At 32.4% G+C, this 72,089-nt stretch overlaps 5 protein-coding genes and 1 pseudogene across 11 annotated transcripts; 4 read left to right on the top strand and 2 right to left on the bottom strand.

Moving 5' to 3' along the window:
- Positions 1 to 6,706: 6,706 nt before the first annotated feature.
- On the top strand, positions 6,707 to 8,317 carry LOC129310549 (transcription factor TCP14-like). Of its 4 annotated transcripts, none has more exons than XM_054952418.1 (2): positions 6,707 to 6,858; positions 6,975 to 8,317. In XM_054952418.1, exon 2 carries the CDS (start codon positions 6,980 to 6,982, stop codon positions 8,171 to 8,173), a length of 1,194 nt encoding a protein of 397 aa, XP_054808393.1. In that variant the 5' UTR covers positions 6,707 to 6,858; positions 6,975 to 6,979; the 3' UTR covers positions 8,174 to 8,317. The 4 variants fall into 4 exon arrangements, with proteins under 4 accessions (XP_054808393.1, XP_054808392.1, XP_054808394.1 ...); XM_054952417.1 differs by having other exon boundaries at positions 6,710 to 6,864; XM_054952419.1 differs by having other exon boundaries at positions 6,720 to 6,864; positions 6,958 to 8,317.
- A 7,561-nt stretch (positions 8,318 to 15,878) lies between these two features.
- LOC129311653 (HVA22-like protein c) lies at positions 15,879 to 18,093 on the top strand. Of its 2 annotated transcripts, XM_054954040.1 has the most exons (5): positions 15,887 to 16,119; positions 16,208 to 16,234; positions 16,346 to 16,468; positions 16,872 to 17,133; positions 17,441 to 18,093. In XM_054954040.1, exons 1-5 carry the CDS (start codon positions 16,058 to 16,060, stop codon positions 17,507 to 17,509), a joined length of 543 nt encoding a protein of 180 aa, XP_054810015.1. In that variant the 5' UTR covers positions 15,887 to 16,057; the 3' UTR covers positions 17,510 to 18,093. The 2 variants fall into 2 exon arrangements, with proteins under 2 accessions (XP_054810016.1, XP_054810015.1); XM_054954041.1 differs by lacking the exon at positions 16,208 to 16,234 and having other exon boundaries at positions 15,879 to 16,119.
- A 6,349-nt stretch (positions 18,094 to 24,442) lies between these two features.
- LOC129311587 (PH, RCC1 and FYVE domains-containing protein 1) lies at positions 24,443 to 34,788 on the top strand. 3 transcript variants are annotated; one of them, XR_008593326.1, is made up of 10 exons: positions 24,443 to 25,238; positions 25,881 to 25,967; positions 26,710 to 26,799; positions 27,049 to 27,129; positions 27,285 to 27,449; positions 27,552 to 29,606; positions 32,146 to 32,292; positions 33,140 to 33,432; positions 33,621 to 33,726; positions 34,250 to 34,788. XR_008593326.1 is itself a non-coding variant. In XM_054953925.1 (10 exons), the coding sequence occupies exons 2-10, from the start codon at positions 25,191 to 25,193 to the stop codon at positions 34,338 to 34,340; spliced, it is 3,057 nt and encodes a 1,018-aa protein (XP_054809900.1). In that variant the 5' UTR covers positions 24,444 to 24,729; positions 24,791 to 25,190; the 3' UTR covers positions 34,341 to 34,788. The 3 variants fall into 3 exon arrangements, 2 of the variants coding, with proteins under 2 accessions (XP_054809900.1, XP_054809899.1); XM_054953925.1 differs by lacking the exon at positions 33,621 to 33,726 and having other exon boundaries at positions 24,444 to 24,729; positions 24,791 to 25,238; XM_054953924.1 differs by lacking the exon at positions 33,621 to 33,726 and having other exon boundaries at positions 24,444 to 25,238.
- A 1,725-nt stretch (positions 34,789 to 36,513) lies between these two features.
- LOC129312200 (40S ribosomal protein S9-2-like) lies at positions 36,514 to 38,528 on the top strand (annotated as a pseudogene).
- A 2,947-nt stretch (positions 38,529 to 41,475) lies between these two features.
- LOC129311964 (uncharacterized) lies at positions 41,476 to 42,333 on the bottom strand. The gene has a single exon (XM_054954483.1). It carries the CDS (start codon positions 42,259 to 42,261, stop codon positions 41,749 to 41,751), a length of 513 nt encoding a protein of 170 aa, XP_054810458.1. The 5' UTR covers positions 42,262 to 42,333; the 3' UTR covers positions 41,476 to 41,748.
- An 18,296-nt stretch (positions 42,334 to 60,629) lies between these two features.
- On the bottom strand, positions 60,630 to 63,669 carry LOC129311249 (F-box/kelch-repeat protein At1g26930-like). Its single transcript, XM_054953402.1, has 2 exons — positions 63,412 to 63,669; positions 60,630 to 62,892 (listed from the first exon to the last, which is right to left on the bottom strand). The coding sequence occupies exon 2, from the start codon at positions 62,740 to 62,742 to the stop codon at positions 61,120 to 61,122; it is 1,623 nt and encodes a 540-aa protein (XP_054809377.1). The 5' UTR covers positions 62,743 to 62,892; positions 63,412 to 63,669; the 3' UTR covers positions 60,630 to 61,119.
- Between the last annotated feature and the right edge of the window lie 8,420 nt (positions 63,670 to 72,089).

Consider the following 72,089-nt stretch of genomic DNA (forward strand, 5'->3'; position numbering starts at 1 on the left):
ATATTTTTATAAATACTTTTAAAATTGTTAGATCGGTGTGACACCCAGTTTATCTATTTAAAAAAAATAACAAGAAGGAAATATTGAAACATTGAATTTTGTTCAAGTTTCTTTTTCTTTCTTAGGATTGAGAAATTGTGCAATTCGAACCTGTCATTTCATCTTTTTATTTTCTTTCGTCTTCTTCAACCACCAATAAAACTAAAGTATCATCCAGGTTCAAAGACATAAGATTTTCTTTTTTTGAGATGATTGTTAAAAAAATATAAAACAATTTTAGTTTTTTAATGTATAATTAATAATAAAAAAAATTAAAAGTTACCCTTAACTTTAAGTCATCCAACCTCTCACATTTTAGTAAAACACCAGACTAAATAAAAGTAAGCACGAAAAATTAGTGTTAACTAATTTATTAGAGATGTAATTCATTTATTAGTTCCTTTTTGACACAATTTTAACATCTAAGATCATCAATAATTTAATATTTACATTCACAGGAAAAACCGAAGACCCTAATTATGAAAAAAATGAGGCGGCGGCGTATAAGTGCAGCTAACCTAAAAAAGATTGAAAACATGATCACAGTAGTGAGAGGATAAGATTTTTTAAAACCAAAATAAATAGAAATCACACACAAGAATCGAAGTTAGATTTGGAGGTTTGAAAATGGAGATATGAGATTGACGACTAAAATCAATTATTAAAAAATAATCCCATTAACCACCAACATTCCCACAAGAGAGAGAGAGAGAGAGAGAGAGAGAGAGATATGCTGATAAGCATGAGACACGGTCACACGTAGGAAGGCATACCATGTGACCTACCTTAGCCCATCACACATTTGTCATCATCATCCACATGTACTACTGCTCCCTTTCTCCCCTCTCTCATATCATAGCCACATTCCAGTACTCACATATACTCACTTATATAAGGGAAATTTTATTTTTTAATTTATGATCCTTGATTGTTATTTTTTCCTTATATAATATTAAGAATAATTAACAGAGTCATTTAAAAATCCATTATTCATTCTTAAAGAAATAATAAACATGCATTACTTGTTATTGTTCTATTAGTGTTTTAATTCCCTAAGCTAGCTATGAATTGTTCTAATCTGATTCTCTTCCTTTTGCCCAGAAGAAGATATGATTCTTTTATGATGTTATATTAACTTCTCAAAGGGTTAAAAGAAGTATGATGTTATGTGTAATTTACGATCATTTATTTCTACAATTTCCATAAAAACATAACTTTTGAAGTCATTAATTATCATTATTATGTCCGGTTCTATTTGTAAGAGAATTTTATGAGTGTTATTTTCATTTTCTTTTCCCTATAAGAAAGTCTTTTTGTCTAAAGCATTTATTAAAATTTTCCTTTTATACTCTCATTAAGAAGGAGAATTGTAGCCATTATGCACTAAAAAAAAAAAAGCCGCATCCGTATTAGTTCATGGTTATTATGTACATTTTTAAAATTATAGGGATTAACATTTTAAAAGATCAAATTAAAGAGATTAAGAACAACAAATTAAAACTATAAAGACTAAAAACAAAATGTAATTAAAATATAGAGATCTATTATTATTTTTTTTCTCTCTCTCTTTTTTTTAAGTATGTATAGAAGAGACAATGCAGCTTGATATATCAGGCAATCAATTCCTCTCCGAACTAATTTTAATCAGACATCATGTATCGAGCATTGTATAAGTGAAATTAAATCAAAAATAATTATACTTCCACAATTCCATTGTAGCTTTGTGAATAGTATGGTGACTTTCAATAGTTTACATATATATATATATATATATATTGATTGATGGTAGATGTTTCAATGAATTAATACTTCATCTTGTTCAAAATAAATTACAATTCTAAAAGATTTTTGTGAAATAAAATGCAAGTCACTTTTGAATAATGTACGATGTATTAACATCCCCGCTATTTCGCTATTTTGTCATTCACTGAAATTTGGTGCCAGCAAAGCCGGGCAGTGTGCCGTTAGGCCACAAGGTCATCGGCAGAAATAAAAATAAGTACAATAATTAAATCTGAAAATTTAAAATATTTAATAGGTTTAGATATTAATGAAAAACATTTTAATTGTTTTATAAATTAACAGGTTAGTTAACTAACTTTTAACTCCCATGTAAAATTAGTTAAACTTGTTTTGCGCTCCTTCGAATCCAAAATATTAACTTCGCAAGAATTAAGAAAATTAATTTAAAATAGTTTGTATCATTAAAATAGAGTTAAAAAATGTAGTACTTTTACTTTTCAAGATTGCCTTTCAATGAAATCCCACCAATCTTAATTATTTTTAATTTTTTTTATATAATATATCTCTACAATACAATTAATAAGGACATTTATAAAAAAATAAAAATTTAAGGCGATTGACATTTTTCAGAGTGTTGTCTATTTTATATCAATATTAACAGTTAAAAAATGTCTCATACTTTAAATCGAAGGCAAATTAAAACGAGAGAGGCAGAGTTAAATAGGGTTTGGAGAGTGGGAACGTGACGATGTCGTTGGGTCCCTATACAATGCAAGAGACGACAGCACACACCCCAAATAAATTGACTCTCTTTTACAAAACCGACCGTACGTACGTCCTTTTGCTTCTTGCTTTGGTTGGCCTGAGCTTGTGGGTAAAACCTATGAAGCTTCAAAACATGTGCACCTCCAAGTAATTAGGAATCCCCACCTGACTTAATCCTCATTAATTAATTCTAGAATATTCTAACTTCACTTCATTTATTTAAAAAAAATAAAACACATATTCGTCTGCAAATACTATTAGAGGAACAGCAAATAATTGTCATTGTCCAGTCCACCACGATCCTATAGCGACGTGCCCAACGCACATTATTACATTCGACTATAATTATCCACTAGACTTTTATATTCATATATAACATCATGAATTTTCTTTTTTCAAAGTTCAAATTCAAACATCAATCCTAAAATCAAGCCTCCGATATTATCATTTCAAATTATAACAACCAAATTCATCTTTATCAACAACGATCGATATTTGAGCGATGAATAATTATATATTTGGTTTGATCATTATTAGTTAGGCGTGTCGGTTGGTGAAATGTAATTGTACTGTGCCATTTTGCTTGGCAGTGTAGTGCTATTTCCAATTTATTTTGTTAGCTTTTAAGTCACACTTTGTCCCTTTGGTCACATGGGGTTACATGTGCCATGCTTCATACTTTAAATGATTGCACTATATTTAGTACGAAAAATATTTTAGGGTTATATATACATATATAAAGAAACAATCAGGATTATTTCGTTAATCAAACTCAGTTAGTCCTATTAAGTATCATGTATATACCATTTTTATGATATATTAATACTTATTATTTAACCCAACATGAAAATTTGTTTTTGACTTATGCTTTGGTAAAGACTAAAGATTTTTTTTAATCTTAAGCTTTAATTTCTTGGATGAATATTTTAAAATAAAAAATACATAAAACTGTCAATTTGATAGTCAATACAAAATATAAAATTGAAAAAATTTCATGGGAATGATATTTTTAGGGAGAATTATAAATAAGGATTCTTGAAACATATCAAGGATTTTTTATAATTGAAATTTCAAAACTTACAACTCAGCTTTGATGTCTACAACTTGAAGATCTTTATTTCACATTAATGCTCTTCTGTGGTCCTGAGTTGTCATTCTCTGTTTTTAACATAAATATATTGACATCAGATGCTAAGGAGTTTGATTCGGATACTGTCAAAAAGTCCAATTAAAAATAATTTTCAGAGATAATTTTTATATTTATACAAACTCAAATTCAACAACTCACACTTAAACAATAATAATTTTTTCCATTAATATCAACGGCGCGGGTTGGCTCATAAGAATGATACTGCTATGGCTAGCTTCTTTCTCAAGCTCCATGAAATATAAAAAGAAAAACAAGAGTATTCTTTTTTTAATGTAAAAAAATGGAAATAAAAGATGGATAAGATAGAGCCAAATCTGAGTTTTAAGCTGTGTCAGTCAAATTGAGTCAACAAAGTACCACCTGCTCCGAAGTTTGAATGTCTAACCATCTGCGCTAAGTTTTGATGCATGCTATTTACATCCTTTCGTCACAATTGTTGTAGGTTTCTTTTTAACATTTTATTACTATTTTTAAAATTAAAGGATGATAAAACTTTTGATCTTCATATATATATATATATATATATTTCAATTATCAGTTTGATATCTGAAATTTAATTTTTATCTATCAAAATCCTTACAAAACCTAATATTTACTCCTCATGATTTAAAAAAATAATATTATAAGCACTAACTGTATATATGATTATGAAATTTTAGAGATTTAATTGGTAAAGATTAAATTTCAAACATCAAACTGATAATTAATATAAATTTAAAGGATCAAAAGTTTGATTATTCCTTTTTTTAAAAACCATTGTAAATTGTACCAGATATCTAAAATCCCACCAACTCTTACATTATCATGTTTAGTGCATCTTTGTTTATATTAAGTGGCGCAGAGAAAGGGGTATGTATGACTTTCCTAGATTTTTATTATTTATTATTTTTACATTTTTATTAATTTATTAAAAAAACTTAACTTTAAATCTTTATATTTTATGTCTTTATAATTTTTTTATGCTTTAAGTTTCTACAATATTGCTCATGAAGGTACTTAAAATGTTAAAAAATAAAAATTTAAAAATTTAAAATATAAAAAAAATAGAAATTTATAATAAAATTAAAGTAAAGTGTGAAAATTTAAAATTATAATTTTATAATATTATTTTATTTTTGTGTGACGGTGAACTTTTTTTTTTTTTTTGGGGGGGGGGGGGTTTGTCGTGCTAGCTGGTGTGGCACCGGCCACTAGGCCAGCGATGTGTTTGTGAATCGAATCATGAACAGAGACGCACGTGAGGTCTGATTCAAGCCACTCTTCCCCACATCATCTGCCAAACCCTATTCCAATTTTATTCTGCTGCAATTAGGTCCTTTTCTGATGCTTATTATAATGCATCTTTTAGAAGAGATGGATAATCTTGGTGGATTATTAATTATTTTTTTAATATCATAACTATTTAAATTCATTAATTATGAAAGGAAGTGTAATGCAAATTTGAATTTTTTTCTTTAAATATGAATAAATATAGAAGTTTATTCTATTTTTATATAAAGTTAATGACTTAATTATCTCTCGTTAATTTCAGCAAGGTAGCTAAATGTACATTATAATATGAATTGGACTTTTCGATCCATTTACAAGTCAAACTTCTATATTTACATGTTTTTTCACCAATATATTTATCCCAACTCAAGGTATTTTTTAAAAATTTTGCTTAGTCTATGGTATATGGCATTAGGTAGTTTTTAATTATATTTTTACTTTATTTATTATTCTTTTTGAAAAAAATAATGCATCAAAATTAGAAAGATGTATATTTTTATATTAATAAGGAATAGACTCTAGAGTATTATATAGAGCATTTAATAAGAATATAATTAGAAAGATGTATATTTTTTGTAAGAGAGGAAGATTCTAGCCTTTTTTTAAAAAAATATGAATCAATTAATAATGCTTTATATTATGATTTAGAAGGAGTATACATTAAAATTAATATTTATAAGTGAATAAAACTTGTAAATAATTAGTTTTCTTTATCTCAACCTATATCCAGTTCTCTCTTTTATTTACTATTCTTTCTTCCCCACTTTTTTGTTTTTTGACCTTTTTTTCATTAATCCCTTCCCTCCTTGAAAAGAAATCTTCTTTTTTTTTTCCTTTTTAATTATTTGATACCGAATCCTCCTATCCCTCAATTATTTATGCATAAAAATTAATTAGGGAGCTTCATAGATATAATGTATGTTATAAAATCATATCAAATAAATAGCCTAATATTTATTATATTTTATATTATGATTGATTTATTATATTTGTTGATATATCACCCTTATAAATTTTCAAGCCAATTTATCCAGTAATTAATTACTTATACTTTTAATATTTAAAACCATTCAAAAATATTATATATCACGTTTAATATTGTCCGCGAAAATCTACCTTTTCAACAAAAATTACACTCATTTATTAGTTCTTGCAAAATTCTTGCAAAAGTCGGTGATTTTTTTATTGATTTTTATATGTGACATGACTTTCTTATTACTTAATTATTGTTATTTTTACCTGAATATAAGGTAAGGATTCACCACTACGAATTTAGAGGGAAAAAACATTTTATAACGTGTCAAACTCAAAATCAGCTCCAATCAACATTAACATATTAATAAAAATTGCAAGAAACCTATCATAACATAAATATATAGTCACAGGAAAGTGCATAAACTATCAAGACAATATAATTCATTTTCTGCTTCACATATATATATTTTTAATACAGGTAGTATTATTAATAAGTATAAATTATTCATGTGTTTACATCGTCAAAAAATCATTTTAATTTTAAATTCTGTACTTGACAAACGTCAAAGAAGAAACTCTTTTTTATGTTCTAAATTTTCTTGGCCTGAATTGTAAAATTTTGTTGCACCAATCCGTGCTAAAGTAATTTGGCCAAATGAAAACACGGCATTATTGAATAATATGAGCTTTTTCTTCATTTTGGTTGCTTTTGGAAATTATAGGATGACCCCTTATTATTATATTCCCACTCATTATTGTTGTTGCTTAAAGCTTGTCATCCTCATCCCCATACTCTCTCTCTCTAGACTTTTAGAGAGAGAACACAACTCATCAGCAGTCACAGAGGAATTTCCATGCTCCACAAAGCTGAAACACCCAGAAAGACAGACCCACTTAGCCCACTACACCATATCATCGTGAGGGTTGGTGATATGATGCACCAGTAGATTTCAGTTGCTTTTTTTTTTCTATTTCTATATAAAATTAATAAAAAAAAATTCCCCTCCTTCCTTCAGCTTTTGTATATTTTCAGATCATATGATCATGGAGGAGTCAGATCATCCTAATGGGATCCGCAGACCTAATTTTCCTCTGCAGCTGTTGGAGAAGAAAAATGGTGAACAGCGACACGAGGAGGAGGAGGATTCGGCTGTGGCAAAAGCTTGCTTCGCCGACCCGACCCGACCCGAAAATAACCTCCAGCTCGCCGATAATTCCAAGAAGGCGCCTCCGAAGCGCACATCCACCAAGGACAGGCACACGAAGGTGGAAGGTCGGGGCCGTCGGATCCGCATGCCGGCGGCTTGCGCTGCCAGAGTGTTTCAGCTGACCAGGGAGCTCGGCCATAAGTCCGACGGCGAGACCATCGAGTGGCTGCTCCAACAGGCAGAACCCGCCGTGATCGCCGCTACGGGGACTGGGACCATTCCTGCCAATTTTACTTCCCTCAACATCTCGCTCCGCAGCTCCGGCTCGACGGTGTCAGCGCCGTCACAGTACTTCAGGGGTAATAATTATAGTAATTACTTCAGTCCCAGCTTGTTTTCTTCATCGTTGCAGTTGAGAAACGCGGTCATGGATGATCCCAGAAGGATCTTGTTTCCCGGGGGCGCCGTCGGGTTTTCTTCTTCGTCTTCTTCTTCCGAGAATTCTTCAATGAATAATTTCAGTTCTGCGAGTAATGTGAATGCCATTCTACAACTATCAAAGCAAGAGCTTAGGGAAGAAACTGGCGGCGGCGGCGGCGGCCTTGAATCCACGCCAACAGAAACCGAAGGAAGCTTGCCAAAAAAGAGGAGGTCACCGGAACAGGAACTATCACAGAGTCAGATAGGCAGTTATTTGTTACAGTCCAGCACCGGTTCAATTCCGGCGAGTCATTCATCAGTTCCGGCGACGTTTTGGATGGTAAGTAGCCCCGCCGGAAACAACCAATCCATGGGCAGCAGTGGCAGTAACAGCGGAAGCAGTAGTGGTGACCCTGTATGGGCAATTCCCTCCGGCGGTAATTACAGTAATATGTATAGAGGAGCCATGCCCGGCAGCGGAATTCATTTTATGAATTTTGCTTCTCCAATGGCTCTGATGGGTGGACAGCAATTAGGCGGTACAGTGATGAATGAAAGCAACTTAGGCATGCTTGCAGCCCTAAATGCATACAGACAGATTCCGTCCAGTGGCGTTCCGGAATCTCCCGCGATCACCGGACACGGAGGAGGTGAGCATTCCTGAGGAATAACAATGAGGATCAAATAGTAACACACTAATGTGTATGAACTAATACATGTGCTATTGAATCTTCTACTACTTTTCACAGCTAGTCTTCTACTATATATATCGGTTTCCGAGTCTATATATATAATTAAATTTCTATCATGTCTATTTGCAGCACAGGCTCGAGTTTGATTGCTTTAATATTCGATTTTAGTGTTGCAGAGGGTGATATTAGGGTTTGAGAAAAAAACACATACATATTGAGAGCTGTTTGCTTCGCCCAAGCTTTAATTTGTTTTCCCTTCACAGAGTGATTTAATTTATTGGTTTTGCTGTCCGTCTAACTCTCCTCGTTTTGTTTCAATTAAGCACGTATACATGCCATGTATGCTCATATAATTTTAAGATGAGATATTAGCTCATTATTTACATATATATATATATATATATATTATATAGCATATACAGTAATGTTGTTGCTATGTTAATAGTGTTTACGGTAGGTTCATGGATCGAAGGCATATAAAAAGATAAATCCATTTGCAATAATGTGGGTCAGAAAGAAATTAAATATGACATCTCTCTGTGATGTCTGAGAGCTCTGGAAAAACAGCAGCGTGAATAATATATATGATAGTGTTAGGGCGTGTGAATGATATGTATTGTAGTGGGTACGTAGCCATATAGGGACCAAGAGAGAGCTAAAGATGGTGGAAAAGGGTTTGAATTGGAGGTGTTAGGTGTGGAACTTATCAAGTGGTGGTGAGCCCCATGGGATTTGGCCACATTCCCTAAAATCCAAATACAGACTCTTGCTGTGCACACAATGCCTTCATTCTTTCTCTTTCTCATATAAACATGTATAGCTCATCACTGGCTAGGTAGCTTAGCACATCATAATCATACGCGAGACTTGTACGTTTGCTGGTGATAGTTACTATCTTCATCACATCTTAATTAATTATCGCCCAATCCATAATCCAGACTTGGATATATTCTGCACTACTTCGAGTGCTTCAACCCCACCCTGTTATTTTCCTTTATATTAATTTGTTCATCCATCTGAACAAGTATTTTCATAATGTTGCAGCACTCCATATGTAGTTAGCCTCATTTACATTAATTTGTCCATGCATGATGCATATATTATAATTTTGTAAGAAGAAGAAGAAGAAGCTCCTCAATGAATTAGAGTCTGAATTAAAAAAAATATATATAGAACCTCCAACCTGTAGCAATTTGAGTCTAACAAAACTGATGCAGGTCTGATATACAGTTTGACAAATACTATGTTTGATGGTTTGCTTAAGCATGTATCATACACACACACACGCTATCCACATAAAGGTGTGTCTGTGACTCAGAGAGAGAGAGAGAGAGAGAGAGAGAGAGAGAGAGAGAGATCCATGCATAAAGTGCATGGCTTGGTACTTGACAAGTTGAAGAGAAAGGGAAGGAGGTGCTATGTATATTGCTATAGCTAGCTGTTGCATCACTACGTTTTTGACTTTTTATTCTCTCAAAGCGATATTACGACTCCTTTAATAGTTGTAGTTTTTTAGTTTATGCAACATAAATTTTATAATCAATGAAATGAAAGATCTCGATGCGATCAATTTTGATGATACATGTCGTGCAATTTTCAAAGACGCGTTTCCCAAAAGTTTTACTGATTGCGACTGTTCAAATTAAATCTTATTAGACGATTTTTTTTTTGGAATACTTTTTTATGTGCCCGCACTACTTTCTTCATTCATACATCTTTTGATTCTTTTCAATCAACGATCATGAGTCTTCAGCCTTTAGGGCTGTACGCAACTTTATTGTGCAAAATCCAAAAAATATATGTAAGAATGAAGAAAAAGAAATAAGAATCAAATAAATATAATTTTTTACAAGCACTTCTTCAGTTGCAAAACATATGCATGATGGACCCTAAAATAGAATTCCCACTTTGCACACGTGTTTTACATAGTATTGTTTGTAGATTATCTATGCGCCATAACTTAGTTAACACAATTTTCAACCTGAAAACTGAGTTTGCACATAATGTTTACAAGGATCTCATTGACAAACATGATGATCTGATAGATACCAACAAATTTAGAAGGCTGAAAAATATTTTCTAGGAATTGAAGAAATTGAGAAATGCACCTACCTCATTTTTTTCTAGGTGCATTCTCTATCCTCTTTTTTAACAACATTTTTATATGGTTATTTGATTGATTCATGTTCGAACATTGTTGAATTTAATTGGAGGCAACTCTTTTCAAAAATATTTTTTTGCATTCACATAAATTTGAACATGACACCTTATACTTAATTAGTAATCATGACCACCTCTACTAAGACCAACGTTAGTTAGTAGAAAACATTTTTTTTCATAAATGCCAACATGTAATACACACACATATATCCAAAATATTATGGCGATAGATAAACATCTTAATTAATTAATTAATTAATTAATCAAAACGCGTGGAACCCACCAAGATTGTTGGATTTTGAGAGTTGAAAATTTAGGTTGCGAACCTTAATTCAAGCGGAAGAAAATTGAAGATTCCTTTGCCTACATCTATACGTCGTCGAATAATGAAGTCTTGCTTGAATATATATAAATTATTTTTTAATTTTATTTATAAATTATTTTCAACATATATCACCAGAATAAAGAAAAATTTTAAAACTTATTAATTAATTCTAAATAAAACAAAAAAAATTACACTAAAAAATTTATAATCTAACTTATAAATAGAATCAAAATAATTCTTCCATCTATGCCTTATAAATAAGATTGAAGTGCGTATTAATGGAGAGGAAAAATGAGTTAAAATGAAGAGCGTGTAAAAAGAAAGCATTAATGATGGTGCAGGGTGGGGGAGAGGAAGCATGTGTATATAGGCCAAACCGTACAACAGTTGCTCTTTATTCTGCACAAGATACCTATCCTTTTATGTGTCAATCTTGTTACACACTCTCATATACAAACACAAACTCATTAAGCTTCCCCAGTTTCATTTCTCAGAACGTGGGTCCTCACCCCATGAATTCATTTCCCTAAATAATGCAACATTTATTTACTGCAGTAACGTTTTCACTGCTCTGTCATTGGGTACGTACGTAACCACACCATCATATCACATCTTGTGCTCTCTTCAATAATTCGTTAAATCCCAGATGGAATTTTTTTCCCGTTTTATGTCCTTCATCATCAATCTGCAACCCATAAGTATGTGATTCGGGTTCCATATCAAGTTATAATCAATGAGCACAAATATTTCTGGGCTTTAATTTTAATATTATTGGGAAGGCCATGATGTGTGGTGACGAAGAGCCAAATTAAGGGGTTACAGCTGGAGCTAGAGATATATATATATATATATATACACATCTGTGGGATAACTTAGTGGAAGGGACCAATTCTCATTAATGAATTTGGGTTTCGTATATTTGGAATCATTGGTACAGTCATGATTCTTCGTTTCCCTCCCTATACGTCAGTTTTTAAAAGTTTAGTTTGGACAAGTGCTCAAGAAAAATAAGTGCCGTGTTCTATATTCATTTTTGAGTAGAATACAATTGTCTATGTACTAGATTGCATTTTATTTTTAGTCCTTATAGTTTTATTTCATTGTTTCCAATTTCTTTAGTTTGATCTTCCTGCAAAGTTAGTCACTATAATTTTAAAAAATGCACAAAACAATACAACATTGATGAAGTTAATTTTACTGCAATTCTGCCAATTCCTTTATTAACATGGTAAAAATATATTGGGATGAAAATAAATTAACTAGGTATGATTAGAAATAAAAGATAAGGGGGGGCAAAAATAAGGTTCATCATACATTCTTGGATTAAATAGAATGTGGGAAGCAAAGGTAAGATTAAGTACGTATCAACAATAGAGCTTGCAGAGTTAAGCATACATTAGAAAAATTAATTCTGTCGGTGCTAGGCCAGCTCATGGTTTCATGTGCGTTTTTAAAACTATAAGGATTGACATTATAAACTGATCAAATTAAACTAAAGAGAGATCAAGGAACAACGAAATAAAACCATATATAGAGAATAAAAAAATGCAATCGAAGTATAAGGACCTATTCTTGTATTTTTCCTTCATTTCTTGTATATCGAATTAAGAAATGAAATATCTCATATTCCTTCCTCACACCAAATACAATTTCTAGATAGGGAAATAATGTGAAGAAAAAGAGAGACTTAATATAAGAATCGCTTGAAAAAGGGAGAGGGGTAAGGGATAAGTGTGAAATGCAAATTTTCACCGCTAAAAAAAACATCTATGCTACAGTTATTTTTTATCTATATATAACAATTAATAACTGCTATATAGCTTAGCTTTATAGTCTTGAATAAACTACATAGCAGTTATTTAACCACCGTATAATTTCACTTTATATAATGGTCATTTACAAATAACCATTATATATTTTGTTCTAGTCACAAGCCCCACCAACATTTTAACTAACTATTTAACAATTCTCTTAAAATAACCCTTAAATAATTGCTCTATATTATTCAACGATTATTTCATAAAAATAATTATATAGTTGGGTTCAGTTTTTATCATTTTTCATATGTTATTTAATGAAATAATCGCCATATAGTTTAATACTTTTTTAAAAAAGGGGGGAGTTGCATTTTGAGCAATAATACCCTACAAAATAGAATGCAAAAATTCTTAGAATTGCAACCCAGCAACAGAATTGCAATTTCAACCAAAATTTGTATGTAATTGAAACCAAAATTATTCCAACCTACAATAATTTCTATAATCTATTTAAAAGTACTTTAAAATTGTTAAAAAAAATGCCTATACACACAAAAATTTCCAAGTAAAGCTAAAATTGGCCAAAATATAAAGAACCTAAAGTGCCTATATAATGAATCAAAATTGAGCAAGTTAATGGTTGTGATCATTCATGTCCCAATCGTGAATATTTTATTTGTTGTTTGAACAAATCATGTGACAACTCTTGGAGGATCTCTTCAATGTCAGCTGCAGTATATTCCTTTACAAATGCATCATCAAAATACTGCTAAGCCAAACATAACAACAAAAATTAAGCTTAAGTATGTGATGTGTGTAATATAATGTAAATTTTTAAAATTAATATAGCAAAGATAAAAGACATATTTGGGCATGCAAAATCTCGTCATTCAGTGCATAATTGATTATATCTTTCATATACCTCATGTTGTTGGAGTTACAATCCACAGTCTTGTTACATTATTGTGGACTCTTTTGAACAAAAAAATAATAAAAAGTTAAAATATAGTGAGTTAAATTTGATTAAATAAATTTAGAGTAAATGTATACCTTAATTATAATATAATCAAATGCGTTCTCATAACTTTGTGCATTATTATGAATTGAAGGCAAAGATTTTTGGCTACGAAACATGTGGATAGTCTTACATGATAGTATGAAACTCTATATCAAATACTTCATAGAAATAATAATTTAAACACATAAAGAAAAATTAACTAACTTACTTATTGAACATGACCATGATATGTTTCCGGTTAGTCGGTTGCCCTTCAAGTGAATCGAGACAACAAATCAAGCCTTTATATAGATCAAACATGAGTGGCATCCAATGACCCCTATCACAAAAATCACATATTGATTAAAAAAAATTCAAATATGAATATTAAAAATAATCCACTTATCACAATTGGAGGGGGGTGCTTGAGAAAAACAGTCGCATGTACACTCCATGCATAGAAGAAGAACAACCAAAACTTAAGAAAGATGATAAAGTAGGGAGATTAAGGAGAGAATTGCAAACTTGATGGAGAAAAACTTGAAGAAGATGAAAGAAGAGAACCCACGAACCCACCAGACTCCCAGATATCGAAACTCATAGAAACAAGACAAAACCACTAAGGCAAGACAAACGATGGCTGAAAACAATTGGGGTTACAATGGAAATTGTTTTTCAAACACAATGGGAGAATTTCTTGGTGAATGGAGAGGTTTTACGGGAGGATGAGAGTCTTTGAAGTTTTGTAAGTCGTAATATTTTGATGGCAAATTGAAGTTGAAAAGCTTGTTAAATGAAATTATTTAGCAGTTATTTAAAAATAACAGCAAAATAGATATTAGGTTTAAAAATTATAAAATAATTAGACTATATAACAGTTATTGAAACTAACTGCTATATAATCTTTAAGAATGATATAATGGTTGTTTTAAAATAATTGTTATATAGACTTTGAAAGAAAAAGTTTTTTTTGAAAAAAAGAAATTAACGGCTATTTTAGCTAAGTATTATATATTCAAATGCTCCCAATCTCGTCTCCTCTTCTACGTGTAGTAGTTTTTTTTTTTTTAGTAATTGTTATATGGAAGGCGCCATATATTATGTATTTTTTAACAGTGTTTGGATTAAGTATTGATATGAGGAAGTTGATGACTAAGAAAGTGCTTCCGAAAGAAGTACATTTGGTCCTCAAAGTGAATCAAAACAAAAAAGCACTTTTTGGCCTCTTCAAGAATGTGGTGGAGACGCAAACTTTCTCTAATTAATTTTCCTAAAACTCATAAACTGTGTTTGAAAATTAATTTTTTTTAGTGTTTCTCTTATTAAACAAATTCTTTACGAAACCAAAGAATCAAGCTTGGAAAATATAAATTAACACCTAATAAGAGTGATATGAAAAACTGTCACAAATATTTCACGTGGTACCTTATAAACATGACAAAAAAAAAATCTCTCCTCCAAATGTCTTAATAAAAAGGATGGAATGGAGTGATATAAATGAAACAAACATAAGAAATGCAGTTAGGAAAATACCTCACACCTTACAGAATAGAGACTGGTCAGTTGTGATTTTCCGACCCCATATTTAAATTTATGTGCGTACCATATTAAATTAAACCAAAATTATTTCGATTTGATTTTAAAATACTAAACTGAAAGCTAGAGAAATATGTCTTTATTTGAACCAATTTTTCCTAATGATAAATTGGAACTAGGAAGGGAGCTCTTTCTTTAAAAAATAAATTACTAAACCGGGAGATATTAATGTTCTGATGTTATTAATGTTCAGCTAATTGTGTCTCTCGTAGCCGTAGGGTTATCAAGACTAGATCAAATGATAAGCTTCATATTTATAGAAGTACTAACGAATTATACTTGCTAATGAAATTATTTTTATATATATATATATATATATATTTACGAAATTATGGTATGAGATAGGACTTGCTAGATCCATTTTTTCCCAGCCCAGCTATATGAAGATTTTATTGGGCCAAGAAGAAAAATTGGTCCAAGTATATTCTTTTCAGGGTTTTCATCCCTGCCAAAAGTTTATTATATTTTAAAATTTTAAAATCAGAGACACATGATCGATATGCTATACATTTCATCTTTAATCTAGTAACTAATTCAAATTAATTAAATTAGTTATGTTAGTTATTTGTAAAAAATGTGTGTTTGTTTTCCTACTAAAATACTAATCATTTGGATCATTTACATTAAAAGCTATTGATATACGTGCAATTAATAGGATATTTTTAAAAAACCTATTTCCTTTTATTTTTAGATTTTGGACTCACAACGTTTTTGGCCGGAAATTAAGCGATGCTGGATTATGAGAGATGTCCTCCGACATAAGGAGCCAGAAAAAAGGAAAAATGAAAATTTCGGTGCCTCATTTCTCGAGCGCGAAAAAATTCTCCCAAAAAATCAGTTCTTTCCAGAGACCCCATTGCCAACTTTCTCGCATTTCCTTTCTTACTTTTTGGACTCTCTTTTTCAAACTCTCTCTCTCTCTCTCTCTCTCTCTCTCTCTCATATCCCAAACTCCATGTCTGCTCTCCACTAAACCCTCATCTCAGTTCTGTAGAAAATAAACAGACAACCATTGCAAGACATGGGCGCTTCTGGGAACAATTTACTCCAAGTCATCGCCAATAACTTAGATGTTCTTTTATTGTAAGTCCCTTTTCCTTCAAGTTCTTTCGGCATCTTGCTGCAAATCACACTGAACTTGGTTATATTCTTTGTTTGCTTTTTCCCCCAGGCCTTTAGTCACCCTGGTATACCCTTTGTAAGTATGCCTTTTGTTTTGTGCATTTTGCGTCATTACTGTGAAGCAATGTGATGCCCTAACTTGATGTGGGTTTTGTCTTTTCTTCACGCCCTTTCTTGTGTTTCACAGATATGCTTCGATTAAGGCTATAGAAACCAGGTCCATCACTGATGATCAACAATGGCTCACCTATTGGGTTCTTTATTCCTTGATCACACTCTTTGAACTCACATTTGCCAAAGTTCTTGAAGCGTAAGCGTCCCTGTTTACGATATGAGTATGGTTGCTTGCTATTGCTCGAGTTGGCTGTGGTTGGAATGCACCAATACTTCTAAATTTTTTCGTTACTTGAGAAAATGCTTAAGTGTTAATGTATAGTTTAGACTTGAAAGAGTCACATCATGACTGATACGTGGTTGTTATATTTTCTTCTAAAAGATTGCATATATGAGTAATTGAATCAAACTTTTGATGAGCTCTGCCCTTTGAAAGGAAAAATAAGAAAAATGAGCACGACTTAGTATTTTGTAAGGTTGTGTTCTTTTTGTTTTTTGTTTTTGGTTTTTTTTTTTTTTTTGCTCGGTTGCAACTTGCAAGTTTTGAAAGTCTGGTGTTTCTATTACTGGAGTGTAATAATGAAGCTTGTTACTTTCAGGCTTGCTATTTGGCCTTATGCCAAGTTGATTCTCAGTTGCTGGTTGGTGCTGCCACATTTCAATGGGGCAGCACATGTTTATAAGCAATATATTAGACCCTTCTACATGAACCCACAACTGCCCCAAATTCCTCAAGCTTCTCAAATGTGGTATTTTCCGCGTAAGAAGGACATATTCAGTGAACCAGATGACGTTCTAACTGCCGCTGAGAGATACATGGAGGAGCATGGAACAGTAGCATTTGAGAGACTTATTCACAAGGTAAGCATAGTGTCCAGTGTTTTACTGTGTAGTGTAAGGAAAGCTGCAAAATTTTTGGGTTATTCAATATTTCAACTTGCTGGTGTTAATAGAGGCCTGAATATGGCAAGGAATTCCAGTCAATGTAACGTTCTGTCTAAATTAAATTAAGTGGGAAGAGATAAGAAAGAGAAAACCCATAGGCTTTTATATTGAAAAGAAGGGGAAAGATTTGAAGTTATGGATGTAGGATGTTCTACCAATGCTGCTCATTCAAACATATTGCGATACTAAATATTATCATGAACGTATTGATTTGTTTGTGCAGGCCGACAGAGAGGCTAGAGCGAGAAGGAATGGAAATTACATGGTCTTTGATGATGACTATATATATTGAAGGGTGTTTATGAATATAATTCCTAATCTGTAGTGTTACTGTTGACAGTTTGCTAAATACTGCAGTAGTTATGTCATGGCATGGTAACTAAATTATGAACACATTGCATTGGCTATAATTCCCAGGACATTGAATTCACCAGAGTTGTTTTCCATGCCGAAGAACTAAGAAGCATCTTCTCATTATCAGTGGGATATTGGAGGAAAACATATATAGGTCCGTCAAACTCTGTGAAGGTTGAGAAACTGAATTGATTTTCTCCAATTCTCACGCGTAGTTTCTACTCTTTGCTTAAAATTCTTTATTAGTCTTAACTGAAAGATGTTCCAAGGAGTTCAAATTATATTCATTGTGTAAAGGAATCATCGCCTGTGGGTTAGTTTCTCTCTCTGATTCTCAGCTCAGTGACAAATGTGGGTTGTTACTTGCTTCAATGGGCTATTGTACTCGATGAAAGCCTGAAGAATCTTATAATCAGGAATGGCCAAAGGGCACGTGAGCTTGTTGCAAAGTATATCAACTTGTATTACTATTCTGGCAAGCATGGCAGATTTAAAAATATGGATGTTTTCTTTTCATATGCATGCTCTAAGTAGATTAACATGGATTATTTTATATACTCTGGTTCTAAATCCTAAATGTAGGGTTAGATAACTAATTCGTGTGCATTAAGAACTAGTTAAATTAGCTATTTTTAAAGACAATGTACAAGGTTTCTTAAAATATCTCTTTTCTAAACTTATTGCTGGCAATCGATAAGGGTAGTTTAAAAAAAAAAAAAGATAAATATGAGAGAGAAGTTAGATAGGTGTTTTACATTCAAGATATTAGATTTTTTATATTAAATATGTTTAATAATAATATATTTTATCAAAATATTTAAGTCATTTAATTTGATATAAGATTAAATTTTATTTCTTTAACCGATTTTTAGGTTTTGGATGCGAAGAGATTATCATATTGCTTTGATTTGCCTGTTGTGATTCCAAAAGCAGGCAGGGATCCAAAAGAAAGCAGAGAAATCTTGGCCAGCAAAACATCATTATGCATTGTAAGATAGATAGAAAAATATTTTTTAAAAGGAGAATAATTAATGCACTTATTCTATTCTTTCTAGATATATTTTTATTTTTTAAAAAAAGTAATTTCGTGTACCAAACATGTCTTTTCTTTTCATTTGCTAGTACAAGAAAACAGTGATAGAATCAGGATCTTGAATTAAGGATGTAAAATAATTTAATAAAAAATATTTTTTAAATAATAATGATAATAATAATATTAGGATTAAATTTTTTAATAATATAAATAGTTTTATCATCTTTTTTATTTTAAAAAATTATATTAAATTAAATAATAGTATACTTTTTTATTATAAATATGCTGTTTATATCTTATTTAAATTATTAAATATTATATATTTAATAAATTTTTTTAATTTTAATATTTTTCATTTAATTCAAAAGATGTAAAATATTAAGAGTTAAGAGTGTAAAGTTGTAAATTTTATATATTTTCTTTATAATTTTTTCAAAAGTGAAGGGATACAAACCCAATGTGGCTCTGCCACTACAAGCAAACATAAAAAGGATGTCACCAAGAAAATAAAGAATCCATCAATTTTTATCACTTTGTTAACGATGCATTAGCTTTTGTGGATCACATTGTTAGGTCCTCCACCGTTATTTCTAATTTGTGCTTCTAGTAAATATCTTTAGATCCTTCAAATCCCGCCAAGGCTAATGGTGTAATTCTGGTTCAAGTAATGACATCCCATTTTCTTCCAAAATAAAAAGTGTTCAATTCTTTATTTCTTTTTTCCCCTTTAGACATTTAAATTAACAAAACCAGTTTGACCCAATGGACGTGTGTTGCGGGATTTGGATCCTCTCATGATCCTTTGTCTCTTTTTCTTCTTCTCATCTTCAGATCAAAATTCAAGGATTGAGATTTAATTAAATTTATTTATCTTAATTTTAGTTTACAATTACGAAGTGTTCAAGTCAGATTTAAGTTTAACAATTTAGATCTATTTATTTATTTAGTATAATAGTTTTATATAACATTAAATCTTAACCATTCAAATTTTAAACTCAAGGAAGACAATAAAAATGCCTATAATCATATAAAATTTATCAAAAAATATTAAAACAAATAAATTAACACAATGAGAATAAATTAAAAGATATAAGTCAGCCGAACGAAAATAAAACAAATAATTAAATAAAAGCAAAAAAAAACTACATTATTATATAAAAAATGAAAGATGGCAATGAGTGCATTATGATATCAATATTGCACAGGGTATTATACAAAAATTACAGTATTATCACAGCCATGTAAGGCTCCACTTTCCTGTTAAATAAATATATATATTCTGATGAGTAGAAATAGTAGCACTAAGAAGAAATGGGAAACTGTGACAGAACAAGGGAGAGAATAAGAACTAGCAAGTTATTATTTGTATGCTTCAGCACCAGACGAATGGTAAAAAGAAAGGCTATTATAGCTTGTGAATATGAAGCGAAGAAATAAAGGAATATGGAAGAAAGACATGAAGTCAACTTTTGTGAATATGGAAGAACCGATGAATGATAATGCAACAATGGAAATGAAAAGTTGAAAACCTTGAAATATGACTTCTTTAAAAATAAAGGAATTGATAGTGATCTATCCGATCCAACTCGAATGAAAAGTTTGATCTAGTTGGTCATTTTTTGAATTGGACTAATTTTTTCTCGATCGGACTGGGTTCCATTAGGTTGGACTGGATTATTGGGTTTTTGTACAGCCCTATTATATCCACTTTTAAAAATGTCATTTGTTGTGAAAAATTTATATATTGCGTTTAATGAAAATCTTTAGTAGTATAAATATAAAATATTTAAGAAATTACATTATTTAATATATTGTGGAGAGTTAATTTAAGGGAAAATCTATCTGTAAATATTTATAATTTTTTTAGTTTGAATTAAGTCCTTGTCGTTTATTTTGTTTTACTTGAATTCTTATAGTCTAATGAATTAAATTCTTTAAGCCCTGAAAATTAAAATCCTTAAATTTTTTTTTAAAAAATTAAAATTTTTATATTTTTATTAAATTCATATAAATAAAATTATATGTTTCAATAAACATTTATTGTAAACTTTTTAAATTACTCCTCATAATTTTATTATTCATAATCATAAAAAATAATTAATAAAAAATTAATTAATATAATTAATGAAGGATATTATAGTTTAAAAAAAAGGAAAAGAAGAGGGAAGGCAAGACTATAAAAAATTACACTGAACCTCAGCCATTGGAAGGGCAAGATTTTAAGGTGCGTTCATGAATGCTGGGGTCGGTGGAGTGACAAGCTTGATTACAGAATGCTCCGATAGGCGTGAAAGTGATGAGTTTGGGAAGATAGGGTTTGAGTTGTCTGATGGAATGGGTGGGGTTTTCTTTGCGGCACGTCTTTTAATTATTTTAAAATTCAGGACTAATCAAGTCTTTTTGCCTTAAATCTCATATTTGCAGTTAAGCTCCCATAAGTGTACAGTCACATTTCAGAATTTTACGGTCCTTCTTTGCTAATAACATGCTACAGGGGTCCTTAAGTGAGATTTCTCTTATTTTTTTTAATTATATAATATGAACTGAACTTGTTAAATTTTAACTTTACCATATTTTTTTAATGATATCTACTTGTAAAAATCTTCTCAACATATTTGAACATTATACAAATAAACCTGTTAAAACTCAAATTGGATACGGTGTAAATCTACTAAGAAACCTAAGTGAACTTGCCATTTCAATAATGTTAATGAAATGACAAGTCCACTCATACTTGGTTTGAAAATTTAATTTATTTCTATCAACGGTTTATACATTATATAATGAGGAGGAGGAGTTGGGGGAGGATTCAGAGGAAGAGATTATGGGTGAGAGGGGGGATTCATATGGTGTGGGCAATGGAATGATGGTAAAATGATGAATGAAGGCTTAAAATCAGCCATTTCTGGGGGTTCGAGTATGAGTGAAGAAGGGTCCGATTATGAAAGCGATGGATTTGGTAAAGATGGGTTTTAAGTTATCAGGTGAAATGGGAAAGGTTTCTTCTGCAATGCCTTTTTTTTTATTATTATTATTTTAAAATTTAGAGATACTCAAGTCCTTTTGCCTTAAATCTTATTTGCAGCCAGCCCTCATGGGTGTACAATGACATTTTAGAATCTTATAATCCTTCTTTGCTAAAAACATGCTAAGGGGGTCCTTGAGTGAGATTTTTCCTAATATTAGTGACTTAATGATTACATGTGCTTCTGGCAAGCCATCCAAATATTATGATTTCATATTCGCTTACTACATAATAGGGCTCGCGTGGGATGATTTTTTTTTTTTAAAGGAAAATCACAATGTAAGCCCTAAAAAATAAAAGATTACAGTTGGATTCAAAAGATTTTGAATTTTTTTAGGGATGATTTTCTCTATCACAATGTCCCAACATGCCCAATTGATCAAATGAATTTAATAAAATGAACAGGTTATATAGATAATGTATAACATAATACTCATGGATATGCAATACAATATTTATGAATTCTCAACTGAATATTCATACATATCAAGTTAATTAAGGACAAAATTGTAATTTTACTTTTAAAAAAATTGCAACAAGGGCCCTTAAGTTTGAGTATATTATCAAAAATTTGTTGGCCTCCATTGTGACTTTATATTTTTTAAGTCCTCAGATTTGAAGGAAAAATTTAATTTTATTAATCCTTTCACATTATTTTATTGTTTTAGGGGTTCTTGGATGAGATCTTTAGTTTTTTTCCCCTTCTTTTTAATAAAATTATATTCAATATATATATTATTATGAATGAAATATAAAGATAATAGAAATGAGAAGAAAGAAAAGGAGGAGGAGGAAGAATAGATACAATAGAATAGCAATGACTTCTTGTATTTTCTTCCATGTTTACAATACAAATAAGATTATATATAGATATAAACAATTACATCTCAAAGGTTTCAATAATTAATTGATTGTAAAATAATTTATCATAAAAAATATATCAATTCTAAGCGAAAGATAAAATTCAAGAATCTCATGAGTTACAACCTTTTAAGTAATGTAATATAAATAACATGAAAAGATGAATATATAATTATGACATGGAGAGATGCACATCCATTTATAATGTGCATACTTATATATATATATATATATATATAAAGGAAAACATAACTTTTTGTCCAATAATTTTAACAAGTTTTACCTTTAGTTCTTGCAATTTTTTTAAGTGTTTTATATTCTTATAATGATTAAAAATATTAAAAAATAAAAACTATAAAAATTTAAAAAATTAATATCACTCAATCTTTTTAAAAAAGTATATAAATTAAAAATATTAAAAAATTATAAGAATTAAAATATAAAATATAAAATTTGATGAAATTATAAAAATTGATGATTATGTTTTTCCGGAACATGACTTCTCCTGCTTAGTCATTTTCTCTTCTTTTAAGGCAAGCTACTAACGACATCGCCTGGGGCCGAGGGGACTGCCGTTGTCTCCCATATTTTTCTTTTCCTGCTTTGGCAATTTGTTTTTTTCTTTGTTCAAACACTTTTGGGCCATCCTCATCATATTTAAATATTCATTCCTTCGAATGAACAACAGAATCCGCCCTGCCAGAACAAATTGCAGCAAAAGCAGCAACAAGATTCGCTGTGCTACAGACCACGGCAACACCGCGTACCTTCTTAAACTCCCAAGGTTAAGTATAATGCAAATATCTTTTTTATCATTTAAAGCGAGTTAAGTTTTTTTTATCGCTGATTAGAGCCATGACATATTTCTAAATTCAAAACAGTTTGCAGAAATATTTATAAATCATATATTAACAATGTAAATAATAAGATTTATGTTAAATTTTAATTCATTGAACTAACTTTTATTGATATAATGAAAAGATTAAAATTTATTAACTTACAAAGAATATTCAATGTTTTGTTTTCCTCCTTAGCAGTACTACTAATCTAATTTTGGCAACTTATTTAAATTTAAGCGTTGTCATGTTTCAAGAGAAATTAGCCCTTTAAAAATAATTATTGTAGGCTGCATAGAATATGTAAATAAGCCATACTATTTATGTATAATAAATAAAATAACTTGTTAAATTGTTTATATTATATACAGCTATAATTTTTTCTAAGCTTAAAACTCAACATTTCATTTGGAGGATATTTCATAATATTTCTTTCATCTGGTCTTACTATTGTCTCTTCTATCAAGAATTTCAATGTGTACTATACAAGGTTAATTGTTATGGTGTTGGTTTAGAAGGAAACAAGATGAAAAGATAAATCTAAAACTCAAAGAAAAAAGTATTAAAATAAAACAAATAAAATTAAAGAAAATTAAAAATTAAAATAAAATGAGGAAAAATGGAGACAGTCACAAAATTTAATATATAATTAAAAATTATATTTTACCTGATAAGAATAAGAATACAATTGTATCTCATTAGTTTATGAGTTTGAATTTTATTGCCACTTATCAATGTGAAATAATTTATTATTAGATAATTTATAAGTAAATTTGTGACTATGTGTTGAACAGAGGTTTACCTTCTCCATGAGCTATGAAGCTCAACTCTTTTTTTTCTAAAGTCTCTATTTCGAAGTTTTTCAAAGCTTCCATAAGAACGTGGAAGGAAGTCAAGCCAATCCGAAGAAGGGCCTACTGTAGGGTGAGATGCAGGGGATAACTCTCTAAAAAGGAAAGAAATGTTTCAAATCCCATAGTTGGACTTATTTGTCCCCCTAAGTTAAGGAAAAGGACAAAAGGAGCCATCCCCATCTCAGAGATTTCGGTTTCTGACGTGGCATTTACCGGCCGAAAAACGAAATGTTGGAGCGACAAACAGTTCAGCTTCTCCCAGAAAGAGAGAGAGAGAAGAGCGAAAACCTTACATGACTCAACAAAGAGAGAGAGAAAGAGGGGGGGAGAGAAAAAGAGAGAGGGGGAGAGACGCGCACGTTAAGGCGCACGTTAGCATTCCCTGGTGCTGGGCAAAATTTCGAGTTGTGAAATCGCAGGCATTGTCTCTGAGAGGCTTTTCAAATTGCAATCCACAAGCTCTGCAATTTTCTTTTGAGGTTGAACGAGCCCGAATTATTTGAAATTGGTTCACGCATGGCGGAGACCTGAGAGTTTCTTGCGGCGCAGGTAATTTCAATCGTCACTGCATTAGCTCGTCCACATTTAGATGGCTGGCTGTGCATTGCAGGAAGAACTGGGCGAAATTCGAATGTTGCTTTGGGATTAGAGGTCTCAAGACATTCCTAGGGTTTCTTTGGTACGGTCGGTGTGATTGAGCTGGTTTGGAGCTGAATGTTATTACTGGAGGGTCTTCTGAGGACGTTCAACGGAGTACTTGCTGTCGTACTATGAATACAGGGGTGTTTTGGGTCGAGCTCATGAGCTGCGGCCCTCTGCTCTGAGGTGCCTCTCATAGTTATGGGGTAGAATAAAGAGCTCTTCCCTTACATTTTTATCAATTTCAGTTAAGTGTTCCGATTTTCATGGGGAGAGTTTTGGCATTGCCTTATGGTATCCATTTTATTCTGGGCTGTTATTCAAATGGGTATTGGGTCCGTTCCTGCCAAGCACCTGACTTTGCAACTTGAATGGCTGATCTTCAGAGAACGGTTTTTGGTGATAGGAATATCGAACAGGTTCGATTATTGTTTTATTTAACTTTGCTAAGAATAAAAACTTGCTTCACAACTATTGCTGCCACAAAGTGTTCGGATCCATTTTTCACTGTTGAATTTTAATTATATATGCATTTCAATTTGTTTTACGGCCGCCAAAGCAGCTCACATGTTGATGGTTCATTTTCATGTTTCATTCTCTTAGACTAAGTTCCTCATATGTTTTTCTCATTTTTTAACCCAACGTGCTTAATACAAATTTTACTTCTTTATGTTCATGCGGAGAGAAAGTGTTTTTTGTGTAAAACCTCATAAATCAAATCTCTTAGCTCAAGATTATTTTATTTGCATCTTTGCAAGCCATGGGCCACCACTATGAGGCTTATTTGTCATTTTGTTCCTGGAACTTCAAATTTGTGTCAAATTCATCCTTTACGTTCATCAAAGATCATGCCATTTTAAAACACTAGATTTGGGAATGAATGTGGTACGAAACCAAAATGGTAGTTGAGCCAATTTCTAATGGTATGGATATTATTCAATTTTTCCGACGTGAGGGGATTTTCAGGCTGGAAGCAGAGGTCTCCCCTCATGTGCGAGTGATTTTTGCAGTCATGGGGTCATCTTTTTTACAAACCCCTTACGTTTGTGTTCTTATTGCAGGCAGTTACATCTCTTAAGAAAGGTGCATATCTACTAAAGTATGGACGTAGGGGGAAGCCAAAGTTCTGCCCATTTCGGCTTTCCAGTGTAGGTTGCCAGGCCACTTCCTCTCCTGACAGCTTTATATTAGCCCATCAAATGATGTAAAACTGTCTCCTTTTTTGTGAACTTTGTTTCTAGGTTATATTCTTTACTCAAAAAAGTTTCATAAGGGATTGATGACAGAACAAGTTTAGCCCATTGAAAATGATTAGTACAGGCATGATAAAATTTCCTGCATACTTATCAACTCGTCATTGAAAGTTAGGCAGCCTTTTCAAAAGAACGTTGAAATGTGAAAACTTGACTAATCTCCTTCCTTAGATAGGTGTGTTAATTAGACTCATATTTACTTCCATTGCCAATCTTTGTCTAACATCACTAGAATTGAAATTATAACCAAAAAAGCTACTTAATAACTGGGTGGCAAGGTTTATAGTGATGGTTGGTAAAATTGAAATTTATACAAAAGCCTCTTAGTATTTTTTTTTGGGGTCATATTTTACCAATTAACAGATCTGATATAAATTGATTGGTTATAATATAAATCTCTTATTTTTTAGGTAATATATAAATATCTTTTTTTATTATTATTGAGAACTAATCTTCATCTTCAACTTTTACTTGGAATGCCCATAATGTGTTACTTGCTTGTTTCATATTTCAGCCCAAACAATTCTTTTATCAATTTTGGATATCTTTAGCATTGTGTTCATTAGATGAAATTGAGACTTGAGAAAAATGTCATTCTGTGTTCTACTTAATTCAATGCTTTTGATTTTTCGTTCAGGATGAATCTCTGCTCATATGGTATGCTGGAAAGGATGAGAAACAGCTAAAGCTCAGTGCTGTTTCAAAAATCATTCCTGGGCAGCGAACTGTAGGTTTTTATGATCAAATTCTTAATGACTATTTCCTCAAAATAACATCAGATGCCTCTGTCATAATTTCAATTTAGCCTTGATGTGCCCTGTAGCAGAGTTCAATACTTGATCTCTAAGGAATTTTCACTTAGTTGTCTATACACATAGAGGAATAATGCACATGTATAGATCTTAACTCTAGGATTACATCTTTATCATCAGTTTACTGCTCAATTTGCATAACTTCATTTGGTGTTATTATTCAGGCCATATTTCAGCGGTATCCTCGGCCTGAAAAGGAGTATCAATCATTTTCACTTATATACAATGAAAGGTCCTTGGATTTGGTGTGTGTTCTTTCTTCTTTATTGTTATTTTACTACGATATATGAGCCTTCAAATGAAAGTATCATTTAGGCTTCTTCTTGAGACTGTGTACACATGGGACTACCTTGTTAACCTCATAGTTTGATTTGACTGTGACTTTCCAATCCATGGACAGATTTGTAAGGACAAGGATGAAGCTGAAACCTGGTTTGTTGGTCTGAAGGCATTAATTACTCGTGGTCATGATCACAAATGGAGGTGTGAATCAAGAAGTGAAAGTGCTTGTTCTGATAGTCCACAGCATCACGCCCGAAGAAATTCTCCATCAATTGCACCATTTGTCTGTAACAATTGCTCTCATCTTCCTTTGTTTCATAATTTCAGATAACCTATTAAGGTATATGAATGGCTATAATTTTCACTTGTTCTCTTTCAACTGCAGGACCTGGTAGATGCTGAAGAATGTTCTTTTGACAGTACTTCAGAAAATAGATTGGGGAAGGCTTTCTCTGAAATTATTTCATATACTGCAGCTGGTGCAAGTCCTTGTCAAGCTGAATCCAATGCAAATTCCTCTGTGTCTCCTGGGTCTGGGGATAACTCAAACAACCGAAATTCTGCTGCTGAGCCAGTTCGAGTTAGTTTATCAAGTGCTGTAAGTTCATCCAGCCACAGCTCTTACCAAGAAGATTTTGATGCTATAGGTGATGTTTTTATTTTTGGAGAAGGTATTGGTGATGGAGTCCTTGGTGGTGGTTTGCATAGACTTGGAACTTCATCTGGTTCTGAGATGGATGCATTTCTTCCTAAGGCATTGGAATCAAAAGTAGTTCTGGATGTTCAGAGCATTGCTTGTGGCTACAAACATGCTGCTCTAGTTACCAAGCAAGGAGAGGTATATAGCTGGGGGGAGGAATCAGGAGGCAGGCTAGGGCATGGTGTAGAAGTGGATGTTTCTCACCCTAAAGTCATCGACACTCTTAGTGGCGCAAATATTGAATTAGTAGCATGTGGAGAGTATCACTCTTGTGCTGTCACATTTTCTGGGGATCTTTATACCTGGGGTGATGGCATTCACAATTCTGGATTACTTGGGCATGGAAATGAAGTCAGTCACTGGATTCCTAAGAAAGTAAGTGGTAACATGGAAGGCATACATGTATCCTATGTATCTTGTGGACCTTGGCACACAGCGATTGTGACATCTTCTGGCCAGTTGTTCACATTTGGGGATGGATCTTTTGGTGCCTTAGGTCTAGGAGATCTTAGTAGCACAAATACTCCTAGGGAAGTAGAAACTTTGAAAGGGTTGAGAACAACCAGGGTCTCCTGTGGTGTTTGGCACACTGCTGCTGCTGTTGAGGTGGCAACTGAATCTATGGAATCTTCTAGACACTCTAGAGGAAAACTGTTCACCTGGGGTGATGGAGATAAAGGCCAACTTGGACATGGTGATAGCGAGCCTAGACTAGTTCCCCAATGTGTTATTGCATTGGATAATCAAAATATTTGTCAAGTGGCTTGTGGTCACAGCCTCACTGTTGCTTTAACAGCCTCAGGACGTGTATATACAATGGGCCATACTGCTTATGGGCAACTTGGCAATCCTGCAGCTGATGGAAAGTTCCCTACACAGGTTGAAGGTAAGATTGGTGGTAGTTTCATAGAAGATATTGCCTGTGGTTCATATCATATTGGAGTCCTGACTTCCAAAGCAGAGGTTTACACCTGGGGAAAGGGTTCGAATGGGCAGCTAGGCCATGGAGACAGTGGTCACCGAGATACACCTACACTCGTTAAGTTTTTTAAAAATAAGCAGGCGAGGAGTATTGTTTGTGGCTCAAACTTTACTGCTGTTATATGTCCTCATAAATGGGTATCAAGTGCTGACCATTCTGTGTGTTCTGGTTGTCACAATCCTTTTGGATTCAGAAGAAAACGCCATAATTGCTACAACTGTGGACTTGTTTTTTGCTCAGCATGCAGCAGTGGAAAATCTACTAAAGCTTCTCTTGCTCCAACTTCAAACAAGCAATATCGTGTTTGCGGTGACTGTTATTCTAAACTTAAGAAGACCACAGAATCTGTTTCCTTGACAAAAACTTTTACATTGAAAAATTTGCCTGACTCTTGGGCTAGTAAATTGCAGGGAAAGCTATTAAGGCTTTCATCTTTTGGCTCTAATGTTCAAGCAGGAAGCAGGCCCTCAAAGATCCCAGGATCACATCATACCCATGTTTTTCCAGCTCTGAATGGAAAACTACAGTTGGGGGGATTCAGTCCTCTAAATGCATCAAATTCTGTTCCTGGAGCATCAGAGAAGCCCCTGTCAGTTTCTGTGCCTGCAAGTGGTTTGAACTCTGAAGTGTCATCTCCAGTTTCAGAAAAGTTGAGTCCACGATGGTCTTCTGAAGAAGTTCATGATGATTCAAAGAACAGAAACAGCGTTTTAAGTCACAGTGTTTTAAGTCAGGAGGTTATAAGTTTAAGGGCACAGGTAAGGCTGATAAAAAGTATCTGATCCAGCTGTTTGTTTTTTCTGTAAATGATCCTAAAAAGATATAGCTCTAAACATGACATATTTTTCTTTCATTTTTTAAGCGATCTTTGTCTAATGAGAACAAAAGGTTGGTAAAACCTCAGATTCTATATGTTGTGGGTTTCTGCTTTACTTATTTCTTAAGTCCTTCCAAAGCATAACAAGACCGATGAAGAAGATAGAGAGAAACTTTGTTTTTCTTTGTTAAAAAAGAAAAGTGATGCCACTTAATCTGTTTTCTCACACAACTTAATAATAATGAATTTGGTAATTGTGCTTATGCACATTCTTTCCCACGTGAAAAATGTTTGAATGGGTTATATCATGGCATATGTAGGCACTGTCCAAAATTAGAAAGTATACAATGGAGGACTTATTCATAGGATGATACAAATATGCAATAGGAACATTGGGTAATCGAATATAATTAAATCAGGAAAGCACAACAGATTGGTCCTACCTTAGATAACTGACTGTATATAGAAAAAAGAAATAACATGGTAAAATAAAATAGGAAACAAGCAATAAGAAAACATGTGAAAAACAAACAGGGGGTGTCGGACACCACACTTGCAGTAGTTTCACTGAAATACTGCCAAAGATTCCTCCTCAAGTTGGGGGAGTAAATATTGGACATTCGTAACTTGGTAATTAATTCCTTAAACTTTATCCTTAAACTTGGTAATTTGTGAATTGTTAAAAACATAATTTAAGTCTATGAGACCTGGCTCAGTGTTTTCTTTGATGAGACAACTATCTATCTTCACATGCTTTATCTTATCATGATTGATATATATATATATATATATTTTTGCAATCCCATTGGTTGCCTTACTGTTACAAAATACCCTCATTGGCACACTGGTATTTAAATTTAGGCCTTTAATGAGAATCAATATCCACATTCCTTTGCATGGGTCTGGTGCTAGGGCTTGAAATTTTGCTTCAACACTACAACAATAAAAACAAGCCTTATCTTGCTAGGTGGGGTCAGTTACATGGATTACATGATACCATTGTTTTCTATCAACAACTAAGCCTTTCGAAATATTGTTAACTAAAAGGTCTCGTTTAACAACTTTCATGGGTGTTTTCTTTGATCTTTTTCTATCTCTCTCTACAAGGCTTAAGACTATTTGTTCCACTCTCTTCACTAGGCCTCTCATAGTCTTTTTTGTATATGTTCAAATCGTGTTAAATGATTTTCTATCATCTTCTTTTCGATAGATATCACACCTACTTTTTTTTTTCTTTTTTTGTATGTGCTCATTATAGATTTTATCTTTTTTTTGTATACCCATATATCCATCTTAACATTCTCATCTCTATAATCTGCTACTCCAACTTTGACTTTAACGTTAGTTTTAGCAAAATTAGGTTGCTTCTTACTCCTCATTTTATGCTATTTGAGCCCAAGACGTTCAATGTGAGCTATGAATTGTCTTAGTTCTCCCACTTCAAGATTCATTCATCTTAGGCATTGATTGAATAGGTCATTTTATGTTGAGCTGGAGTTTTTTTGTGCCATCATGAGGCCCAGATCATTTGCCTTGAGGCTGGATTCATGCGAATTGATTCAAAGAAAGAAACTAGAGAGGAGAATAGAGAGAGAGAATCATTATTCATAGTCATAATGAAAAAGACTTAGCCTAAAGAAGACAATGAAAAAGTTGCAAGTTTTCCTCCTCCTACTATAGCTAGTACTAGTAGAACTCATATGTGACTTAAATAGATCAGGTAGTTAAGAATACTGCCTGAATTATTACTAACTGTTTCTGTTATTAGCTGACTGATAAGCCATTACTTGGCTTTGAAACACCTGTAAACATGTACATTCCAATGCAAGAGTTTAATAACAAAAGGTTTGCATGTCATTCTAAAGTTTTCTCCAATCCTTTATATGTTTGCAAACCACCTTCCATAGGGGTAGAAGAGAAAGAGGGAGAGAGAGAAGAGGTGGAAGGGAAAGAGGGAGAGAGAAATGGCAATTCCATTCACAATGACCCATTACAACCTAGAGACCTATTTATAGAGAATATAACTAAATACACAAACTACCCTTATATCCTTAATTTCCCTAATTACCCCTATTATTCCTAAATCCCATGTATCAACCTTCCTATGAGGTTCTGTTGTTGGACACCAGTTTTGCTTGGTAATTTGATCGGAAATCACTTCTAAGGCATCATGTATATTAAATACATTATCATAGATTGCTTACACATATGGAACTTGCTGATGGAACTTTTTTGTGTAGCCTGAAACTCCTGTCCCTTCAAAGTTTGAAATGCTTTTATCTCCATCTGATAGGTTGCACCCATACGCCATAGGATTGAAGTTTTTTCATGTATATTTTTATAGCTCACCTGAAAATAAATTGAGCAAAAAAAATATAACTGCTTAAAATTTTCTGAAATTATTTTGATTACTTAATCCTGAATATGATTTAAATGCTTCAAGCTTACTTCATCTCGGGTCTGATTAATATACTGCTTAGGTTGAAAATCTTACTCTTAAATCGAAGCATCTTGAGGCTGAACTTGAGAGGACATCAAAGCAGTTAAAGGAAGTGACTGCAGTAGCAGCAGAAGAAGCTGAGAAGTGTAAATCTGCTAAAGAGGTTATAAAGTCATTGACTGCTCAGGTTGGGTGTTCTTTTGTCCTGGACTTTGCTCTCATTCTTCATTTTCAGTTTTACAGTTGGCTAAATTGATTTTGGTTCAATTTTTTTTATGAATCTAAGGAAACTTTACTTTTGGGGGGCAGCAATGACTGCTATGTAGCGGATAAATTTATAGATGAGATATCGGACATTAGATGATATAACCTGGATTAGGGGGACAAGGAAAAGAGCAACCTAATATATACATATGGGGCGGGAGGTTGGACTACAAGCATCAATCACCTCCAAAATTTAATTTAGTTTCCTTTTAAAAAAGCTTCAGTTCTTGATGAGATCTTTCACAATAACTTTGACCGGTGGATTTCTATGATATTTATCAAGTGACAGATTACTCATGCATTACAGGCGATAATTTTGGCTGACATACGTGAAATATCTGCATTATAAGTGGAGCCTTTTTATTTTTTTAATTTTAGTTATTCGTGGACTGAGGTATTAGTCCATGTGATTTTATTAGCATGGGGACTATATGAATTTTTTTTTTTCTTTTTTAAGTGTGCTGTGAACTCATTCAATTTCTACCCAAGGGATGAGGATGACTAAATATTCCATGCTTAGCTTCATATAATGTAACGAAAGCAGCTTAAGTTCTATTTGTGACAAACATGTATTATGCTCCAAACACTTTAGACCTGTTGGAATATTAAAAAAATGATGACAGTGTAGTATATTATAATTGTGATCATGAATCCGTCATTTTATACCTTACGTCTAGTGGTGCAAATGATTGTTGGAGAGCTATTGATTTGTCAAGCCATTAGCTTTGGTTAGTTATCTCTAATGTTGTGGATGCTAAATTGTCTTACAGTTGAAGGAAATGGTACAAAGAGTGCCAGATGGAGGTCTTGGGAACTCAAATGCCGACTTCTCTGCTGAAATTACCACTAATATTCTAAATCAGTCTTTAAATGAGTGCCATATAACGAACAGTACCATTCCTGAATCTGAGTCGATCAGCAATGCAGAAAATCGGATAATGCCTGATATTTCCAAAGCACAAAGTGGAAAATCAGAGTGGGTGGTTCAAGATGAACCGGGTGTATACATAAGTTTGTCCTCCTTGCCAGGTGGTGGTAATGAACTTAAACGTGTGCGTTTCAGGTATCTACATTTTGGAAACCTCTACTTGTTGAAAAATGTCCAATTTAACTTAACCATAATCACATCTTTCTTCTAATAATGGTAGGTTTTATCTAATTTTTACTGCATGGATTGTAATGTGAAGTCAGAATCGTCACTTCATATGAACAGTGGTATTGCCTGATTACAAGACCATTTTATGTTTTCAGGCTTTCCTGATGGACAAGTTTAGTGCCTTCTACCGTGTTTTCAAATAAAAGCATAACACGTCAACATTTTTTCTAACTCATTTATGCAGTATTAGAAGAGATCATGGTTAGTTAATTTTATACTGTAGCGATATTTTGATTATTTGGGAATTAGAGTCCATGATTTATAGCAATCAGGGTAAGTCAAGATTTTATTGGCGTTTGTAATTTTGGGCAATGGTGTCCTTTAAATGTAAAAATAGTCAGTAGTAGCTGTAATTCTTTTCATTATTGAACGTCAAAATTGGGATTTGAGTTCATGTATGTTCTGCATCGCTCATCTTTTAACTACGATTTCGTTGAAGAAAATTCTTTCACTTGCCATTCTTAAATCGAAGAACCTGATTGCTGACAATTAAGAACTGCACTTGCATTTCATGTTTTAAATCTATAAGCTCTATGGTTGATGTATTTTGTTTATAAAAAATTTATCAAAGAGGAAGCAAGCTGAAATTATTTTATTTTAGGTATAAAAATATGTGTATTTAAATGTGTATTTTTTAACTTGAAGATAACGCATGTTTTTAGTCAATTTATGTTATGGTGGGAATTGTATTTGATGTACACTGAATGCAAAGTTGATTTTGCAGTCGGAAACATTTCACAGAACAGGAAGCTGAAAAGTGGTGGGCTGAAAATGGGACCAAAGTATTGGAGCGGCACAGTGTAGTCGCTACATAGAATGCAGCAAGCAAGCAACAGCACTTGTTTCCTTGGAACAACAAAAAAGCTTCACACAAGCAGCATTTCTGACCCTCTGGAAATTGTAAATTCTCTAATCTTGCCCTTCTCATTCTCCTCCTCCCCTGAAAATGAAGGATCTTTCGTCCGGTATTTTGACTGTATAATATGAAAGTTAGATGAAGGCATAGGAAGAACTGTTAATATTCCCGAAAATTGTAAACTGAGATGGGGAAAATATTAAAGAGCAAAGATGAGGAGGAAGAAACATTTTTTTTTGCACCCATTGTCGAGTATGGCCGCGTCTTAGCCGTGTGTACTTGTTTGTCTGTTGAACAGTGCCAATGCCCGAGGAGCACCTGTTCCATTCCCTCTGGCACATTGTATAGCAGACGAGTTTGGAGCTTTTAGACTTCGTTATCAGGATTATTAGACATAGTATGACAAACAGATCTGTCCTGCACTACAACTAGTTTTTTTTCTTTTTGCGTGAAAAATGCCTCATGCTTAAAAAAGTCATCACTTGAAGAACTTGGATTTTGTTTACTTTTTTTTTTTTGGAATGAAAATAGTACATAAATCAAAATGATTACAGCCTAACTAGAGGTTTCAGATAATTTTCTTTCATTATCCACTACCTTTATACAAAAAGGTGGGGGCTGATCGAAGGTCACAAAATGAGGAGGGCCATCACAAGCATGTGTAGCTAACATATGGATATAAGAATTGGCCTCTCTATGCATAAAATTCAAGCTGATATTCCAATCCCTAAACGGAAAAAAATCTAGCCTGGTTAATGATATCTCTGAAAGGATGCTGGGGAATATCACGCCGGGTTATCAGGTTAAGAGCCTAAACACAATATGTGAAAACTTAGACATCATGAAGCTTATAGTCCCAACAAAATTGCAAATCATAGATAATACCAACACTTCAGCAAGGACAGATGGATAGTTGTCAATATTGGCATTAAACCCATAAATCCAAGGAGCACTACAGTCCCTAGTAACACCTCCGCGCTTACCAGCACCATCTTTGACAGATTCATCCACGTCAAGTCTCACATTGCCCCAAGGAGGCCTTACCCAACAATCAAGATACTGTTTCGTTGGTCTCCCTAACTTCGATGATTGCTTCAAGATATTGAGGTCCTTGGAAATCTCTGAAGTGTAGCAAGCCCCGAGCTCGTTCTCTCCAATTCTTCGTCAGAGAGAATTTGCTTGCACTTGGAACATCAAATTTCCCAACAGACATAACCAAAAAACAAAAAATATTCCAAGGAACATGTCTGGTGAAGTCCTTCCCTGCCTCATTCCTTAGATTCCATTTTGTTTACCTTTTGTAGGAACTTAGTCACCTATTTACTGTGCTTTTGGTCCATGCATTCACATGCTTCACATGGAATGATATGTAACTTCGACTTCATCAAAGTTCCTTTTACACTCAGCACCTGACGTCTCCGATTATCCGAGCTCCATGCAGTAAATTTCACACTTCAACTTCAGGATTAGATCAAGGTCAAAAAAAAAAAAAAAAGGCTTCATGCTTAGATCTATATCGACTTGTGGACTTGAGCCCAAATGAAGTGGAGGCTTGTAAAAAGTCAAATTTTTGTTTTATAAAACAAGCATGAACTAAGTGAATGTGACACATACAGTACTAGTTTGGACCCTTTAAGCATTATTTTAAGGTTTAATTTTTGGAGGTGTGTATGAAAAAACATATTTAAAAAAAAAACAACTCCTTAAATGACGTTCAGATTTCTCAAAGAATTAAGCTTATAGTTGCTAGCTGTAAAAATACTTTGTCCAAAAAAGAAAAAACACACGATACATAATTGTATAATTAAAATAATTAAAGTTGTTATGAGTGATATAACAACTTTAACCATCGCTCTTAACCATCGCTCTTTTACTTAAGTATATAGTTAAAGATTTGAACATTAACTCTTATACATATAACAATTTAGTTGTAAAAGATTTATCCATCGCTCTTAATATTTCAGTGGAGACGTGCTTTGTTATTGGCGGAACTTACTACTTATATTGATAAAAAATAACTGTGATTCAACTATTTCAATTATTGGCTTCCCGCTTAACAAAATATTTGTTGGCTAAAACATTAGGGCGGGGGGTGGGGGGGAAATGTTCCCTTTAATCTTAAATATATGGTTTAATTCTCTCTTGCTCTCATACTAATCGTTTTTTCATGATACCCCTATTAAAAGAAAATATACCTTAAAAAAAAGAGCCAATAGGAAATTAGGGTTTACATTTTGAAGGAGAAAATCCTCGAAAACTCGGCTGCTGTATCTGTTCTTGGCGGGCTTCGAGAGTGACGAGTATGTCGCAATGGTGCACGTCTCATTCTATAGAAACTGTAAGTGCCGCTTCTCCTCCGATTTGTTATTTTCGTAGTTTGAATCTTGTGAATGATATTCGGTGCAATGCAGATGGGAAAATCTTCAAGAAGCCTCGGCGTCCCTATGAGAAGAAGCGGGTAGATCATGAGCTCAAACTCATCGGCGAGTACGGCCTTCGCCGCAAGAGGGAGTTGTAGAGGGTTCGGCATGCGCTCAGCCGGATACGTAATGCAGCTAGAATGCTTCTCACACTCGATGATAAGAATCCTCGTCGTATCTTCGAAGGTGAAGCTCTTCTTAGGAGGATGAACAGGTACGGTCTACTCGATGAGAGCCAGAACAAGCTAGATGACGTCATGGCTCTTACCGTCTAGAATTTTCTTGAGCGTCGTCTTCAGACTCTGGTCTGCAAGTCCGGTATGGCCAAGGCAATCCACCACGCTAGAGTTTTGATCAGGCAGAAGCACATCAGGCACGAAATTTTTTTTCTGGAGTTTTGTGGCTGTCTGCTGATGTCACAATTATTTTAGGTTTGAATTATCGTGAAATTTCTTTCATTTCTCAACTCTTTAGAGGCCGAAAAAGTGATTGGCATAGAATTAAAACTGCAAATGATGATCGAAACGGGTTCCTACTTTAGAATGTGGTTAGGAGTTTTTTTTTCCTTTTTAAATAATGTAATGTGACATTAGTTTTGATGGTCTTTGTAGTTAACATCTGCATTAGATGTTAGTTTTGGCTGCTAAAGTTCATCTTGTGATCATTATTTGGATTTGTGAGTATTATTTGTTCACAAGGCAGTGAACGTCGGATGAGAGATTATCTATGGAAAAATATAGTATGTGGCAAATTATTTCTAGAACCTCTCCATCCCCGAGAAAATAGCTTTCCAAGGCAGGATTATGTCATGCATCTTAAAAACATAATTTCTGCGAAATACTAATTGATTTAAGGGCCATCTATTTATATTCAAGTATTCGATAAAAATTATATTTCATCTATGACATACGAAAAAATTCTGTCTTCCTTGGTGATTATCATATTCTGCCCATTCTCTTTCAATACTAGTACTGTATTCGATTCTTCATCTGTGCTGCTGAGCTCAGCAGTTTTTTTGGCATGTTGTCACCATGAAACAATTGTAGAAAATTTCACCTTGCCTCCCGTATACGGAGTTCATATTTGTTGTTTGACTTGTTTCGCTGGACTTGTTTACAATGGCAGTACAATGCTGTTGTCCACTCTTCTATATTCCCACCTAGTTTATCAGATATCTCGGATGAGGCAATTTTTTTCTGTGCTAGCTACCGTTTTTTTTTTTTTTGAAAAAAAAAAATATGTAGGATGCATAGACACATCACAGGTCTGCAGTTTTACATATTTGGTTAATTTTCTTATGTATACTGTTTTCCCACTAACAGGGAGGCAAGTGGTGAATATTTCCTCGTTTATTGTGAAGGTAGACTAGCAAAAACACATTGACTTCTCACTAGCAAGTCCATTTGGTGGTGGACGTCCTGGAAGAGTGAAGCGAAAGGACCAGCGAGCAGCTGCTAAGAAAGCTGCCGGTGGTGATGGAGAAGGGGAAGATGAAGAGTAAGCCTTGGATTAAAGTTGTGATATGCTGCCATTGAAGATGAATACAGCATACTACACTGAGAAATACTATTTATGATCTTATTTATAAGTTAATTCCAGCACTAGAATCAAGGAAATCTTAAACCTTATTAATTTTATCTTAGAATTTAATAAGTTTTTACCTTTATTTTTAATAAATATTTTTAAATCTTATTACTGATAAGCATTTAATAAAGGCAAAAATTTAAAGAAGAACATTGAAAATTAATAAGTGTTTTATGAATAAGATTAAATTTTTTTTCTCTCTCCATCCTATAAATAGAATAAATGAAATGCAGGTTTTTATTTTTATTTTTTAGGGTGGAGGGTTTTGTTCTAGGGAATGGTTCACAATTTTGACATATTGACCTTTTTCAATCCCTGTTTCACCTCGACTTGTTAGTTTGTTTGGAAGATTTCTGTTTGATTGCCATTTTTTCAAACAATCTCAAGTGTATAACTTTTTTATCAATTAATGTATGACAACCATATTGTTCTATTCTACTTGGATTCTTGGATGCACATTTTAGAGTAATGCTCTGTTTTTATCCGGTATTATTATTAGTCTTTGCTGTCGGGGTTATGAAAGGTGGCTTGCAAAGCCGGATGTTATCGTTGTAGTCGCAGGCTCATTTTTTGTGCGGCTAGCATGTGTGTGTATATTTGTAAATGAAAAATATTTTAGTGTAACTCTTATAATTTGTTATGAATAAATGCATGACTGTATAATTTTTGCCATATTACAAAATTATGGTTTTGTTATTAACAAAACATTTTTTTCAAGGTTAAAAAAAAATTAACAAAACATTTTTTTATAACAAGAGAGATGTCTAGAATTGTACGTCTTCTGTAAAGGTGAAGGCAAATTCCCAAATGGATAAATCCTAATAGATGGGAAATTGGTTCCTAGTCTCGCACTAACGTTGCGTCTGTTTTATTGTGTGGAATATTTCTTTGGAACTTGGGCTTGATTTAGATTTTAAGGGGTGGATCGCCTTCTTGTCAACAACTTATTTCAATTTGAGTAATTCTTGGATCCTTCAAAGCCTCCACTTGCCTTTATCGTGCTACAATCATCAAAACTTGGGGCAAATTTTGAATGAATGGAGCCTTCTCAAGCCACTAACGGTAAGAGTCCCTTCTTTTCTCACCTATTTCCCATTTAATAGGCTGTTTGAGTGGTCTGTTGGCAAGTACATTAATAGTGGATGTTGATGTCAAGGTTAACAACTTGGACTCAAACATTGATGTTGGAGACTGGTGAGTTCTGTAAGTGGAGTCAAAGGACTTATTTTGGGATTTTCGTGTCAGTTCAGTCAGTCAACGAACTGGGAAAGCTCCTTAATTCAAGTAAACAAGTTAATTCAAGAGAAAAGAAACTTCTTTGAAGAATTTTGGGGTTGTTGAATGAAGAAAAAATGGAAAAGACTTGACCGTGGAACATGACGGATACGGCACGGCGCTTTATTTTTCCATGGCCTTGTTCCTCTCCACCTCAAAAGTCACAATTCAACTCACGCATAGGTCAGAGTCAAGCAATTAACCAAATACTTTTCTTGGCATATATAGTTGGATGAAGATTATAAGAATTATTAACGCATTGGTTTTTAATAAATTCTTTTCCTTTATTACAATCAACCGTGGAGATTATAGCTATTTTATCAAATTTGTAAAGTTGGCCAAAGAAGGATAACTTTTAAAAACATAAATGCTTTTTTTTTTGGGTAATCTCGACGGCTTGCAATCCAAAAAATGAGAAGTCTCATTGAGGAATAGAACATGTTTGGAAACGTCAATAAAAGAAAAATGAGGGGAAATTACAATATGTGTGCGCGTGTTTCTTGTGTAACATTTTCCCACACTTCAGAGAATGCCAGCAATGAGTTACGCTAGTCATGACTTTTAGACAGTACCGTTTAATATAAATTTGATATTTTATATTAATATCTGTTGTGTTATAGCTTGTATTTTTTTTTTTTTTTGGTCACAGATATTATCTCTTTTTCTTTGTATCGTCAGTAACATCAGACTTTCAATACAAAGCGCTTAAAAAAAAAATAAGTAAATTGAATAAAAGTTTTCTAACTTTATTGAAAATATAATTTTTATTAATATTTTATTTTTATTTAAATTTAATTTTTATAACACATTTAAACTATATTGACTCATAAGATCATTTATAAAAAAATATATTTTTAAATAAAAATATGTGTAATTTTATAATAATATTAATATACAATAATAAGAAGGCTTATCATACTAGGTAAAGTAAATTACATGGATTGTATGACGTTATTATGTTCTATCAATAACTAAGCCTTTGAAAATATTATAAATCAAGAGGTTTTTGTTTTACAATTTTTATGAATATTTTCTTTGGTTTTCTTTTTTATCATTATTTAGATGGCTCAAGATTATATGATTCACTTCTCTTGCTAAGACCTCCCACAACTTTCTTGCACATGAATGAATAAATAAATTGTTACTGAATATTTTGGAATATAAGTGGTTTTCCTAGCATAATTTTTTCTATTCACAATAAGGAAAAAGTTATATACATAATGTGCTTATTTTTAATTAAATCAAGATACATAAATTTTTTATAGATTATTTATTCTATAATAAACATTTGTTATTAATTTTATTAACATATTAAAATTTACTTGTCATAATTTGATTGGATATAAGTATATTGAGTATATAAGTATATTAAATGTATAAAATTAAGAACGTAAATTTTATCCTTCACAATATACCAGTTTAAGACTTTAGTTTAAAATGTTAAATTCCTCTAGTTATTTTAATTTTTAAAGATGGAATCAATTGAAATCCTCTGACATTAGGAACGACTATCTGTATCTCATGTTTGAAACGAGCCCGAAAAGTGAAATCTTTAGAATTTAAAATCTAAAGTAAAATTAGGAAGAAAACACATATCAATATATTATACTTTGTTATGATTTAATTAAAGTTTAAACTTAAACCTTGCTTAAAAGTATTAAATTCCTTCAACTCAATCGTCCCAGTTACTTATGAGGTAGAATCATTTAAAATCCTTTATAATTAGTCTCTCATCTCAAGGTATGAAACTGAAATGTATTGAAAGCAAAACTCTATCATAAAATTAACAAGCAAAAACATATTAAGTCCTTTAAATGAAATCATGGTCAAATGTTTCTTCTATTCTTAAATTTTAAGAATTTAAAGATACATAAAGTAAATATATTGAAGGGAAGAAAATGGCTGATTAACATCCTGCTTCAGTCAACAATTAGGCAATCAGCATACCGTCCCGTCCCGTCCCATCCCTTAATCTTTTTACAAAGGCAGGTAATTAAAAGTTGAGAAACTAATATAAAAAATGCCTCCCATATATCTTTGTGTCTATTGTTTCTGAGAGAGAGTCAGTCTCAGCAAAATTATTCGAAACTATAGAAAAAGTTGAGACTGCAGCAAAGTATAATAGTTAGCAGTTTCATCTTCAAGCTCCCACAAGCCATCGCACAGAGAAGCAAAGCCATTAATATCTTCTGCATCAGTATTCATAATACTGCCACTAAACCAGTTATCTTCCCCAAAGTCCAACCAGCCTGTGTTTGGGATTCCAAGCTCATCATCAGAAGCTTCTAGAAGATGTCTCATCACAGGTGGTGTGAAAGGGGTTTCAGAACAAGCATTGGGGAGCTCTTGCTGATGAGACGTTTCTGGGTTGATGACCTGGGAATTTTCTGCAGGTGGCGGAGCCAAAGGGGTTTGAGAAGAAGCAATCTCTTGCTGGAGATTAGTGATGAGAGGAGAGAGATCTTTTGGGGATTCCTCTTCATCAGATTCCAGAAGAGAGAGGATGTGGCTGTAAGGCTTGTGCCTCTTTGACGATTCCTCACTGTTTACTTCTTCGTCTTCTTGCTGGGGCCGAGGCCTCTTTGGTGCTGCAGACTCCATTTCTGATGAAGATGCAGAAATTGGAGCAAAGTGAAGTGGAGAAGAGATGAAGGAGGGTGATGATGAAGATGGCGAAGAAAGAGAGGGTTATATATAGAGGAGAGGCAGGAGCAGGAGGGAGAAATGGTCAAAAATAAGAGAAAAGATAAAGCAACAAGCGTGGAGGAATATTTTATTAGGGAAATTTTGCAAAGTCCATGTTGTTAGATAAAAGGGGAGAGAGAGTTGCCTAGAAAATTCATATAGATAGAAACAGAATCATAGAATTACTAGTACGAACCGTGGAAACTACCTGGAAGAGATCCATCTTTTATTATTTCGGAAAAGACAATTTTTATTGTTGCGGGAACAAATTACTTGTGCTATAAAAAAAATTATTACTAGTATAAATAAATACTCATTCGCTGAGTTACTTTTTTTTAAAAAAATAATAATTCTTCTTATAAATTATTTTGCATAGAAAGATTGATTATTAATTTTTTTAAAATTTTATCTTTTTACAGTTGTCTATGAATAGAGTAAAATATTACATATAAGAAAAAATATTTTAAAATTAATGTATTTAATAAGAATAAATTTTTTATTTTTTATTTTTTATTTTTTAAATAAGATCAATAATTTGACTATCTTGTCTTGATTTCAAAGCAACAGTTAAAAGTACCTTATATATATATATATATATATAGTTCAGAAAAATAATATAAGAAATGGATTTAGTTTATGTTGGTGATGGATGGTGAAGGGTGGGACGGACCGTCGGATTGGAGCATGATGGAGAAGGGTGGAAGATGAACGGTAACGAGGAGGGAGATGGAAAGTGGCGATTGAAGAAGAAGCAATCAGAGACATTGGCATTTGGACCCACCGAAGCTTGAGGGAAGTTTCACCCAAAGAAAATTGCCATTTCATGTTGGACAAGCTTTTCTTCTAATCCACTCACAATGCTCATTTTAAATTGATAAGGACTCTATTATGGTGAATTCAGATATTATTGGGTTTTATTGGATGCGGCTCTTTTAGAGTAAATTTTTTCTGACTTAGGATTCAATTCCTTGAATCTCTCTTACAATTTCACTTGATCTAATCATTGTCGTTGGTAAATGAAATTAATCTCATTTTAATTTACTACATTAAATGTTGATGGTTCTGTTGATATTAAAGAGGAGGAGGGGCTCGTGGTTGTTTCATCTGAAATGAAAAATGATAATTCGGTGAAAGACTTTACCAAATATCTTGAACTCCGTCTTGATAAATTTTGTCAAAATAAAAGTCATCTAAAATTAGTGTTTATTGCGACTCAACTAATGCTTATAGATTGATTTATATTAAACGTTTTGAACCTTTTTTATTATTATTTCTATTCATAAAATCAAAGATCTCATCGTACAAGATTGAATTGTATTTTTTATCATAATTTTTAACGATCAAACAACTACATGAATTAATTTGATCATCAAATATAATATATCATGGAGGCATAGATATTGTTACAATTATGAGAAAACCACCTTTACAGGAATCTTTTGCCAGTGCCTCCTGATGTCTTAATTTCGTTTTCTTCTTGTGTGGTTTCCTTTCATGGCCTTGAATTAAAAAGGAAAAAAAAATATAATTTTAATAAAAATATCAATTTCAATATTAAATATGAAATGCAGGTAGTGAAGCAGTAGGTGGGAAGTGAAGAAGGCTGCTTAATTTATTTGTGAAAAAGAGTGGGTGGAGGGGTATTTATGTAAAAGCAAGTGCAGAGTGCTGTGAGATTGTGACGGCCAAGACCTATCCCCTCCAATGGGAATGGGAAAGTAACAGCGCGTGGAAAATGAGGACGACAAGAAGATAAATGTGAACACTATTTTTTCTTGAACCAGTTTATAAGATATTTTTTAATAAAATTGTATATATTAATAAAATTTATTAAATATATTTATAATTTTATTTTTTTAAAATATAAATATAAATATAAATTTTTGAAAATAATCTTCATCTAATGTTATTTAATTTTTAAAATGTTAAATAAAACACACACACAAAGGAAACGATAATATTGAAACAATTATAATTAATAGAATTTTATTTTTATTAAAATATCTAATAGTTTAAAACATGAAATCACATTTAAAAATATCTTATAAATTGATACGGATGAAGTGTTTATCAGATTGATTTTCGAAATTTTACAAATGAACTTAAAATAAAAATTCTATCCAAATATAAGATGAGTGAAAGTTAATTTAGCTCAATACTCTTTTTAAAACAAATAAATCAGTACAAAAGGCGAGTTCTGTGCAGGAAAAAAAACAAAAAAAAAAACTTCCCCTTCTTCTCTCAATTACTCAATTAAAATCAATAAATATAAATATTGATTAAATTAGTATTTTTATTATATCACATTTCATAAATTTCCATTTCTTTTTTTGGAGACCGAGTCCGAGAAAATGGCACTGTTTCTTTTTTCTTAGTAAAAGTTCATTAATTTTTTTTATTTTACAATAAAAATACGTGAGTTATTTTTTATTACAAATTATTTAATTTGGGGATGAAATTCATCGGTATCAAATTTTGTTTTAAAATTTACAATAAATAAATATTTTAAGCTCAAATAATAATATGAAAAAGCCTAACCTTAGAGTTAAAGAATCCAATACAGATGGCAAACAAGGCATGACACGTGTTTAAAGAAAAAATTTAGGAACAACAATAATAATACAATAGAGAGTAAGTAATGAAACAGAAATAAACGAAACTTGAAAAACAAGAAAGGCATAGAAGCTAACCCCTACAAGGTGCTCACGGAATCATTTCATTCATGAAATCACATTACTTTTAATTATACTTAGGGCTGCATTAAAACATTCTTAAACATTTATCTCTTCATCCCAATTTATAAGATATTTTTTTTGAAAAAATTATGCATACTAATAAAATTTATTAAATACACTTTTTAAATATTAATTTTTAAAATACAAATTTAAATTTTTGAAAATACAATTCATTTAATATAATCTTATTTTTGAAACACTAAATAGAGACCAAAAAAAATTATAATATAGTGGGATGGGTAATATTGAAATAAGCACAATTAATAAAATTTTATTTTTATCAAAATGTCTTATAAATTGAGAGATAGGAATAGGAGTGTTTCACAACAAACAACCAATTCTCATGTGTGCTATTTTCCATCTCTTTTCACTTTTCTCTTTTATAAATACTATATGTTTATTAAATTTTATTTATAAGTCACTTTTAACATATTTTAAAAAAATAAAAACTCGTTAACTTTCTCTAAAAATTTAACATTTCATGGGAAATAAAAGAAAAACTTTTGATGGAAACTCAATAACATACCTTATAAATAAAACTAAAAAAATATTTTTATTTTTATCTTATAAATAGCACCAAAGCTATTATCTTACCAACTAATTTAAATTCAACTTTTGTTAGGCTTAGGTAGAGATAAATTTAATGATAAATTCTTTGATTCTTTTTACGAACCAATTTCTTATTTTAAAAATATATTTTCCAATTCTTTCTTGTTGACAACCATGAGCCTTCTCTCATTGGGTATGGTTAATTACTTGAATGATATAAGTTCATCCTGCTTTGTCAACAATCAAATCTGGTAATAAATTCTTTCTCAATGCCAATTAAATTTTCTTTTTGCTATTATTATGATTTATTAATGAAAATTGTATTTTATATTACATGTTAAACAAGCATATCTTCCCCAAAACCAAGAGAAGCCTTTTTGTGTTCGGAGTTGCTTGACTGGACCTTGAGAGTTGGCACAATGAAAGCATTATATTGTTGGACATTTCTTGAAATTCACTGTCCTTTTTTATATATAATTAATTAATTAACATATTTTTAGCAACATATACAATTAATTGATGCTTGCACATCTTAATAATTGAATGGATGCGTAAGGCGTTCATGCACCCAAAATCATAATTAATTAAAATACCCTTAAGATGCTTCATCATATCACGTGCACTGTCTTCCAAAACCTCAACACCGCCGAGTAATAACGTTGATAATAATTCTTATCTGTCAGGATTAGGGCTACGATTAGATCATGTCCCAATAATTTATGGATTCAAATGTCATAATTTATTGTAATTAGTATTTTCAATAGCTATGGGACCAGTGAGTCGTGCAAATTAAGAAAAGAATAGTGTTTATCGCCAAGTGCGAGCATCGTACGTGGTGTAATAATTAATGATTAAAAAAATTAGGAGTTCGAAACTGATAAGGGAGAATAATTAATTGATTTAGCTCAGTGATAAATGTGGAGAATAGCATCCTAAGCAAATCATCAAAATTAAGAAATTGAAAGTTGGCAAACAACCTGCGGAAAATTGAAGCCGCCTTATATGCATTGTGTCTATTCTTTCTTAGTTTAGTCCATATAAGAAAATATTATTTTGTGTGCATAAAATGTTAAATAATGCCCATAAAATATGTTGAATAATGAATAAAAGAAATGATTAAAGGACAAATTTACCTTAAAACTTTTTTTGTCTAGTGAAACTGGCAGCTTTGCGGAAACTGATTAGTGTAGTTTTATGGGCTTTTGGCCCCATCTTGTACCCCAAAAAAAAAAATTGCAACTGGTAGCTTTAGTTAACTTTCAATTGACGCAATGTTATCCCATAAGTTTAAAAAAATGATGTAATGTCATCTTATAATGATATTTGACCAATATTGATTATCATTTTGAATGTTAAAGGGTAATTTTGTCCTAAAAGTTTGTTTAAAGAAGTAACTTGTTTCATAAACTTTTGATTGATGTAATGTTTTTAGGTTATCAACTTTTAAATCTAAAAAAGGATCCAACTCACTTGTTATAATTCAAAATTAAAAGAAGATTTTATGTTGAATTGCATAACCTTTAAATCAAACTCCATGCTAGTCTATGTTACCTATGGATACATCTAAACAAGTTTATATTTAAGCATGTGCAAGTTGAGAATTGCTTGTCACGCTTGTATCGTAATCTCTCAAGAAAAAGAAATTAATAAATGTAAAAGTCACTACCAAAATTTTAATAGGATAATTATGAAAACCTTTTTAAAAAATAAGATGGTCTACAATAATCAAAATAAGATTCAGGAGTCAATTATATATGAAAAAGGTGTTAGGCACCCCACATCACCCTTCTATGAGAAGAGTTACCCTAAGTTAACAAAATTAATATGGCTTTAAATGAAATTTAATTACCCTTAATTAATAAAAAAAGAAATAAGAAGAAAAAATAAAAAAAAGTAGTTATTTATAAGTTAGACTTGACTTAAGATAAAACCCTAAAACCTATATACCTTTTAGAAGGATTAAAGTGTACGTAGTTCGAGAGTAAAAAAATGTGTGTCGATTTGTTAGTATTTTTTAGGAAAAAAAATTTCATTTTTTTAAAAAAGGTTTTTAAATTGGGTTGGTATCTTTTAATTAGGAAAAAAAATCTTATTTCCTTATTTGAGAAAGGATTTTTTTAAATAAAATAAATTAAAATTCTTGTAGAGATTTATAAAATCTCACACAAAATTAATTTATTTTATGCTTGTGAAGATTCCAGAATCTCACACAGCATAAAAATTATTTTTTAACCTATTTATATTTATAAAAAGAGGCACCTTTTAAAAAAAATGTTAAAACAAATCAATTAAGCACTATAACTAGTATGCCAACGATAGTCCATTGCCACACACGGCACACCAATAGACTAGTTACCTATAAAGACTCTAAAAATCTCACATGGTATAACTAAAAAAAACAAAATGCATAAAAGTCTCAAATTATATATTGTAGTGTGTGCTAGAAAAGGGTATAACAATATAAATGGCTTGTAAAAAATATCAAGAGATCAAACTTTTAAGATTTGACTACTTGTTGCAACTTAGATGATTAAACTTTTGAGACTTTACCACATGTTGCACACAGAGAGACAGAGAGAGAGAGAGAAAGAGACAAGGGAGGGAGGGAGGAACAAAACAAAATAAAAAAACAAGTACACACACACAGGGAATGGACAACATACACATGTGCAGTGCGCGCGTGCGCGTGCACAGATACACATGAAATAGACAACATACATATGTACATACTTCTAGGGTGAAATCACATTTAAATTGAGACAGGGAAGAACAAAACAAAATAAAAAAAAGTACACACACACAGAGGGAATGGACAACATACATATGTACATACTTCTAGGGTGAAATCACATTTAAATTGAGACAGGGAAGAACAAAACAAAATAAAAAAAAGTACACACACACAGAGGGAATGGACAACATACACATGTACATACTTCTAGGAAAAGTAGTATGCATGCACAGGAGCATAAAATGAAAAAAAAAGATATCCTTGTGAAATCACATTTAAATTGAGACAGGGAAGAACAAAACAAAATAAAAAAAACAAGTAATAGGAGAAGGAAACCCATCAGACACATGGCATCCATAAAAAAGCACACACGTGCACATACACATATGAAACACAAGAATTTTCAAGAAGGGAGAAGTGAAAATCAAAAGAATGATCTAAATCAATACATAATCCTATACCCTTCAGTATTTAACATTTTTAAAGATTATACATGTAATCTCAAATGAGAGGATTGGCTTTCCTTAAGGTATTATAATAATGAGCAATTGGAATTATCTTATCTAGAATATCCCTACCCAATCATAACATCATATTATAATGAGTGGACAGGATACAAGAAAACAAATATTCTCTACCTTTTCAACAAACTCTCTCAAGAGCATAAAACAAAAAAAAAAGATATCCTTGTGAAATCACATTTAAATTGAGACAGGGAAGAACAAAACAAAATATAAGAAAAACAAGTAATAGGAGAAAGGAACCTATCAGACACATGGCATCCATAAAAAAGCACGCGCGCGCACATACACATATGGAACACAAGAATTTTCGAGAGGGGAGAAGTGGAAATCAAAAGAATGATCTAAATCAATACATAATCCTATACCCTTCAGCATTTAACATTTTTAAAGATTATACATGTAATCTCAAATAAGAGGATTGGCTTTCCTTAGAGTATTAGAATAATGAGTAATTGAAATTATCTTATCTAGAACATCCCTACTCAATCATAACATCATATTATAATGAGTGGATAGGATGCAAGAGAACAAATATTCTCTACCTTTTCAACAAACTCTCTCAAACTCCTTTATTTGTTGCCTCCTCTTTTTTCCTTCTCCCTTTTTGCCTTGATCACCACCCTTTTATAGATGAAAATTAGGGTTTTTCACTTTAATGGTTGAATCCCATCAAATCACAATTTGTAATTAATTTTATTTGACTTTTATTATTTTAAATCAAGGCACAATTTTGGGGATTGGAATTCTATTTGACTTCCCCTAATTAAAGATTCATATTAAGGCATAAATTTGAGGATTTTTCATTTAATTCTTATTTATTAATTTCATTTTTTTATTATTTTATACAAAAATTCTTCAATTTTTTATTTTATTCCTTTATTTTTTATGGGGCTCGGACAAAATAGGGTATTCACATTGCTCATAGAAAATTTAGACTTTAAGAGAAAATTATGGAGTGCTCAATATGATTTTGTGTTGAAGCAACCTTGAGCAATAATTTTTGTTAACATCTAAAAATATGAACTGTTTTTAATGATGATAATGGATTGTTAGATTTTTCTTCTAATTTAAACATTGATAACCCACAAATATTACACTAATAGAAAGTTTAAAATAGTAATTATTCCTTGAGAAGAACTTCTATTACAAAATTACTCTTTAACTCTAGTCAAATCTTTCACCTAATGGCCAAAGTTGGTCAAACATTACTATAGGGTGAAATTGCACCGTTTTTTAAATTTTTAGAGTAACATTGCACCAATCAAAAGTTAATAATACTATATGCACCTAGAGAAAATCTTCTTTAGTACATTTTCCCTTCAACCCTAAAAGATATTTTAAGTAAAATTTAACTTGACAAAAGTGTTGAAAAAATTATATGGTTAATTTATATGAAAACGAACGCATCAAGATTCATCTTTCTTTTTTAAAGGGCAAAGAGACAAAAATATTCACAAAGTTTTCTTTTAGGGATGCCTAGTATCCTTACATAAAGAAAGATGTGAGAGTGTCTACGAAGTTATTTTAGGAGGGCAAGAATTCCCAAATCATTAACTATCACTAACCTCTAATAATTTTCAATGTTAAGCCCCTCCCTCCTTACTAGGTGAAATAAAAAAAGAATGACATAGATCTACGTTCATATTGAAAAAGGGAATAGCTAAAAGCAAAATGAAGTCCAATCTCAATTTTCCAGTGGAGATTGTCGTTGGTAAGGCTATCACTAGTAGCCTCATGTTTCACCACCATTCAGATAGATTCATGCTCAAGATAAGAAATTAAATCATTCAATGAAAGCAATAGAAATAAAGATAGAATTTATTGTGGGTGAAAATGACATTACGTAGTAAGTGAACAAGATGCTTGCTTGTGACAAGGACAAATTATGATGGTGAGTTCAACCAAGAAATCATCTTTGCATTTTATCTTATCTTTATAGAATTTCTTTACTGCCACATCCACATTATTCTCCTTTTGCAAAATCCCCTTGTACACCATCCTAAATCCTCCTTCTCCGAGCTTGTTCTTCTCGTTGACATTAGTTGTCTCCTTTTTCAAATCTTGAATCAGTGTTCTCTTGGTGTTCCGACGAGCTCTTTAGCATGACTAGTATTTATTCGTCATCTAGCCTTCTTCTTTTCCTCTTTCTATACACACAATAAACCCACCTATTGATCCCCATAACAACAACGGCACCCCAATATTAAAACCCATCCTCAAAGATTGAGTAATAGTCCAAAATACATTTATAAAGTTAGAATAATAATAAGGTAAATTTATTACATTTTATTAATTGTTGGTAGGCGATTAACAAGATGTGTTGGTGGCAACACTTGCTTAAATCTTGCCAACACTTGCCACAGCCTTACCCGATATTGTCAACACATGCCATGGACTTGCTCAATATTGCCAACTATTGCCACAATCTTTCTTGAGTTGCCAACACTTGCTTGAACCTTGGTAACTCAGGCCATAGGCTTCCTCAAGGCTACCAACACTTGTCAGAATCTTCCAACACATGCCACGAGCTTGTCCGAGATTGCTAACACTTGCTACGAATTTGTTTAGGCATGCTAACACTTGCCACTTGGTCCTTACTTATCAAGTCTCATATTTGAATCCTATCCTTAGGGTACGCACAAGGAGATTTTTACTTATGCCTAATCTACATAAAATTAACATTATACCCCTTTAGTAATTTTAAAAAACAACAACACACATGCATTTCATGTCTCAATTTCTTCTTTCCCCATTCATTTATTTCTTTCTTTTCCAATAAATATAGAAATGCAGCTAAAAGGGAGTTTGAGGAGCTTCAAAACACTGCTGTTCTTCCTCCGCCTTCCTCTACCACTCTGTCTGATGTTGGTGATCGTGACCTAAAAGCATTCCTTTTCCTCTCTTCCTCCATTTTTCTATTAATGCACCTGAGACTGAGAGTGAGAGAGCCTTGCATCTTCTCCAATCTTCCTTCCCTCCTGCTTCGTTCAAGTACCTGCTAGTGTGCACCGGCATCCCCCCTCCCCTGCATTGTGTTGTTGTAGTTCCCTGATGTAGGAGTCTTATTGAACACCTAGCTCCTTCCTCCTCTATTCTTGTTATGGGATAGGAGTGTGATGAACTTTCTTCTTCTCCCTCTTCTATGTTCACATAGCCTGTATTCTCTTCTCCCTACTTCTGGCATTTTTGTTTCAAGGTGAGAAGTATTCAAGTTGTCTTCTTATTAGTTCTGTGTGTGTGGTTGAGTGGATGTTATTGCAATTTTTTTATTTTATTTGTTTCCGTGCATCTTTGATTAAAGGGGGCCTTTGAATCAATTTAAAATTATTTTTCTAGTCTAAAAGCAAGAAGTAGATGGCGGGTTTGAATTTTTCTTTAAGATTTTTTGAATCTTGATAGGAATTTGGCTTATATTGAAGAAAGGAGATTTGAGAAGCCTGAAAATTTTAGGTTTTGATCATCCAAATATTAGGTAGAAATTTAAAGAGGAAAGAAGCTTGGTATTATTTTGAGGGTTAATACTTATAAGGTGTTTCAATAAAATGTCGAAATGTGAGTTTTGACATATAATGGCTAGATATATGTGATGATTATATTAGTGTTATTTAAACAATTATTGGAAGAGAATTTTTCTCTTTAATTGAAGTTAGGCAGTATGATTAGTTCAACTATCAATACAGGAAATCCTCTGGAAAGGGAATTGAAGAGAAAAAGAATTTGGTCTTATGGTTTGGAAATAATACACACAAGGTGTTTGACATAATGCCTTAGAAGAAATCATAGCCCAATGAAGTAGGCAACCATGGCTAAAATACTATAAAGAAATTTTGGGGTATAAATGGAGGTGAATTAGGGAACTTTAAATTACTCAAGTTGATTTTGATCATATAAATGTTGAAAGGAAATTTGTTTGATTTGGACAAAGGTCATTAAAATTTCTTTATATATATTTTTATAGGATAATTGGAGAAAGATAAATTTGAAAGAAACTGTAAGAAGTAAATTTATGAACTTAGGCACGCTTCAAATGAGTGAATGATGTTTCAATAGCTTGTTAATAAATTCATATTTTTTAAAAATAGTGTTAAAAATATTCATGTGTGTATATATATTTATGATGTTACAATTTTAATTCTATTGTCGACCAGTACATATAGAAGTTTTTTTAATTCATCTCTTTGAAATATTAGTTGAGTATGAACATGTATATAGTTATGATGCTATGTTTTAATTCCAATATATCAATTATTATAATTAAAAATATTTTTATTATACTACTCAATTTTATAAAAAAGAGATAAAAAATCTTTGATTGAGAACCCTTATATCTTGACTATATTAATAATGATTGATTTTATTTGAGGATGGATTAATCATCTTAATTCATGCATGGGAAAAATGCTAATAAATTATTTAAGCAACAACATGTTGAAAAGAGATGATATTTTGATTTTATATGAATCCATGCATTCTTGGTTAATTTAGGGATCAAATCAGAATGCCAGTTGCTAATGATAATTCTATTAACCCTTGGTGCACTATTGTTAAATCCTAACTAACTTGGTAATTATGAACATCGTACTCTCGCTTGTTATTCGTGAGCATAGTGCTCACATTAGTTTCATGGCTTACTGCAGCACTTGTTTCATAGCTTCTTGTCACACTTGATTATTTATATTTTCATGAACTATGTGTCCCCGTTTATTGGTTATTTATTCTTATAAATTATTTGTCTGTAATTGTTAATTATTTACTTTTGTGGAGTGTATATCTACCACTATTAATTAGTTTGATTAAGTCCTATTAAAGAATGCATATTAAAACTTATTTTCCTTACATTTGATATATCTTGAAAAGCAAACTAATATTTTTACTATACTTGAATTTTCTGTTTTACTATACTTGAATTTTCTATTAAGTTACATCCTTTCCTATGCTGTTTAAGCATATGTTAAGTTAAAAGTGAAATTTAAATTTCTAATAACTTTTATTTGAATTTTATACTTTTTGATATATATATATATATATATCTATATATAAGGTTCCTATTTATATATTTTCAATTGATCATTTTATTAAGTTTATACTTGACTCCTTAAGGCACTTTCCATTATTTTTTTTCAATTGTAAATTAGGACCTTATTCATTAAAAAAAATTCTTTGATTTCAGATTGTATAGTTGACCCTGTACGTTCGACAAAACATTGAAGGGGTTTTGCTACAGAAAGCCTTGAATTAAATTAATTAAGGTAAGATTTAGATTTGAAACAATCCAACTCGATAGGGATAAATACTTAGGTAGATTAAGTGCATCACGTCATTTGTAGTTCGTTCAATAAAAACATGACATTTATATGGCATTAAATATAAATTAATTTTAATATTAATGATAGTAGAGAAATAAAAGGCAAGAAATCAAATACTCATTATGTTATAAAAATAAAATCAATTAAAAATATCACATAAAATTTTATTTAAATTACTTGAAGTATTTTTATTAAACAGATTACAAATAATACGATGTATCATTTCTCCTCAATGAGGTAGAAGATTCTCTCCTTTTTCTTCCCATTCTCTTTACTTTTTAATCATTAAATCGAGATTTAGACGGTTCAAATTTATTTTCCCATAAAATTATTATTAAAATGTTAAGTTATGCAAAATATAAATAATAAAATTTAAACTATTAAAAGTTTATATGAACAATTAAAAATATAAGGAAAACAAAACAAAATGAAATATTTTATAGGAGATATTAAATTTAGACTGTCCACAAATCTTGATCTAATGGTTATAAATTAGAAAGAGAAGGGGAAGAAGATGGGAAGGAAGAGGAGAGAACCTCTCCCACTTGACAATGATGATTTTTAATGAAGCAAATAATTAATTAATATTAAAGATAAGAGCTACCAAAACTGAAAAGTTGTTCCTTTGCTTAGCTTGGTAATAATTAATTAACCTTTGATTATGCAAACTTGCCTACCTTAATCTTGTCTTTGTTATTTTTATTTTTTAGCGCACTTCTCTTTGTTATAGTTTACAAGCAAAGAATAAATTTGAGACATAAATTTTAAAAAAGATAAATTGAGTTTTTGGCAAATTGTTCCATTGCAAATTAAAGTGTTGCAAAAGTTTTGAATGCAATTTTTTTTTCCCAAAAAAAAAATTGTACGATTAATTGTGACGTGTTTGAAATGAAAAGTTCTGTTGCTGCATGGCAAATTTTTTAATGGCATCAAAATTATCTACGCAAAAAGAATATTTGTGTCTATAAAGTTCTTTCACCACTTAATAATTGTCACGCTCATCAAATATACCACTCTATAATTAACTTTACAAAAATCCTCTATTTTTCTAAAAGAAAGAATTACATATAAACTAGTATTACCATATCTAATATAATAATTTATCTCTAAAACCAAGATACTCTTAATGCAAAAAAAGGATCACCACAAAACTTTATAGAATTTTTTTAAAAATTTATTGTCTACGATTTTTTTTTAAAATTAAATGAGAAAAAAGATAGAACAAGATACTCCTTGAATTATTGGGATATGACAATGAATTGAAAGTAAAATAAAAAAATCTCGAATATTGCCGTCCACAGCATCGTATCTTTTGCAATAATTGGGAGCTTCAAATTTAGAAAAATTAAATAAATAAAAATTAGAAACTCCACCAAATATATAATTATTTGAGTTGACCACACTCAAAGTACAATTATAAGCCGAATCACAAATATATCATGGTCCAGTAATGGGAAATTGATTCTTAAATAACAATGGATTCCGATTCACTGAAAGTAAATAAATAATAATTACCAGCATATTGAGGAGAATTGAAAAATTTAACCCAAATTAAAGAAATAATGAAATAGCATATCCAAAATTCACATGCCCACAATCCACCTATCATATTTCTGGTTGAAGCAATCATGCAAACATGATTGTTCTTCCTGGACGTTTCTCCACCGTTCATGTCAATTTTCATTCCCTCACTTTCTTTTCATCAAAATGTCTTTGATATTTCATATTTCTTCACTCTATTCATTTTTTCCTTTTTTCTTCATATCCAAATAATTATCCTTTCCAAATATCATATCTTATCATATCTTTTCCCACTACCCAAACCAGCCAAAAAGAAAGCCAATCCCAATTAAAAAAGTTTGTGTTTTCATATGTTAATATGCTTCATAGGAGAACCCATTACCCAAAACAAGCCTAGATTTGGTAAAATTCTAACATTGTATTAAAATATTGATGTTGTGGGAAGCATTATCATTAATTGTCTACACTAATTAGAACTCTATTATATGAAAGCGTTATTGTCAATGACTATCTCATGAGTACTTCAAGAATACCTTAAACATATATAACTTGAAAATGTAGTTATCGAGTAACCACCACCACTATTTAAAAAAAAAAAAGAAAAACTAGTAAAAGTTTATCATGATTTCTTAATTTTGTTAGTCCCTAAAAAATAAATTAATTTTTTATATTTATTTTACATATTATGTTGTCTTATTAATTTGGTCTCTCATGTAATAGTATTTCTCAATTTAGTGACTCAAATAAATCCATTATCAATAATGATCACACGTAGGTTTTTTCAATTTGATAAAAGAATTTTATTTGAAAAGTACCAACTTCACATAGAATGACAGTGAAAACACATAATCTGTCTATCTGTGAGAGACCAAAGTGAAGTTGCACTTTTGAAAGGACAAATCATTCGTTTATAATGGATGAATAAACCGTAAAGCTCACATTTATCTTTAAAATATTCACTTTTGACATGTCACATGTGTTTGTTTTTGAATTGTCCTGCTATGCCTTCCTAAAAATAAATATCAAAATCAAGTTATCATCAGATTTTGTTCAAGCTTCTTTGCATTGGGTTATGACTTAGCTCATCTACTCGGAAGTTCTACTTCTCAAGTACTTCTGCAACAAACCTAAAGATAAAAATATCATCCTCTCTTATCAACTAGACTGCATCTCTTAAGCACTCTGCCTGATAATACAATAATATATAAATAAATTAAGTGTATATATATATATATATATCTAAGAACTTGTTTGATCATACGTTGGGGTTCTGGGGAAAAAAGTATCATCAGATTCTGTTATCATCAACAAGTGCTTCTGTAACTGTGAAAACCTCAAGATAAAATATCATCCTTTCTGATTAACCGAACTCTCTCTCTGTGTCTAAAGCCCTCGGTCTGATAATCTAATAATGCAAATAAAAAAACATGTTGGATCACAAGTTGGGGTTGGAGATGATGGCTTAAATGGAGACAAGAAAGTGGGGTTGATGTAGAAGGAGAGGGAGTGGTGGATGGACATGAAATCAGAGCCATTAAAAGAGGCATCAATCAATGAGTCCAAAATTCCACAGCACCACTAAGCCTTTAATATGCTGGCACTGCACTTTACGCTGGTTATGTGCCATCTCCTCTGTGCACTGAACAGGGGATATTGTTTTGTTCCCTCGTGGTCAATTCCAAGTATAAGCAGCCCTTGATTTGATCCAATCCCAAACAATTCCACACCCATTGGCCACCCCCAAGATTCTCTTCAGATATTAACCCAAATCTTGTTTGGCACCTTGGAAAGTTGTAGAGAGGAAAATAAATTTGGGAAAAGCTATAAAGTGTCACCTCACATGCCTCAGTTTAGTTTCAGGGACATAGTGGAAACCACGTCTTCATCCTCTAACGGAATTGGCATAGTTTGGTTCCTGTCCTGTGTCTCAAGAGAGAGATCTGTTCCACACACATCAGATATCAGATAAAGTATAAAAGAAAATCATTAAAAGGGATGGATTATTCAAATATTTTACCAAAAATACGCATGTTAGTGAAAGAAGGCTCCGCTGAATAGAAGTGCAGCACTGACAAAATAAAGCAGATAGTGGATCTGAGTGAAATAAAATGCATCCATGATGAGTAAGAATTGACGTGATTTTATGCTTTGCTCAGTTTTTGAGTAAGGACAAAGTTGTAGGAGAAATGGTGATAGACTATAATGGTTATTAACAAAATTTTTAGGCTAAATTAACTTCACAATTGCAAATAACTTCCTTGATCTCTCTAAAACTAAACACGAAAGTCTCCTAAACTTTTAAATTTCTGCAAATAACCCTTCTCTGTTAATTACTCTATTATTTCATTAACGGAACATAGTATAGTATTAATCATAAACCCACTTAAATTTTATGATTATGAAAATAGCCCATTCAAATTTGAGTCATGTATAGATAATTCACCAAATATTAAAATATGTGTTGCTCATATTACATCTTTTTAATGGACAAATTATTGAAATTAATGATAGAAGCGTTATTTGGATACACGTATATATAAGTTTACGGGATTCATTGTAAAATTTTGAAGTTGACAGATGCTGTCCATAACTAAATCAAATGTTAACATGGGCTTAAAATGCATCCACCACCCTGAGCCTTTCAAAGCCAGGAAATTTGTCCTATCCAATATAGCCCAAAATATCTCATGCCCAAAGAATGAGATTTGAGAAAGCTTAAAAGCGTGGAAATTGCTGCACAATGAAACTACAATACATTGCCATCTTATTTCAGAACATTTCAATTTTCAAAGACCAAGCCAGGTCCCTTTTAAGGTGGGGGAAAAGTGTGGTAGGAGACCAAGCCCAAGTCTTCTGCTCTACCAAAGACTTTCGAACATGATAACTCAAAATGCAGGTCATTTGGCTGGCAAATGCTCATCAGTCATCACACAGACATCGATTATACGATCATGGACAATTCACCTTTTAAGGGAAGTAATCTCATGATTGATGATATATGTAACGAGTATCATAGTTTTCTCCCCTGTATAGTTTAATTCCATAGCCTTTGTATTCCAAAAAGAAAAAAGAAAAAGCAAAGAAAAAAAACATGGATGAATGAATGAAAACTAAAAACGAGTTTCACTACAACTCTGAAATGGACCTTAAAGCATCAAAATGAGTAACAACCCTAAGCTTTAGTGCTAGTTAAGTTTATCAACCTACTGCCACAAACCATTCTCCAGCTTGAGATGGTCTTGGCATAATTCATTGCCTCAATAATCTTAATCTACCCATGAAAGAAGTACCATGCCATATGAGAATTTAAAGGAGGCTTTGCAAATTCACAATAATGGAAATGATATCAAAAAGGCTAATTCAAATCTTAGATGAATCTGTTGGTCGAAAAAAATATTAGATGAATCAGAAGGAAAAGTTGGGGGAGGGGGGAGGGAAGGGGAAAGATTTTGCTGCGGCATAACCAAGAAAAAGAAAAAAGAAAAGACACACTAGGGCACAGTTTGTTTTGGTGATAGAAATAAGCTGATAGCAAATATGATGATAATACGAGACAATAGACAACCAAAGAAAATAACAGCTAGAAGAATGAGATCAGATATCACAAGCAACCTCAGAATTAACACAGATCTAAATTATTTAAGTAGTACTACACTTATCTTTCAACTTCCCAATCAACGTGAGAAAACTTTGAGCAAAAGAGATAAAAACATGAATTTGCAGAGACTAGATTATGGAACCAGTTATTCCCAAATAAGCCAAAATCATTTGAATCTCATAAATATTTAACATCCATACTATACCAAATCAAATCTTGCTTTGCTAGAGAGAAATCTGAAGCCTGGAGTTTCATTTTTATCACATGCTTCCCCACAACTTTAACAGCGTTTTCTAATTGTTCTTAGGACACGTTATATCAAGGTTCTCAGTTATTCTTCCATCCTCATTTATTTCCAAAATCCACAATCATAACTTCTGATTTGTCCAAACGACATCGGGCGTCTGCTTGAAGGGAAAATTAAGGCACCATGGTCTTCAACAAACAGAAAAAGTTAAAAGCGGGGGGTGCATGTGTATTAAACTTGTCATACTCAGGATTTACTTGTTTCTATCTGCCTTGTCAAGATTAAAAACAATTTACTTCAATCTTCTTAGCTTTCTCTGACAAAATACATCAATCTTTGAGGAGTGGATTTAACACAAGTGTGATAATATATGTACTTCGGATATCAAAATGAATTGGACGGCTAATGATGGTGATGCAACTAACAAACAGGCTAATTAAAGCAGCTCGGCTGTGCCAGATGGAAGCTTGGACCAATACTACATTCTTGCAATTGAAAGATTTAAGATAAACATGAAATAGGATAAGAACTAATCAGATAAAACCATAATTCAATCGATAACAATATTTACATGTACAAGAAACTAGAAATAGAGTTATCCAAATATAGCTGACGCAATTACATAGACGACAATAAGCTTTTTAGCTGCAGAACATTCAATAACCATAGTGATGATGGGGAAATGATACCGCAAAACTTTCTTTCAACGCCTAAGCAAAAAATAGATTTTCGTTTTGTAATTAACATCTCAAGTACTCATTAAACAATTGTATTTCTCCCCATGAATCCCAACACCTTTGCTGACAATTGTTTTCAAAAATTATCATTCCAACAGGTGTGGCCGTATGGGGAATACATTCTTCATGAAGTCTCTATATTTTTAAGGATGTAAATCTACAATCATATTTTGTGCACCTTTGCTGTCTTAACTCTTGCGTCAAAGTCAACAGTGAACCATTGAGAATTATAATTTTGATATGAATTGATCATATGCTACTTTCCAGACTAGAGAAAGCTGAAAATGCATGATTCTTGAATTCAAATAGCAAATTGGACTGATACATAATACAAAATTAATAAAACAAATCACAGAAATTATTTTGTCATTTCAATCTAAGAAAATGTATGATCTTCAAATCAAATATCTAGTTGTATGTTCTTCAAAGGGCTTACGCAAACGCTACTAACAACCTACAATTGTGTTGGAACTTCAATTATTTAAACCTATTCTGAGCTGCATGAAACCAACTTTTGAAAATTTCATGTCAACGGAAAATGGGGGAAGATACAATTTCAATGGAAGAAAATATTAACTGAAATTTTAAAGCTAGAAGTAAATGACTCAAGACCTCCTTCAGTAAAACTTATCAGCCAATCTTGAGCAAACTCTGAATCTCTTCCCCCATCCTCCCCCCCCTCTCTTTTCAAGGAAATACTCAGAAAGAAAGGGGAAGGCACCAATTAGCATTTAGCAAGAACATCCTGTGTCAATGGATGAATGAATGTTGTGCATCCCACTGGATTTGAAGCATCATAGTGTGTAACTCTTGACAATACAATCCTTCAGCATCCCATGACAGCACAATTATAGACAAAATTACCAGACCGCTTTCTGGCAAGCAGGTTCCATTCTGGAGGTCCTTCACTGGGAACCCATGCATTGAGTTCAATAAAACCCTCCCCATGTGTCCTAGGTCCGCCAATGACAATAAGGCGATTTCCACAAGCCCTGAATGCAAGACCCCAACCATTCACAGAGACTGCCCGTTCCGGCAATCTCCCAATGACAGACCACTGTTTTCTGACCTTGTCATATTTCTTGACTTCCATGTCTGCATAATCAGCAGCATACAGTTCATTATTTACAACAGCAACCAGGGGTGGAGCCTCAGCAGTAGCAGGCATTTCAGCCCCCCTAGCACTACGTCCGGGGGACATGCTAGGAATTTCTGTCCACGTTCTTGTGTGTAAATTGTACTCCTCGCCACATGTAAGAAGCTTTGATTCTGGCCCTCCGATTCCCCCAATAACATAGAATTTTCCATCCATAAACACCCCAGAACACATTTTCCTGGGCTTGTTCATGCTTGGGAGAACATCCCAAGTCTGAGTCTCAGAATTATAGAGTTCAGCTGAGCTGAGAATACGCCCATCTGAGTCACAACCACCAGCCAAAATGGCTACCTCTCCAAGGCTTGCAGATCCAAACAGGCATCTAGGAGCATTCATACTCTTTCCAGATGTCCATGAGTTTGTCAAAAGACTGTATCTGTAAATGACATGGGATGTCATTTCCTTCCCAAATACAAGAAGTTCAGTGCCTACAGCCAAAGACTCCTTATCTGAACACATGAAGCATTCATTAGAAGCCATCCTAGGTAAATGCATCCACCGTTGGCGAATTGGATCATAAGCTTCCCATTCAAGGAGCTCACATGAAAAATAAATCCAGTGTTCAATGATGCCATGGAGTCTCCTCCAAGTATAGAGCTCACCACTTCGGATTAAGTTCCAAAAGCTCCTATTTAGTGAGGCAAGAGAACCATAATCAGACCTTGAGCAGCGGCTGAGACAGGCAATTGAACTGTCACGGTTCATGCGTGGGAAAAGAGAACCAGAAGCAGATGAATTCCCTGCTTGTTGCTGCTGCTGCTCATCAGATTGTTGGTTACCAGAATTCAATGAATCTGCACCTCGCTGCTGCTGCTCATCAGATTGCTGGTCACCGGAATGTGAAGAATCTCCAGCCTGCTGCTGATTATGAGACTGAGAGTCAACAGAATCTGATGAATCGCCAGCATGATGCTGCTCTTGTTGATCAGAGGGTTGGTTAGAGCCAGCTGCAGCCATTTCAACTCTTCTGAAATCCTTGAATGGCTCACAGTGCTTCCTCTGTTCCGGGATGTTGGATCCGTCCTGGTCCATTGAGGGAATAACAGAAGAGTCCAATGAATCTTTATCCTGACAAGATTGCTGCTCATGCAAAATCCGAACTCCTTCAGCTCTTTGGTCCAATATCTTGGTAAGTTTGCTTGACCGCGGTCCATCCTCGCCATCGATTTCTAATGGGCGCTTGCCATTTTTAATGTCCAATTCCGGCAGATATTTCATGAAAGACCAGTTGTTCTCTGCCGGGCAAGTGCTAGAAAACAACCTCGAAAATACACAGGAACGACCGTCCAACATGTCTATTGCGACAAGAACGAGAAGCGGAAACAAGTTGTCAAACCCAATCCACTTCCTTCTGCCTTTATTGGAAGAAACAAATTCAACGGCAGAGAGAGAGGAGCAATCGGAGCACCGCAAGTCCCCAGAAGCTCGGTCAAAATGAAGAACCTAATCAAACAATAAATGAAATTGGTTTCAAAAGTTAATTTTTTTCTCCTCTTCTCAGAAACAGAAAATTTGCACAAAACATTAAATACCCTTCTCACGCTTGGCGAAAAATTTAAAAACAAAAACACGACACGAAATAAAAACACGATTACAGATCAGAATCCATTCAGCAAAATTATCCAGGCGCAAAGATGAATGCCTTATGCGGAACCAAATTTGTCAACAAAGGAGATATACCAGAAAGCAAAACACCACAAACAATTCTAACTTAAATTGAACTGACAGCAACGAATTCAAGTGACGGAATCGAATGTGACAAGAAACAAGTCCAATATTCCAATGTGGAAATCAAATATTGAATTCCGAATACAGCCCAGCAATCGTTTTGCCTCCGGACTCGGAAGAAAGCAAAATTTAGTTAGATCTCTAAAAATCTTCACTGAAACCCAATTCATAAGCAATTAATCCTCTCATTCATAAGAAAGCACAAAACCAGGAATAAGAATGCAACAGACTTACGGATTGGATAAGAAGAAAAAGTAAAGAATCCGATCGGCAAATTTCAAATTGAACAACAATCTTCAAATCTCTCTCCTTAACTCACACTATTACAAATACACCCAGAAAACTCCTCTCTCTCTTTCTCCCGCTCTCTCTAGACCCTCTCCGTTCTCGGCGTTCTCGGTTCTCCGTCGCTCCTTGAAATTCTCCTTTGCAAAACCAAATGAAGGTTTGGAGCAAAATCTCAATAGAGGACCCCTCTTCCATGGCCTTATCTCTCTTAAATCATATCCTAATTTATAATTTAACAATTCCTTAATTTTTTTGTTTGCTATGAAATTATTATTGATTATTATTATTAAAAGAAAGAAAGAAAGAAACTGACGGAGGCGGTGGTTGGTGGGCCCATCACAGGTTCGCCGTGCCAGTCGCCGTTATGGAGCCGGTGGCCGGTAACCGCGGGTCTAGCCACGTGTTGACTCGGGAGAATCAAATCTCTCTCTCTCTCCCCACCTCTCTCTGCGGTTCGCTGACTCAGAGTAAAAAGCAAGAAAGAGAAAGCGATAAGGAAGCATCCTCCGTTACCCATCCGTTCTGTGAGCCGTCGGATTTTGATTCCAAATTATCGGCTGGTCAATTTCTCGTGCAATTCGGCCGGGGCTGTGGTCGCCTGCGACGCGGTACCATTGAACGGCGAGTTTTGATTGGTCCAACACGAATCATTAAAAAGCCAAACCCCTGATTATTTTATTTTCTCGGCCTGGGCAGTTAATTAACCTGAGGCTTAAGCTTAACCTCAAGGCGATGTGACCTTTGACTGGTCAATTTTGGAGCAAACGTAGCAGCTGTGTTCTTTCTGTAACGATAAAGAGAATTATGATCATTAAAAGTCGATTATTTATTAATTATAATTATTATTGCTGCCAGTACCGAACACGGTTTAAATCAAAACGCTCAAGTCAAAAAGGCGGATTTAGCTCCATTTTGCTGTTCCCAAATCTTGTTTGCGTTTTCGGCTCGTGCCCTTTTCGCTGCCTTTGATTTTACTGTCCTGTCAAATTTTTTTTTCTTTTTCCCTTTTTCGTCCTTTGTCGGGTGACATAAATCAAGTAAATTACGGTCAAATAAACATGCTTAGTGAGGATATTAAATAATAATATCTGAATTAATTGGGGGCGCGAAGAGGAATTAATGAATAGCGTGGAGGATTAGGACAGGTCGGCAGATGAAGAAATTGATGGAGCACAATTTTCCAGCATTACACTGTTTGGAGATTCTCCTATACATAATCATTTCAAATTTTTCTTTCTTTATTTTTTTTTCTCTCTTTTTGTAATTGTGAACTGATGTGCATTAATAATGATATATATGGGGGGATTCCCGTGGAAAAGAAAAGAAAAGAAAAGGAGAATGAAAATGGGGAAATCACATCAAGCTTTTAATTATGCTTGCATGTGTCACCATTGGATTAATGTTGAACCAAAATCTTGATTAGTAGGCCGAGGACTTTTGCTATCTCACTTTCGTGGCCAAATCACTCCCTTTGAATTGTAATCAATCTCTTTCTGTCATTCCTTTGTTCTCTTCTTCTCTCTCTGTGTTTCTTCTGATCTCTCAAAAGCGGTGAACCCCTGGTCGGCATTTTTTATTTTTCTCTCTCACTTCCAATCTTAAAAACAAAAAAACGTAAAAAAAGCGATGATGATAATAATACACAGTACATGCTATGTTGTGTCGTTCATATTTGATTTTACAAACGTTGAATAATTGAGATTGGTGAGCAAAATTCCAGCTGATTTAATGGTCAGAGAGGGGAAATTTTTGAATTCAATTCCGTGGGTTGAATGATCATTTATGCATGTTGGCCGAAAATGGTCACATATGCCAGGTTCTTACTTTTTTTGTGCCTTTCAACTTATCTCAAACAATATAATAAATAAATTGTGGTTGGCCCAGATTGTAAGTGTAAGGTGAGATTTAGATAACGTTTTAATGTGGTATTTTAGTTCTAGATATAGTGTAATGATTAGGTCTTTTTTTTTTCCCAATATCACTCTTTTGAAATTGCACCAAAACTATAATTCTTACACACATTCAATTGTAGTTATTATTTTAGTGAAGGGTAAAATTGAAAAGTTAAGTATTTTTACACATTTAAGAATATTAACTATCCCCCATCTAATCATAATTACAGGGCAGAGTTAATCAACTTCACGGTTATTAAAAAATAAAAAATGACAGAGTTAATATTCTTAAACTTGTAAATAATATTTGACTTTCCCATTTTGCCATTACTAAAATGAATGACCATGCAACAAAATATAACTAGGAATTACCACTTAGTAGTTGGTGCAATTATAAGGAGGAACAATATCGAGAGAAGAATTAACTACCATATCTTTACTTTGTTTTGAAGACCCAAAAAAAAAAGTTTTAAATTTTTTTTGTATAAATAAGATTAGAGGAAATATTTTTAAAGAATTAACTTTGCTCTATAATTAGAATATATAGGGCATGATTAAGTTATAATAACAGGCAGAAAACTCTGAAATATAATTAAATTTGAGATGAGTGAGGGAGGCTTTGATGGTGGTGATTTTGAATTAGGGTTTTAATATTGGAGATTGAAAACAAATAGAGAGAAGTTGATAGGCATTCATGAAGGAATATTAAGGAAAGAGAAAACAAAAGGGCTTAGCTGTGATGGACAACTAGCATTCGTTGGAATCAGCTCTCTGGTCCAGTCACTGGTCCCCACCTTCTTCTTTTCTTCTCTATTTCTCATCACCCTCCTGTGCATATTTTTCTCATTTGTTTACGAAAGTCAATTTTTATACAATTAAACCACACCCAATCCAAATATTATTTTAGTTTCAAAAAATAATTCAATATTTATAACGCTCCAAACTTCAACTATCCCACAATTTGCTGCTAAATTAATAGTAACTTTTTTTCTTTCATGTTATACTAGAGCATTTGAACATTTTGTAACTACTAGCATTTCATTTTACACTTGCCTCGTGTTATAAATTACAGTTTTACAATAGATATCTACTTCTCTAATCTTATTTATAAAATAAGAAGAGAAAAAAATTTGATCCCACTCTCAGATGCACTTGTTAATTCTTAATACTCTCCTTTACATTTTTAACTTTATTAAATATTTTAAATAAAAATATCAATAAGAAAATTTAAAAAATTTACCAAGGACATAGATGAAAACTTGTTAAATTTTAAAATAAAGTTATTAAAATTTAATTTTTTTTAATTTTGATAAAACATATTAAAAATGATTTATAAATAGGATTAAAGAAAATATAAAAAGGAAGTCATTTTTTATTGAAAAAAATTAGGAATTACAATGGCAGTTTAAAAACGGTTTGTGAGATTAAAATTGTCAGAATTACCATCTGTCCCAAGTGTGCCTTCATTTAAGTAGCTATGGCACGCCTTAATTGCACAACACACTCAATAAGGATTTTTTTTTTTTTGTTTGCCATGTCACTTAATGAGGATATTGGAGCAAACAGATTTTAATGCTGTAGCTAGACCTTCAGCATCACGACTTAAATTTAAGATCACAAAAAAAATTTAAAAAGTGAGTATATATATATGTATTAAATTTTGAAAGTAGTGTTATTACTTTGTTAATGTAAATCTATTACTTCCTCTGATTTCAATATTTATAAGACATTTATAACATATTTTATGAAAAAAAACTCTAATTCACTGATCTATTTAAAAATTTAATAAACTTAAAACTTTATTCTTATTAAATATGTAATAAATTTTAATATCATATATTCAGACTTTAATTTATTCATGAACATTTAATAGTGATAATGGAAAAAACATGTAACAAAAACTAAATAGCATGTCTGGTCATAAATAAGACTAGAAATATTTTGGCAAGAGAATTATTTAGAGATCACACACAATACAATTAAATATTATAAAATTTATTAACAATTGAACAAAGAAAAAATACAGCTAAATATGTTGTCATTTTTCTTTACTAAATTATTAACAGACCTTATAATATTTAAATATGTTATATAAAACTTATGTGTAATTCTCCGTGATTTTTTCTATCTTAGAATTAAATGTATGGAGAGTGGGATTTATGGGAAAAGACAGTATTGTCCCGGTAGACTAGAAGACATGAGAGGGAGAGCGGAGATTAGAGACGACGTCGTGTAGTGAGCCCGAAAGTGGAGGGAAAGGTGCGCCGCATGTGCTGATGTGCGTGCATTTGCGATCTCAATCTATCGTCTATCTTTTCGAAATCACAAACCTTTTGTTTCCTTATTTATTTTAATCCAATTTTTTAATTTTAGCTTAAGGGCGATTACTTTATTTTCTTTAGAGCCAACCACTATTTAAATCCCAAACACGTGCGCTACCACGTCCTTGCTTCCCATGGATTCTCTTGGGTAAGCGCGCGACCACGGAGACTGCTACAATCCCATATGCCACGACATCAGCATGCCGTTCCCTGACACGTGTCGGCCAACCTTCACGGTTTCTTCAAAAAAAGCCGCTCCAAAAAAATTATACGTTCTGATTTAATTTTCAAAATTTAATATTAATAATTTTAAGAGTATAAATTAACGATGAGACTACAGATGGGGGAATGTCCGTGTGTGTCGGCTTTTGCTTTCCATTTTCTGTATTAAATTAATCTAAAGTATATATAATCCATAATCATTGTGATCACTCATTTTACCTTAATTATGACTTTTAAGCACTAACTTAGATATTGCCTCCTCTATATTATTATTTCTATACCATCTTTCATTCATGCCTCAACCAACCAAAAAAAACTACGAAAATATTATAGTGATCTGAACAGTGTGAAATAAAAAAAAAGGCCAGAAAAATTAAGAAACCAGGGGGTTCATTCGAAGATAATTATTACTGTTACTATTTATTTATTTAAGATATTGTTTGGCGGTCATGCAGCAGGCAGTGGAATTAATTTTTTTGACCCGTTTGTTGAAAAATTATGTTCGTACACAGTGTACTTTTGTTAATAAATACCAAGTACAAGCAAAAATAACAAATAGCATTTTCTAGCGGCATAATAATAATAACAGTGCATGTCAAGTACTCCCATGCTCTTTATTTCCCCACTTTTTTGTTTTATTAAAATGATTTCATTTCGCTAATAATTAGACTATGGAACTTAAGATTAATTAGAGGCACCCTAATTATATATATATATATATTAAATTCACCTTTGAAGTGTTGAATTTTCAATATTAAAAAATTTATAATGAAAAAATCAAGAGAAGAATAGCAGGCTGTATATATAGGATTATTGTTCTTATATATATGTGTGTGTGTGTGTATATATATATAAGTCAATCTGCTTTTTGCCTCTTTCGTAATTATATGTTTACAAAGACAGATTTGAACCAAAAGAAGATTTTTTTTCTTAACAACTATCTTATTGGACTCTAAGATATTCTTTCGCATTACTAATCACAACAAGTGGACAAACTTAGTGAACATGCAATCTAAGTTAATATAAATATATAAACATACATATATATATATATATATATATGATAGGTTAGAGAAGACATGAGAGGACAGATTTTGCCAAGCTTGACAATAAAGGAAAAAAGAAATAAAAAAGATATTGATGGTTCGATGATAGGTTTATTTTCTCAACCAAAACAAAAAAAAAGCATGATGATACAAATTTACATTATCTTTTTCTTGAAATTAAAAAGAAGTGATTAAATATTTACATATAGGTGCTGTGGCGTTCATCATAAAAAAGATGCATGTCTACCAATAAAATTACAATAATGCAAGAAAAGATGAAGCTTGTATATTAATTTTTGGCAAATTGGCTTCTTTGATTGAGGAAAGGTGGGATTGAGATTGTATCGGAGGAACCAAATTAAATTGTTATTTTTCTTTAAAAAAAAAGGAAATAGAACAGGGGCACGTGCATGGGCCACTTTTGATATAGTAATTATGAAGAGATAAACGTATGTATAATTCGATGATGATAATAATAAAAATAAATAAATAAAAAGGAGGAGGAAATAAATATAACAAACTTCAAAACCAAGCAATTCCACTATGCCCGACCTACAAAAAAGATTCTTGGCGTGCACTAAGCAATTATAATAATCCAAGGCTCATTAAACCCGAGGCTACATTTCCCTCCAATGACGGACGTCCACGTGTCGGTCGGTCTACTGTGTAAAGGCGTGTGGCCATGTGAAGCATTATTGGAGGTTGAGAAAACGCCTTAATTCATCCCTTTGCACAATCAAACCGCACACTAAACGACGTATAATCTTTTTCTTAAAATTATAAAAGAGAGAGAGAGAGAGAACTCATATATTACTAATTTATATACGGTGATTATTATTATAATAATTATTAGTACTAGTAAAAGCCTAGAAAGAAACGGTAAGACTTGAAACGTTGGACTCGTTCTAGGATGATGTTCGGTATATCAGCCTCTGGTTAGCTTGAAAAATCAAAACACACACCGAATTCAGGGTACGTAGGAGTTTTCAACTTTTGATTTGTAAGAGACGTGTGATGTGCGTCTACATGAGTGCGAACACGCACGCACACATGAATTGACGACCCCAGAAAGGAGAGGGAAATAGGATGAGGATGTGGCGTGAGTGCATACGCGTGAGAGTTTTGATAATTTAATTTGGCTTTAAATTAAACACACACAGATACACAGGTTAGCTTATTCGGGGTTCGGCCAATGCTACTGGACAAAAACTGCTACCTAATCTTTCTTTTTTAAAATTTTGAAGATAAAGTTTTGTAATTTTTCAGACAAATGAAAGGCCATCACTTATTAAGTAATTTGAAGATATTCATGATTATTGACCTTAGACTTGTAATCAAACAAATCAAGCCCTTACAACCATGCGTGTGTGTGTGTGTGTTGTAGTGGGGATGCTTTAGGATTTTATGGCACATCATCAAAAGGTTTAGGTTCCTCTGTCTATTAACGTCCTCATTGTGTACTTTTGTAAGGAGGGCATTTTATTGGAAGAATTTCAGTATATAACTCTTGCAGGGTTTTAATATCACATCAAGACTTATAAAATTTGAAAATTTCAATAGTACTGCAATATCAAATAGATTGAATTGAAAAATATATATATATATATTTTGAAGAAAAATGAGCATAATGCCCTTTCTTCTTTATGAGTCTTGATTTGATATCAAAAAAAAGTTATTTCCTTCAAAATATGTTTTTCAATTTAACCTTGCAGGGATCCTATATTGAAATTCTTCCTCTTTTATTATGTGTCAACTATACATTATGAAAATAATTTTTGAAATATAATGTTAGTGAAAATAATAGTGAATGAAAAGAACATAAACATACTAATAGGTGTTGATCATAATGAAAGAGGATTTAATCACTTATAGACATAAGATCTTGAGCTTGACTTTGCATGAATATAGAAACACCTTTAAAGAAATTGTTTTTAATCAAGCTATAGGCAATATTTAAGTCTAACTTGATCAAATAGCTAGTTGTATAAAAAATAAATAAAGATAAAGTGTTTTTTTAATTATTTTAAAAAGCGAGTGGGCGATGAAGGTGGTTGTGGGTGGTGGAGTGAAAGAGAAGAAGAGAAATGGTGGAGGGGCTGAAGAGCACGTGACATGTATGTTGTTTACATGACACAAATTTGCAGGGTAGTTCCATTTTTAACTGTCAAGGGGCCCCTCCATCATCATATATTTATACCCTCTTAATCTTCCCTTGATTCCATCAATTATATATAATCAATCCCCACAAAGACACACACATTAAATCGAAAGGCCGGGTTTTAATTAGGTAGGTTATTGAAGGAGAGAATTTGCCTGACTTTACAAAGAAAAACACAAAACCAAGCAGGAGAAGTTGGATTATATGTACATATTAAATTAATATATGCTATGATTGTGAGCATCCTCCTTTGCTTCTCACCCACTTTCCATTTCAGTTCCACGCCAACAACTTCAAACCATGCCTCTCAATTATTCCCCACCTTCTTCCTATTTTATTATTTTTTTTAGAAAATATATACCTTGGAGAAGCACAAAAAACCTTTCATAACATTATTAAATTCTATTATTGGGTCATATATAATTAAATTTATATATTTTTCATTTCAAAAATAAAAAATTGTTTGAACAATAGAAATATTTTTACCAATCATATCCTACTCCACATCACATATAAAAAAATACTTTCTATTTATTTTTATTGAATAACTTCTTTTGGATATGTTTTTTTTTTACAAACTCTAATACATCTTCGGATAGTTTGGAAGAAATTATAAAAATAAAAAAAAGTAGCATAAGAGGAAAGAGGTATAGGAGAAGACCGATATTTTAATATGAATGTATATAATTAAGGAGGTTAGGTTTTGTTTAATTATATTACTATTAAGGTTTGAGTGAGTGTCAATGTAAAAAAAATAAAAATATTTTAAGAAGAGTTAACCTCTCATTTGATTCATGAATAAGCTTGATTTGAATTAATCGAAATTAAAATCAAAACATAAAGAAAAAGAGGCATCAAGAAGAAGTCAATTAAGGGCAAAAGAAAGGAGGGATCAAGAAATGTCAATGGAAGAGACGTACCTCTTTTCACTTCATAGTCTCAATCTCATCTTCACGGGGAATCTCTCTTGCCTTTTTTTTTTTTT

Source organism: Prosopis cineraria, unplaced genomic scaffold (assembly GCF_029017545.1).
Source record: "Prosopis cineraria cultivar Desert tree isolate PC_DT_omini unplaced genomic scaffold, ASM2901754v1 PC5, whole genome shotgun sequence".
Lineage (NCBI taxonomy): Eukaryota > Viridiplantae > Streptophyta > Magnoliopsida > Fabales > Fabaceae > Prosopis > Prosopis cineraria.

What these genes read in the sequence shown, in the direction of transcription:
- LOC129311249 (XM_054953402.1), bottom strand. Translation starts at nt 62,742, where the DNA reads ATGTTGGACGGTCGTTCCTGTGTATTTTCGAGGTTGTTTTCTAGCACT.
- LOC129311587 (XM_054953924.1), top strand. Translation starts at nt 25,191, where the DNA reads ATGGCTGATCTTCAGAGAACGGTTTTTGGTGATAGGAATATCGAACAG. An exon ending in ATGAAAGGTCCTTGGATTTG is followed by an intron (nt 27,130 to 27,284) that starts GTGTGTGTTCTT and finishes ATCCATGGACAG; the next exon opens with ATTTGTAAGGACAAGGATGA. An exon ending in CTCCATCAATTGCACCATTT is followed by an intron (nt 27,450 to 27,551) that starts GTCTGTAACAAT and finishes TTTCAACTGCAG; the next exon opens with GACCTGGTAGATGCTGAAGA.
- LOC129311964 (XM_054954483.1), bottom strand. Translation starts at nt 42,261, where the DNA reads ATGGAGTCTGCAGCACCAAAGAGGCCTCGGCCCCAGCAAGAAGACGAA.
- LOC129310549 (XM_054952418.1), top strand. Translation starts at nt 6,980, where the DNA reads ATGATCATGGAGGAGTCAGATCATCCTAATGGGATCCGCAGACCTAAT.
- LOC129311653 (XM_054954040.1), top strand. Translation starts at nt 16,058, where the DNA reads ATGGGCGCTTCTGGGAACAATTTACTCCAAGTCATCGCCAATAACTTA. An exon ending in GTCACCCTGGTATACCCTTT is followed by an intron (nt 16,235 to 16,345) that starts GTAAGTATGCCT and finishes TGTGTTTCACAG; the next exon opens with ATATGCTTCGATTAAGGCTA. An exon ending in TTTGCCAAAGTTCTTGAAGC is followed by an intron (nt 16,469 to 16,871) that starts GTAAGCGTCCCT and finishes TGTTACTTTCAG; the next exon opens with GCTTGCTATTTGGCCTTATG.